Here is a 72,089-nt window from a genome sequence, read left to right on the forward strand (position 1 = left end):
AAAACTGAGGTTTACACATTTAGAAATCTTTGGGATCAATGTGTGTTTTTTGTGCTTTTATTTAGTAAATGTTGATGAAAACACATGTCCAATTTTTGCATTTAATTTATGACACAATTTCAATTAGATATTACGGTTCCTTGACTTACATAAACTTTTTGTTTATGTTGTGCTGATTTAAGGGATTTGAAGATACTCCAAGAAATGATCTTGAATCAGTGTTGGTTTTGAGGAGGGTTTAGGTGTGACGCAACGAGAAGCGTCTGTCACCAACATAGATGGTGATAGACAGATGGTTTATCCAATCAGCTAACCAGTATTTTCAGACAGCGGTAGCCCTAATTCTGTTAGCCACTCCCTAATGCTTTTTTCTCTTGGATCCTTCTTTTGGAATATGGACCGGGAACCTGAAATGGAGCCTTTTATTCCTAAATTCTCGTTACACAAACAGCAAATATCCTTTACCGACATGCTGCTTGCTTGCTTGCTGAGCTAACAAGCTATGCTTTGCCTGCAGCAGCAGGGGTAGCCTGGCTTGTGGTTGTATTTTCATACGCTTCGTTGATCTGATTGGTTGATTTGGCACGTCTGTCACCAACTATAGGTGGGGATAGACAGATGGTTTATCCAATAAGCTAACCAGTATTTTCGCCCCTTCCCAAAAGTTCTCCAACGGAAAGTTCCCAGATGGATATGCCAAGCAAATGCGAAGCAATCCATCTGGCGGAGTGAGGTTACTGGAGGACCATTTCTATTGCAGAGTTTAAAGGGTTTTTGAACCCAAACATCTTTAATAAATTAAACTGTAGCAGCGAAGTAGCACTGAAACACAAATTATGTGCGTTCAGAATCTGCATTATAAGCACAAAGTTTCAGACTAATGTTTGCATGATGGAAAATCCATTCAGGCTACAATCTGGTCACCAGTGTTGACACAACAGAGAGGGAACTAATCCTCCGACAGCCTACCGGAGACGCTTCGGAATAACAACACTGCTGCGTGGTTGGCTGCATGTTTGGACGGCAGCCAATCAGCCGCCTGCTCTCAGCGAGGAAAGGGGGTGGGGAGGGGATAGAGAGGGTCAGAGTGTGCACACAGACAGAAAGCGTTGGGCTTCATCGCGGTTGAGTCGGCACTCTGGGCCCCCGGAGGCGCTGGAGTGATGTCAGCGTCAGGAAAGTGAGAGGACTAAAAATACTTCCTCAGCAAGATGGGATCGGAGCTGCAGAAACTCAGAGTGTGTTACAGAAGGAGATCAGAGCATGATATCTGCATGAATACAAATCTGTTACAATGATTCAGCACCACTGAACTCACTAGAATAGAATTCAGTGAGTGAATTAATTCAAAAATTAACTTGTAAGACACCAGAGGAAACTGAATGTCATTTTCACTGAATTAAACGTTTGGCTGTGGTTTCAAACTCGGCTCAGAGGACTGGATGTCTGTCTGAGCATCAAGCCTCCATTCTTTGCCGGTATTAAGCCATAAGTAGTTAAAAGTGTGTCCGTTTACCATGTATGAAGGACACAATATATCGTCTTGTCATCGCGAAATGCTACGACAAATTTGTCCTCGTGCAGCCCTAGTCTCGATGCGCTTGAACTCGTCAGGATACATTGCTGTCTTATTCCCCAGAGTTGATACGTGTCAACTCTCCAGAAAAGTCTCCATTTTATCATTCCCGCATCATGTAATCAAAGTTCTTGTACTGTTTGGCTTCTTTTGTCTGAAGAAAAGGTGTGCTGAGACCTCTGTAAATATCTCAAATTAAGGCATTAAAAAAGCCATTGCTTTGGTCTAGAGTGCTGCAGCAATAAGTCCTAAAACCTAGAAATGAATTAGCAGCACTTCTTGTACTTCTGGTACCCTCGTCTCGAAGTCGATGAGTTTCTTGAATGATTTTTTTTGTTAGATGCCTGAAATAAGGTCTGTGGTCAACAAAAGCTTTAGAGATTTTAACGTTTGGTTCTATGACAAACATGTCAGTAAATAACTCCCTAGCGTATTTTCTTTAAAAGTGGCGGAATGCAGGGTTTCTGCAGGTTTGCAAAACTCTGATTTAAGATGTCATAAGACCATAATGAATGAAATTTATGACCTTTATCACAACATCAACTGAGCACTAAAATCAGTTTTAATCAAGCCAAGTATCGCTAAACTTACACTTCCCCAAAGCTGAAGAACAGAATCTGTTTTATGTCTGTGGTACAATCTGAATAAGTTGCATGTTGGTCTCATTTGTAGTCGTAATGTAGCAAAATTATATTTGGACTAGCGAAGGACAGAACTACAATACCACGGAATAAATTTTAAAAAAAAGAGCATTAGAGGAAGCGTAGTCTATATCCTTTGCGTTCCACTTCCGGTCCTGCAGGGAAATGGATGCATTTATTATCTGTCCCCTTCCTCTTTCTTTGTGTTGGCGTTCTAACCTCCGGTGGATTTGTGAGGACTATGGTTAGCTGCTCCTCAGATCTCTGCAGGGTAAATCCAGACAGCTAGCTAGACTATCTGTCCAATCAGAGTTTTCTGTTGCACAACTTTTTGCAGCGGCTCTGTTTGGAGTTTAGCACCACCGATGCCGATTCTGATTGGTTTAAAGAAATGCCAATACACCAGAGCACGTTTTCCTCCCATCCCCGAATGCTGTGTGGACTAGCAAGACCCTAGAGAGAGCTGAAGATCGTTGTAAAATGATAGAAATTAAGACCTTAATAAGTCTTAATTTCTATCATTTTACAGGGGCTCGGGCTTACGCTCTGGGTTGCGCGGTAAAGGAGCGGTCAGGTGATGCATTTTGATTAGCGCGAAAATGGATGCTGAGCAGGTGAAACGGAGGCTGGCCTGAGCTTCTGGCGATTACGTTTTGGTTGCACCGGCAAAGAAAACAAACTTTTGACCATGTGCATAATGAGAAATGACTCATTCTTTGAATAATCGGGTTGTAAACGGGTTCAGGCTTTTAAAAAGCTGTCAATCAAAATGTACTTGTCGGGCTCGGGCCTTGTTGGGCCGAACTTTTAAGGCCCGATTACAGGTCTACCAGACCTTCCTTCAGCGTGCTTTGGAGGAGGGTCTGGCAAAGCGAGACTAGAGGTAGCGTTACATGGACATAGGGAAATTAAGAACACAATACTGTAGTGAATGTAAGACTTTTTAAAGGCCTAAAATTTTTATTTAGAAATGTTTGACTTTTTAAGATCCAGCGGAAACCTTGTGAATGAGACTAGAAACATAACCGCGGCGAACACATGTAACCAGTTGGAAGCTAGTGGTGGTGGCGATTAAATGCACACTTACAAAATCAGAAAAGTTTTAATTTGTGAAAATGATCTCACTGAAAAAAAAATGTAAGTATCAATAACTTTTGTTTGCCACACAGCTTATTTTCTAAAATAATGCACGCACGTTTCATTTTATAAAGGCTAAGATTTATCTTTTAAATTCATTTATTCAAGAATGTACTGTAGCTGTTCAACCTGACTATGGCAGATTCACTGTTTGAACATTATATCTGCCGGCCTTGAATCTGTTTCAATAGAAAGAGAGATGGAGCCAGAGAGCAGGACGCGTCAGGGCAGGAGAGGTGAAGCAAGTAGGGCTGCCACCTCTTAGTCGATTAGTTGACTAATCGGTCGTTTTGGTCTTAGTCAACTAAGATTTTATGCTTATTCATGCTTAATTACTTATTTCCAAGAAACTTCTGAGCACATTCATGGTAAACACAAGATTTAAAGTGGTGCTTTTGCAGGATTAATTGTGGAGAAACTCAGTTTTACAGATGGTTAATTAACTACATTTATATTGTGCTTTTCTAGTCTCAACCACCTCTCAAAGTGCACAGCTCTGTCAATTAAATCAACTAATCGATTAGTCGACAAAATCCTATAAGTGTTAGTCGACTAAGAATTTCTTTAGTCGAGGACAGCCCTAGAAGCAAGCTTAGCTCGGTCTCTCTGAAACCTGCATACGAGACATGAACCGGTATGTATCTGTGACAGGCGTTTACCCAGAGTTCTCCTGGGATAAACCTCTTCCCAAGCCCTGCTCCTGCTCTCTGCACGGTGGCCGGAAACCAGCATCCAGACACAGAAATCACTTCAGCCAGCCCCTAGAGGTCGATGTCAAGTCAATCGCTGCACAGTGTGTCACAACTGTTGCTATGGCTAGACTGAGGACCCACACACACACACACACACACACACACACACACACACACACACACACACACACACACACACAACCCCACACACCCCCTCCGCCCCAAAGCTGCTGAGCTAAATTTAACGTCTGGCTGCCACCATCTCCATTTCCATTTCTCTCTGCTTCCAGCAAAGCTGCAGAAGCTCATCAATTCAATTCAGTTTTAATTTATAGTGAATTATAACAGGAGTTATCTCTGGACACATTACAGATAGAGTAGGTCTAGAGCACACTCCATAATTTACCACAGAGACCCAACAATAACCCCCCCTAGAGCAAGCATTTAGGTGCGACAGTGGTAGATGGATGACATGGTGCTCTTTGGGTGGTTTTAAATAGACCTTAGTGGTCCCCTAATACTGTATCTGAAGTCTCTTTTATATAGACCTTAATGGTCCCCTAATACTGTATCTGAAGTCTCTTTTATATAGACCTTAATGGTCCCCTAATACTGTATCTGAAGTCTCTTTTATATAGACCTTAGTGGTCCCCTAATACTGTATCTGAAGTCTCTTTTATATAGACCTTAGTGGTCCCCTAATACTGTATCTGAAGTCTCTTTTATATAGACCTTAGTGGTCCCCTAATACTGTATCTGAACTCTCTTTTATATAGACCTTAGTGGTCCCCTAATACTGTATCTGAAGTCTCTTTTATATAGACCTTAGTGGTCCCCTAATACTGTATCTGAAGTCTCTTTTATATAGACCTTAATGGTCCCCTAATACTGTATCTGAAGTCTCTTTTATATAGACCTTAGTGGTCCCCTAATACTGTATCTGAAGTCTCTTTTATATAGACCTTAGTGGTCCCCTAATACTGTATCTGAAGTCTCTTTTATATAGACCTTAGTGGTCCCCTAATACTGTATCTGAACTCTCTTTTATATAGACCTTAGTGGTCCCCTAATACTGTATCTGAAGTCTCTTTTATATAGGCCTTAGTGGTCCCCTAATACTGTATCTGAAGTCTCTTTTATATAGACCTTAGTGGTCCCCTAATACTGTATCTGAAGTCTCTTTTATATAGACCTTAGTGGTCCCCTAATACTGTATCTGAAGTCTCTTTTATATAGACCTTAGTGGTCCCCTAATACTGTATCTGAAGTCTCTTTTATATAGACCTTAGTGATCCCCTAATACTGTATCTGAAGTCTCCTTTATATAGACCTTAGTGGTCCCCTAATACTGTATCTGAAGTCTCTTTTATATAGACCTTAGTGGTCCCCTAATACTGTATCTGAAGTCTCTTTTATATAGACCTTAGTGGTCCCCTAATACTGTATCTGAAGTGTCTTTTATATAGACCTTAGTGGTCCCCTAATACTGTATCTGAAGTCTCTTTTATATAGACCTTAGTTGTCCCCTAATACTGTATCTGAAGTCTCTTTTATATAGACCTTAGTGGTCCCCTAATACTGTATCTGAAGTCTCTTATATAGCCCTTAGTGGTCCCCTAATACTGTATCTGAAGTCTCTTTTATATAGACCTTAGTGGTCCCCTAATACTGTATCTGAAGTCTCTTTTATATAGACCTTAGTGGTCCCCTAATACTGTATCTGAAGTCTCTTTTATATAGACCTTAGTGGTCCCTGTTAGGGTCCCACCGTCACCAGCACTCACTCCTCTCTCTCTCATTCTCCAGCACACACTCCTCCCACTGATTCATGCTCCTCGTCACTCGCGCAGATCAGACGCTCCCGGTCCCCTCAGTCCTAATTACACACACCTGCACCTCATCAAGCCACATCCTCAGTTCACCACCTGCGGCTAATCAACAACCACCTACATAAACAGCACAGACACACATGCACCTTGTCTAGTCTCGTTTCTGCTTGACGCTCTGACTCACACACGTTATGCCTAGTCTATCCAAGTTTGCTTTACCAGTACTTTGTATCCTGTTGTCTGCTGCTGCTCTAAACCTGCCTACTCAGCTACCGGATTCCTGCCTGTTGCTTCCTGCTCTCTGTTGGATCATAGTTAATAAAGATCTGCTTCACTACTACAGTCGGTCTCCTGGTCATTCCCTGACAGTCCCCCAATACTGTATCTAAAGTCTCTTTTATATAGACCTTAGTGGTCCCCTAATACTGTATCTGAAGTCTCTTTTATATGGGCCTTAGTGGTCCCCTAATACTGTATCTGAAGTCTCTTTTATATAGGCCTTAGTGGTCCCCTAATACTGTATCTGAAGTCTCTTTTATATAGACCTTAGTGGTCCCCTAATACTGTATCTGAAGTCTCTTTTATATAGACCTTAGTGGTCCCCTAATACTGTATCTGAAGTCTCTTTTTATATAGACCTTAGTGGTCCCCTAATACTGTATCTGAAGTCTCTTTTATATAGACCTTAGTGGTCCCCTAATACTGTATCTGAAGTCTCTTTTATATAGACCTTAGTGGTCCCCTAATACTGTATCTGAAGTCTTTTATATAGACCTTAGTGGTCCCCTAATACTGTATCTGAAGTCTCTTTTATATAGGCCTTAGTGGTCCCCTAATACTGTATCTGAAGTCTCTTTTATATAGACCTTAGTGGTCCCCTAATACTGTATCTGAAGTCTCTTTTATATAGGCCTTAGTGGTCCCCTAATACTGTATCTGAAGTCTCTTTTATATAGACCTTAGTGGTCCCCTAATACTGTATCTGAAGTCTCTTTTATATAGACCTTAGTGGTCCCCTAATACTGTATCTGAACTCTTTTTTCTGAAATTCAGCCTTGGTGCAGAATTACAGCCACTAGAGCCAGTCCCACAATAACAAACGCATATTAATGTTAAAAAACCTCATAAAGTGACATTTTCATGCCATGGGACCTTTAAACAGGCAGAAACCTCTTCATTTAGTTTTAGTTATTGACCACGTTTTGCTTCTCATGCCTGGTTGTAATGTTAGTTTCACTTTCAGTCAGATTAAATCACATCAAACCACAGGCACAAACATATTATTACACAACGTGTTATTAATGGCAGCGTGCTCACATCCACCCACACACATTCACAGAGTATTGTCCTCCACACATGCAGAAATGCAATGCACACAAACCCCACACAAACACACACACACACACACACACACATTTGAATTTGTGCTCTCGTCCTTCTCAGCGCGTCTCTTAACCACAAAGTTTGGCACACTTTTCTCAAATTACCAAGGAAAACATTATACACAATATGTGCTAACTAGAGCTGGGACAAATCAATACCGTACTTTGTTCTGGTATGAATCTACAAAAGACGCTGTAGAAAACATGTTCCATCTGGACCAAATAAAGACTGTTTCTGTGTGTTGGAAGCACAAACTTACCGTAGCATATTTCAAGATGATATCAGCGCGTTCCTCTGCTATAAGAGTCTCAATGTCTTTCTTCATGTCAATATCTGCAGAGAGACGAGAGGAAAGGAAGAACTGCATGAGCTGGAGAACAACAACAACAACAAGGACGACGACGACAACAACTCAAGATGACTCATGGGGGGGGAAAAGATCTCAGCTGAGAGATGTGGGCGACTGCTGGCCTCCAAACCAACAGGATCAGCTGGCAGCTCTGTGAATCAAATACACCTGTTTGTAATGATTTCAACTGCTGAAACCTTGGAATAAAAATCACATTATTTAAAAAAAATATCAACAGTAACATGTTAACACATTACACCGACACGGTACCTCTTTGGTACGGAAATGGACAAGACACTGGACACTGCATGCAGGAAGAGGATAATCATAATGTCTTATATAGCAAAGAAATGCATCTTGCTCAATTGGAATCAACAAAGACCCCCATCATTTAATCTGTTCAAACAAATCCTAAATGACACTTTAAGAGTGGAACAATGCACATACGCCCTAAAAAATAAGGGGGCGGCCTTCTGGGAACCACTTATGGACCTCTGACTCTACCGTGTCATAACAGGGTTTGGCATGTTAACATAACATTCACAAAGGATGACCTGTGATCTGTGACCATGGACTGACTGATTTGCTGTATTTTATTATTATTTTTTATTTTATTTTATCTCTTCTGTCTGTTATGTTAATATAATGTTAAAAATCAATAAATAAATAATAATAATTGAAAAAAACAAAAAAATAGTTACATGTTAACAATGTTTTCAACATGTCGAACCAATGGAACATTGGGACAATTCTTCCAGTAGTTTCAGTAGAAACTTGTTAACAGCGAGATCTGTGGCTTAATTTATGCCTCTGAGACTTTTTTGACTTGCAAAATTATCTTTTAAAACATATGCGTAACTCACGGCCTTAATTCAAACCGGATCAAATCATTACTAGTCTCTCCCTGTTCACTACTGTACATATTTTTCCCGAAATAAGGTCCCATAATGGTCCACCGGAAGGTGAGGGACTTCGCCTCTCTATAACATGTGGTCACAGATTCAGAGGTCTGGAAGCAAGGTCCGGAGTGGGCAGCGTACTGCAGGTTTGTCCATCAGACAGCTAATGGGGTAACATGAGAGAGCTGTAGTCATATAAGACGCTTGGGAATCAAGCTGCCAACTACACAAAAGGTGCTGTGACAGGAAACCATAATGTGATTACCAAACACATCTCAGACTTCCCACTAGCTAAAGGCTAGTCTGGATCAACAGAGGTACATTTCCAGACAGGGATTGAAATCAGCCCCATCTACCAGCCAAATGCTGGTAAAAATATGCAAATGACTGATAGCTTTGCTTCACTCACCAACCCCAAAAAACAATGGTAACCTATGAAGCGGCTGGTCAAATTTGAACATTCACTAGCCATTTGGCTGGTGGACGAAACTGTTCATTTCAAACCCTGTTTCAAGGATAAAGCCTGACATCATGCACGGGATGTCCCTCCCCTTCCTCTCTCTATGTGTTGTCATTCTCAAACTCTGTTTGACAACAACCTTGAAGTTAGCTAAGCTACACGCTGAAAATATCAAGTTCTGAAGAACATTTGGACAGTGCAACAAGTCAGTCTTGCTCGGTTCTTTCAGGGAATGATTGTAAAGATTTACTAAGAATATGTTTAGGGCATTTCCTCTCTAACTGGGAGGTTTTGGGACCGATTGGTGGAGATTGCTGTGGATGAAGTACATACGGAGATACGCTGGTAAGAGCCAATGAGGTTTAACCATGTATCAGCTCATTTAAATAGCTCACGGTACTGGATTGTGTCAACAGTTAACTTCATTTAATATTGGATGTGGCAAGTACCTTCCTGAGACTATTTAGCAGAGCCACCGTTGCTGCGTTCAGACCTTAGCACCGCCCAAGATGACTGTGATTGGTTTAAAGAAATGCAAACAACCCAGAGTGTTTATTTTGTCCTATCCCAGTATGCATCTGTGGTGTAGCCAGATCTTACTCTGCAGCGCTGTGGAGATAGAGCTGGCTGTAAGAGACTAGCTAAAGGCTGACAATATGTAAAACACGGGTCTGCAATGCCGTACAATTAACAGTATGGCATGTCATTACATGGTATGGTAGGGTATGATATCATAACATCTATCTTGTCTCTTTTCCAACAATGCACCCAATCCCAGCCGGAGCCAGAGGGTTGCTCCCCAAACAAGGCTGTGGAGCGTATTAATTGTGCTTCGTCTACATTCTCTGTACGGATGCCGACCAGGGGCAGGACCCGCAGTGGTAATCTGGACACGCAAACCATCTGGATTAGGAATATCTCCAAAGTGGGATTATGCAACGAAAGTCTGTTGCTCCCAAAGCAGGAACAAAGAGGAACAAAGAGCTGTGAGGCTCTGCAGCCGGACCAGCAGACAGCAGGGTACGAGGGCTGCACCAGTGATTGGTTCAATTTCTAATTTTCATCATAAACATTGATGTTCCTTTGTTGGTTTAATAGCCGATAACTTCACAAAAAGCCTCTGGTTTTTGGAGCTGTGGCCATGATTTGCACGTGTGCACAATGCTAAAATGCTTCTTCTCTAACTGCAGACATTGTTTGAGCAATTTATCAGGATCACATCCCCTCGTTAAACCACAGCCAATCTGGCAAGGCAAGGCAGCTTTATTTGTTTAGCACATTTCAGCTACCCTGCAACTTAAAGTGCTTTAGATAAAACATTAAAGATCACTTAAAACAAATAAAAATATCTGTCAAAACAGCTAAAATAGAATAAGACAGGTTATGAAACACAAGAATAAAAGTTACAGTTCAGAGTAAGGAATTAATAATTAGAAAGGCAGCATTAAACAGAAAAGTCCTCAGTCTTGATTTAAAAGAACTGAGTTGCAGTGGACCTGCAGTTTTCTTTTCTTTCTGCAGTTTGTTCCAGATATGTGGAGCATAAAAACCGAACGCTGCTTCTCTGTGTTTAGTTCTGACTCTGGGGACAAGCAAGCAGACGTGTCCCAGACCAGCTGAGAGGTCTGGGTGGTTCGCAATTTAGCAGCAGATCAGAAATAAACCGTCCAGTGCTTTATGAACCAACAGGGGTATTTTGAAATAAATTTGTTAAGAGACACGAAGCAGAAATTGGACCGACGTGATCCACTTTCTTGGTCTCAGTGGGAACTCGAGCAGCAGCAGCGTTGTGAATCAGCTGCAGCTGTCTAATTGATTTTGTGTCACATTGTACAATATATGTTTTGAGGCATGCCAGATTGTGCAATAATAACTGGCCAAATCATAGTGTGAAAGTTGTAATAAAAAAAGCACTTAGCAGGTATAAACTGAGATTTAGCATCCATTCTGTCCCAGACTGTGGCTGAATGTGGGTTACCAAGGTTGAATAATTCAGTAAGGAGGAAGATAGATGTCCTGAGGATTTCAGTCGGCTGTTATCCTTCAGACTGACACATCAGTCTGGGAATCGCAAGGTACCTTGCGATACCATACGCAATACATGGCTCATGATACCGATAATATCATGATACAGCAATTCTGCGATAATCAAAACATTGCTAGACAATCCTATAATGATACATCACGATATTGGTCTAACCAGTGATGGAGTACTTGAGTCCTGGACTCGAATTCAAGTCATGGACTCGAGCCGCTATTCTCTGGACTCGTGACTCAACTTGGACTCGCACACTGATGCATTGGACTTGTACTCGGACTTGAGGATTTATGAAATAGGACTCGGAAGTTGGATGAAGTTTCTGACTACTTTTATGTGTAATAGGCAATCCTGGACCAGGCAATCCTGGACTCAGACTCGAGTCCAACTAATTCTCTAGACTCAAGACTCGACTTAGAGTGGGGCAGTGGTGGCCTAAAGGTTAGAGAAGCGAGCTTGTGACCGGGAGGTTGGTTTCAATCCCCAGACAGACAGGATAAAAATCTGGGTGGGGAAAGTGAAAGAACAGTCCCTCCCTCATTACCACCACTGAGGTGCCCTTGAGCAAGGCCCTTAACTACAACCGCTCCAGTGGAGCTGCTCACTGGCAATGGAACTTGAACACTGGGGACTAGAGATTTGACTCAGATTCGACTACAACACTGGGACTAACTATGAATACAAAGCGAGTCCTGACTTTGGACTGACGTGGCTGGGGCATCTGTTACGTTCCTCAAACTGCTGTCCACAATCCCGTTGAAAACCTCTACGTCTTCTGCTAGTTAACTTATCTTCAAGTTTCCCGCGTTCATGTGTTGAGCGCCACCTCGAGGAGCCATGAAGTAGTGATGCTGGGAGCGGGGAAATCTATTTAGAGCGCCTTGTTTTAATCATTAAAATCTCCATATATGGCGCAAGCGTATCAATTCTCGTATCGTACGAAGGACATTGATATATTGCCGAATCGATAATTTGTCCCACCCATTACTTACATAGCAGATATCTGTTCTCTAGCTGCAATGGATGATTATTTTCATCATCCATTACTCCGCTGAATATTGGCTTTTTTTGTCCCACTAACAGTTTAAACCCAAAGTAGTCTATATACACAACGTTTTACTTCCGGGATTGTTCCGGTGCCGCTGGAAATTCGGCCGGATGTCAGTCCCCTTCGTCTTTCTTTGTGTTGGCGTTCTAACCTCCGGTGGATTTGTGAGGACTTTGGTTAGCTGCTCCTCAGATCTCTGCAGGGTAAATCCAGACAGCTAGCTAGACTATCTGTCTAATCTGAGTTTTCTGTTGCATGACTAAAACTACTTTTAAACGTACACGTTCCACCAAAACAAGTTCCTTCCCGAGGCTATTTTGCAGAGGCATCGTGGCTCCGTCCGGCACTTAGCACCGCCCGAGACGATTGTGCTTGGTTTAAAGAAATGCCAATAAACCAGAGTACGTTTTTCTCCCATCTAGGAATGCTGTGTAGACTAGCCAAACTGGATATGTTTTGGTTTAGTCTCGCATTGCCAGACCTTCCTCCACAGCGCTGTGGATATCAAGTTTACGGAGATATGTCTTTTAATGAGTTTATAAAGCAGGTTCCTCCACTCTTTGACAGGAGTACAGAAACAAACCTGATGTACTTTTAATCCACAATGTTTTCCTACCATAATTCATCATTGAAAGGCAGTCATTAATTTCATAAGGTCTCTTTAACCCTGAAGGAATTTCATTTTTAGTGTAGAGTTTTTGAGTATCACAATGGTGTTAATGCTTCTGTGTGTCAGAGACGTTTCCACTTTAAGTTGTAATCATTTTCTCTCCATAAACATTAGTGTCAGAATGCCAGTGGCTCACTGAGGACCTCAGACATTTGGATCTTGACATTTAAGATACTTGAGATACTTAAAATGGCGTATTCAAATTCTGTCTGCCAAGATGTACTGCATCATGGATTTGGAAAGAACTGTTAGAAACATTGAAATAAAATGGATAAAAAGGCTATTCAACTGTTTCCCGTGGTCATTTTACTGGTAAACAAAAAAATGGTGATTGTTGTTAGTTGTCATAGTGACAATATGCGTCAGTGGGGCCGTAAACTGTGTCGCTGGGAGAGGAGAGGGCATATGGGAGAGTGGCCGGACACAGCTCAGGAGATGTTCTCGGATTTGCAGGGAGTGAGGAAGGACAGTTAGACCCAGCAGCAGTGTGTCATCAGACCACTAACGTTAGACCCAGCAGCAGTGGGTCATCAGACCGCTAACGTTAGACCCAGCAGCAGTGTGTCATCAGACCACTAACGTTAGACCCAGCAGCAGTGGGTCAGCAGACCACTAACGTTAGACCCAGCAGCAGTGGGTCAGCAGACCACTAACGTTAGACCCAGCAGCAGTGGGTCAGCAGATCACTAACGTTAGACCCAGCAGCAGTGGGTCAGCAGACCACTAACGTTAGACCCAGCAGCAGTGTGTCATCAGACCACTAACGTTAGACCCAGCAGCAGTGGGTCAGCAGACCACTAACGTTAGACCCAGCAGCAGTGAGTCAGCAGACCACTAACGTTAGACCCAGCAGCAGTGGGTCACACCACTAACATTAGACCCAGCAGCAGTGGGTCAGACCGCTAACGTTAGACCCAGCAGCAGTGGGTCAGACCGCTAACGTTAGACCCAGCAGCAGTGGGTCAGACCACTAACATTAGACCCAGCAGCAGTGGGTCAGCAGACCACTAACGTTAGACCCAGCAGCAGTGGGTCAGACCACTAACATTAGACCCAGCAGCAGTGGGTCAGCAGACCACTAACGTTAGACCCAGCAGCAGTGGGTCAGACCACTAACATTAGACCCAGCAGCAATGGGTCAGCAGACCACTAACGTTAGACCCAGCAGCAGTGGGTCAGCAGATCACTAACGTTAGACCCAGCAGCAGTGGGTCAGCAGATCACTAACGTTAGACCCAGCAGCAATGGGTCAGACCACTAACATTAGACCCAGCAGCAGTGGGTCAGACCACTAACATTAGACCCAGCAGCAGTGGGTCAGACCACTAACATTAGACCCAGCAGCAGTGGGTCAGCAGATCACTAACGTTAGACCCAGCAGCAATGGGTCAGACCACTAACATTAGACCCAGCAGCAGTGGGTCAGACCACTAACGTTAGACCCAGCAGCAGTGGGTCAGCAGACCACTAACGTTAGACCCAGCAGCAGTGGGTCAGACCACTAACGTTAGACCCAGCAGCAGTGGGTCAGCAGATCACTAACGTTAGACCCAGCAGCAGTGGGTCAGACCACTAACATTAGACCCAGCAGCAGTGGGTCAGACCGCTAACGTTAGACCCAGCAGCAGTGGGTCAGACCACTAACATTAGACCCAGCAGCAGTGGGTCAGACCACTAACATTAGACCCAGCAGCAGTGGGTCAGCAGTAGTGAAGTTAATGTAACTCATTTAGCGGCGGGTTCTCTGCCTCGTAACGTTACTACTCTGCTGCTCGTTTGTCCGTTACTGTAAAACCTCAGCTCCACGACTTGCTGGAAGTCGGCTTATTATCGGAAGTTTATACCATGGCAATGATACACATAAAAATGGCTGCTGCTCTGACCATATCGCTACGTTGATTTAAATGGAAATCGCCTTTCTATCCATTTTATTTCTATGGTTAAAACAGTACAAAGTAACATCCAACTGTGTTTCAGATCAGCTGCAGAGGTTCATGCTGAAAGGTTGAAGCTTACAGAAGCCTAAAATATGAGCTGTCATCTGAGGCATATGGCAGCGGCTGCATGTGGTCAGCGCACTAAATCACAGAGTAGCTCTGGCTGGAGTCCCAGTAACAAGGGTGGAGGCCCAAACTGGGGGAGAGCAAAGAAACTGGACGACTGCTCTGTACTCTACCTGACTTACGGACAGTTTCCTCTGAGGACACTGTGTTTTATGTAGAAAGTAAATGTCATTAAACCACAAACTACATCACAAAGTGGAGGCTTGGGATTTGGACTTGAGTCAGATATTTTGTTTTTGGTCAGAGGTGGGATGTTAAAAGTACGTAATCTTTACCCATAGATCAGGGGTGTCAAATTCAGCTTCTGTAAGGGCCACACTGGAAAATAAGAATCCCATCAAGGGTCAGACATGTTTAGTTTATTCACATGCTTTTATTTCATCGAAAAAGTCAAGCATCTTTAACTGTATGTGTTTTATTGCATGACTTATCTAGTCTTCTCACTTACAGTTTGACCCCAAAAAAGTAACTTAGCCATCAAAGAAAAAAGTGACAAAAACATCGGCAAAAGTGACAAAACATTGAAAAACCTACAAAAAAACTGGATCAAAATCTGCCCGTGGGCCATGAGTTTGACACACGTGCCATAGATAGTAAAACAATCGGTTTGTGGACTGCCGTTTTGAAGCAAGGAGTTTGCATTTTGGCTCACACCATCTTGGTTTTTTGGAGCCAGAAGTGACCATATTTGGACAAGAGGGTGGAGCTGGGCAGGATTACACAGCTAAGCTATTGTTGCAAATGTACATACAACAGAACAGAGAGCTGGTTAAAAAAATCGGCAGACTTCCCCTTAAGTTACCAGCTAACGCTAAAGTGCCGTTACAGTCATTCCCTGGCTGCAATGACGTTGCAGAGACTCTGAGAGTTCAGATTCGGAGGACCTGGAAATGCTGACCAATCAGAGCAGACTGGACTTTTTCGGGAAGGGGTCTTAAAAAGACAAAGAGTGAATACATACAGGTATATTCAGACAGTATGAACAAAATAAAGTGTTTTACACATCGTGCAACATTAAAGCATGTAAACATTTTTTAGAAGCAACTCAAAATACCTGAAAATGAGCGTTATACGGGACCTTTAAAGCTTTCAATCTTGTTAAAGGAATATTAAGAGATGAGTGTGTGAGCAGTGTTCATTTAACGTCATGTAACATTATTGAGAAATTATAATTTTGGTGAACGCTTAAAAAAGCTTTAGTTAGCGGAAAAGTTAGTTATTTAACTATTTTGTTAGCTAATGCTTGAAATAGTTAACTTACAGTTAAAATAGTTAGCTAACGGTTGAAATAGTTGGCTAACAGTTGAAATAGTTAGCTAACAATTGAAATAGTAAGCTAACTGTTAAAATAGTTAGCTAACAGTTGAAATAGTTAACTAACTGTTAAAATAGTTAGCTAATAGTTGAAATAGTTAGCTAACTATTAAAATAGTCAACTAACGGTTGAAATAGTTAACTTACAGTTGAAATAGTTAGCTAACAGTGGAAATAGTTAGCTAACGGTTGAAATAGTTAGCTAACGGTTGAAATGGTTAACTAATGTTTAAAATAGTTAACTAACGGTTGAAATAGTTAACTAACAGTTGAAATAGTTAGCTAACGGTTGAACTAACAATTGAAATAGTTAGCTAACAGTTGAAATAGTTAACTAACGTTTGAAATAGTTAAATTACAGTTGAAATATTTAGCTAACAGTTGAAATATTTAGCTAACAGTTAAAATAGTTAGCGAACAGTTGAAATAGCTAAGTTACAGTTGAAATAGTTAGCTAACAGCTAACAACAAATGTGGTTGAAATAAATTAATTAGCTACAGTTGAAATAAACATTCAGCTTCTCCAAATACTCGCATAACATTAGAAGGCTAGTAGTAGCTAGTAGTACGACTGCTGACCAAAACCAAGACAAGAAAAATGCTTCATAAGACAAGAAAAAGAGGCTGAATTGGATGAGTGCAGAATGCGAAAAGAATATGTAGCCTATCTAGCCTAAATATTATATATAAATTAGGGCTATCACAATATTTTTGACCAAATACCTCGATATCGGTACCGTATTGTAGTGTTGACTATCACAACTTTCACAAAATATTTACACAATGGAGTTTAGATAAAAAAATCACCAGTGATGTGGATCTAATGAGTTGGGTAAAGGCAAATAATAGCACAACAGTAAGATAAGTTCAGAAAATGACATCACTTACTGTAATGCATCCTTTAAAACCAGTAAAAGACACTTATGCCATATTACGATATCCAAACTCTAAGACGATATCTAGTCTCATATCACGATATCGATATATTGCCCAGCTCTAATATAAATGTGAACAACTTCAGTATTAGGCTATTGCAGCAGCTGTGAGGCCCGAGCTGCTTCTTCGCATCAGAGGAACATGCAGCAGCCAGGCGGTGATGGTTGGAGGATGCTCGTCCAGTCCGCTGGGACACATTTCACTCCCATCCGGAGCTCAGCGACCACTCAAGGGGTCGTTTTCTGTTGGTAAACAAACCCACAACCTCCGGTGGGATTAACGCGACGCGTCGTGATGTAAAAACGGCGCTACGTCTCAACGCGAGATCCTTTTATTCTAATGAGAATAAGACACAAAAGCAAGAGGAGGGGGATATGCGTAGAAATAAATTAAAGTGCTATTACCGTATTTCTCGGGTGTATTTCTGCGCTATCCGTGCAGTAGGTTAAGAAACACGGCTCCGGATTCTCTGGGCATTCTCCGGTGAAAGTGCAGCTCCAGCAGAACAAACCACCGGGCTGACAACAATAGCCTCCTCCGTCAATCCATAGGTTACCATCAGACAGCGCACACACACTCACTCTCTCACACACACACACACACACACACACACACACACACACACACTCACAGAGTGTATGTAAAAGACATACAGACAGACAGAGAAAGCTCCTGGTCCAGGATGCGAGCAGCGGCGGAGACGCACTGAGCACGCGCCGCAGCGTGGCACCAGTCAGTCAGCCTGGAGCGAGCTGGAAGATCCGGGGCCTTAAAGAGACAGGACCCCCCCCCAAAAAAACCCGACCCGGCACTCACTCAGAAACACGGCGGCGAATCAGGGCTCTCCTCTGCCGCCATCTGCTGGACAAACACGATACTGCAGCGGTGCGCGATACCGCAGCTTTCACTAGACGTAGGTTTAGGTGGTGGAATGTAACTAAGTACATTTACTCAAGTACTGTACTTAAGTCCAAATGTTGAGGTACCTACTTGTACTTTACTTGAGTCTTTTCTTTTCGTGCCACTTTCTACTTCTACTCCGCTACATTTCAGAGAGAAATATTGGACTTTTTACTCCACTAAATTCATCTGTTCCAGCTTTAGTTACTAGTTATTTTAGTTACTCCGCTACATTCATCTGTTCCAGCTTTAGTTACTATTTACTTTAGTTACTTTACACATTAAGATTACTACACACAGAACGCATGTAGTTTATAAAATCTGTATAACGACTACAAGTCCAGCTGAGATGATGAGACCATTAAACACACAACTGGTTGGATCCTTTACTCTTTCTACATATGGAGGATTTTTTACTTTAGCACTAATTCACCCTAAATATATGATTTCCAACGACAGACACAGGAAATAAAGTGCTTGACGCTCATAAGGTTTTGGGGGACGACTCCACCTTTTTGTATTCTCTGCTTTTTTGACTCTTGAGCGGCCTAACAAGTGAGATTAATAAAATAATAGTCTTATCTTAAAGCTAACCGTAACAATCGTCCACTCAGAGCTACAATCTGACTGGCTGAAAGTGAAAAATGAAAGTCAGCATGCATACAAATGTGTACCTACTTTAAAATACTAAAATGATATGAAATCATTTGTGTGTGTGTGGGGTTATTTATTGAGCGTATAAAAGGGTGATAACATGTCACTGAATCAACACATAAAGCATGATGCTACAGTACAAGTCAAGCATAATTACGGTTATAAAACCACAAAAAAAAAAAAAATAATACAGACCTCACAAGTGCAGTGGTATAGTCTAATGTATTTTAGCAGGTATACTGTTCCACATAAATATATGGACAAGAATGGACATATCAAAGGCGTCTGGGTCTGCTTGAGCATCAACAACTTAATTTTGTGCATTTTGATACACTTTAATGCACTAATTTACAGTGGAAATACCTTTATTCAGCCTATGCGAAGGAAAACACAGATGACAATTAAAAAATATAATGGAAAGTATGTTATGTTCATTTTTAGCTGGGTAAATGGAAATCCTGGAGCTTTCTTAGTGGGTATACTGCGTATACCTGCGTATCACGCAGACTACACCGCTGCACAAGTGGTTAAAAACAACCACGCTGTGATGTAAAACTCTCAGTCGGCTGATCTGATTTTACTAAACAGCTTCATAAACATTAGTAACAGAACACACACAAAAAAAAGGTAATTCATCGGTTTAGTCAATTGTGAGTGCAATGAAATAATCACGTAATAAAATATGTTCACAGGAAAAGTGCAGAAGATGTAGTGGCCAAGCATTGAGGTTATGAATCAGTGCAAACAGCAGGACTTCACAAAAAATACAAAGTTCACAAAAACAACCTCTCGACTCACCGAAACGTTCACATACGGAAGCCCTGAGAGGCGGGTGAGGAAACAATACAGTTCTGGGGATCCATTTTCTAAATCTGAATTATTTTCGGTTTATGATTCAAGAACAGGTCAGGAAAAAAAAATAAAAAATAGTTTTGGATTTTCTTTCAGGATCAATTTTCATAACACTGCCTACACGTGTAATGTGTAGGCATAAAGTAATAGGTTACCTTTTCATAATTTCATTTAAACTATGCCAAGTGAGGGGTCTGAAGTACAGAATCTACAATAGGCATTGATTCTTTTAAACACTTCAAAAATCATCTACAGACAAAATGTCTGTCAATTTCTCGCCTAAATCATTCTCAGAATTTAATGATGAAATAGTCAGTCCTTCCAGAAAAATGTGTTGATTAGTTTTTTTATTGATTGTTGCGGGGCAAAAATCCTTGATTATGCGGCACGTTTTCTTAAAAAATGCGATGAAATATGCGGGATATTTATGCAATTTTATGCGATTAAATTGCGGGAACTTGCAAAAATTGCGGTTTGATGAAAAAGAGAAAAAAAAAAGTGCGTTGAATTATGCGATCGCATAATTGCGTTTTTCTGGAAGGATTGAATAGCAGACTGACATTGTAACATTGTTTTCCAACAGCTTCTGATTGAATGCAGAAATGAATGCTGGGAATCCTGGAGCTGCAAAGTATACGACATAACGTAACATAAAATTTCCCTTGGGATGAATAAAGTATCTATCTATCTATCTATCTATCTATCTATCTAATAGTTGGATCCTCAGAATTCTGTAAAAGGAGGCCGCATTGTGGCCCACATTTGAAGAAGCCTTCAAATTTAAATGGAATAGGGTTAGGCACTGTGAGGCATAGATGGTTAAAGAAATGGACCAACAGATCCCGTTGCTCTGGACGGAGACCAGTGAAGGATATTGTCTACTTACTCCAGTGAGTAGACAAGGCCATTTTATTCACTTTAAACATCGGATGAAGTGATTTTTCTCTCTAATACAGATGATACTGTGTCATTTTAATTCATCCTAAAGTAGTCTTTACACAAAACGGGGATTTTTCCATGAATCCTCTATGTTAGCGAATATAGCGTTACCTAGCTTGTTTAATAGCTTGTTGGATAGTTAGTTAGCTAACTTGCTAATTCACACCCAACATGGTTCCACTGATAACAGAAAATGATTCAGCCTGCTAGTTAGTTAGCTTGCTTGCAGGATGTTCAGTTCTCAGTTCAGCATCATCTGTGTTAGAGAAAAGAATCACCTCATCTGATGGTTGAAGTGGATTAAACCTCCAACCTACTTCCTGGACTTCCACAACTGCACATATCCTCTTCAACTGTACAATTTTGGCTGTATTGTTTGTGTCCCCTTTGAAAATGGCTCTTGAGAAATTTTATGTTTACTGCCCCCCCCATGACTATTTACATTGTAGATTGTAAGAGGTCTTGCTACGTGAGATTGTCTCGGTGTAAGAAAGCAGTGACTTTAAAAAGGTGCCCTACCATACAAAACCGTTTTTACTTATATTTTTTTAAATCTGTCCGGTCCATATGTGTTTGTGTTATGTTGTGAATGTGAAAATGAACTGCTACCTCCTCTGTCAGCTCTAGCTACTGAACAGAAATAAGCAGAGAAATCAGACCAATCACAACAGCTGGTCAGTCTGACATCATGTTGCCTGAGCTCATTACTATTCATGAGCTCACCCACTTGGGCTGGGTAAAGGATTATTGACAGCCAGGCTCTCATTGGCTAGCTGTTAGCCAATCAGTTTCAAACAGCTTAGCTTGTTGAATGTTAATGAGGACTGGCAGAAATCGAGCTGAGTCTTCCTGCAGGCTTTCTATACCACGCTAGAATGGCTTGAAACAAGGTAACCAAGGAACTTTATCCACAAACAATGTTACAGAGTCCATGGTAGAACTTCAGACATTAGCACAAAGTCATAAAATACGTGTGGCAGGGCACCTTTAATAAAGTTTCGTGCTGATAACTGAGATTTCAGATGAACGCTGCCTTCAGTCTGTTGTCGCGGTCAGTTGGTCCAGGCGTACGCGTACAGGCCGTTGTCCTTCCACAGCTGACACCGAACATCCGAGTAGTTGCGGACCGCTGTCAGGCTGTCGGACAGGAGAGCAGTGGCTGCTGGGTATTCTGGCCACTCATCCTCCATCTTACCTGCAATACAGAAGCGGAGGACTGTCATCAGTGATTAGTCGTAGTCTTTCTTTCAAGACGTGTACGAAATATCTCACACTGTGCTGTGAGATCCAAAGGAACCGTTACACAACGATCCAAAATGGTTTGTGGCAATATGATTTCCATATTTGACTTGTGTAGCCTGGATCCTGACCTGTGAATCCACTGGTTGGAGCCACAATGGACCAATAAGAGTGATGTAAGTATATCAATTTGAGACTCTAGTTTTAGCCTCCGAGAGGCTGAGTAGGGGAATAACTTGCCGGACGCGCTTAATGATCACGGACTCCAGATTTATTCACAATAACACAAACAAGGTTCTGCTTCCAATACATCCCACAATTGTGTTACTGGCATACGAAGTTGTGTCCAAAAGTCATAAACAGTATTTAGAAAAGCGTAAAACAAGCGCGAGAACAGAGGTCAACAAAAAATGAGACTTCACCCTTTCACCCAAGAGGGATAAGAACTCGAACCTCCTATGGCGCCATTTTGATGCTACAAAACGATCACCTCCCGTTAGCATCCCATTGACTCCCATTCATTTTGACGTCACTTTGACAGAGAATAACTTTACATCTGAAGCGTTTAAAGACTCTATTTGTCCGTTGTTTATTTCTAAAGAAACACGACAATGTATAAAAGGCTCCATTACCTTGTAGCTCACGTTATGGCTCCGTAGCAGACGCTTTTATAAAAATAGGCTAACGATTGGGTCATAACCACGAGACTTACTGTCACACAGTAGAGGAATTACCGTATAGTACAGGAGAAGCTCACAGGCAGTTTGGACTTTAGCTGTTTAGGTTTAATTACTAATGTTAACTATCATGTTAGTGATCAGTAATTAGCCTGTGTCTATGTTATCTCCTTACATATACCTACACTCTCCGTCTCTGTAAGATTGGGAATGATTGAGATTTCTCTCTCACAGCTACCAGAAGACTTCACACTTTCAGACACGTTGCTCACGTCACATCTACGTCTTCAAGCTCAGTTGGAGGCTGCTCAGTAACACTCAGCCAGCACCGGGAAAGAGACTTCTGATATCCTCCACTGGTCTCAGACCAGAGACACGGAATCTGCTGGTCCAGTTTATATAGGACTCACAGACATATTCACATACCGAAGCCCTGAGAAGCGAGTGAGAAAAAAACTAAATTCTGGTGATCCATTTTCGAAGTCTGATCTAAATTGTTTTCGGTATTATGACTTATGCCTCATTTCGGTGCCTCTTAAAATGCCAGCGCTGCCCTGTGGTGCTCTAAAACGGACATTACAGTCAACAGGAGCACTTAGCAGCAGGTAACGTTAGCCTAGCTAGCAGCTGGATTACACACGGTTCAAATGCTGACAGCTAAACGGTCTCCCGTGTGGCTGTATTTCACTGGAAAAGGATTCCAACAGCGGGACGTCCAACAGTCTGAAGCTAAAGACACTAGAACTGTCAATCTTCCTCTATAATAACATTCACATTAAATTTGTTATTTTTTTTAGTATTCAAATAATATTGGAATATTTAATGCTCAGATGCAGCCTGTTATTAATATGTGCTACACTAGTCAGGCTTATTCACTACCAATGCCACTCTAACACGTGAATTATATTAGATGCATCCAAGGTGGCGCGCGCCATCGTGACGTTAAAATGACGTAGATCTTGCCGGCGTGCCCGGATTTTTTTCAGCGGCGCGCAACAAAGAGGAAACAGGAGGCATGAACGAGTTTGCCGACAACGTGATGCCAGGACTCTCAGAGTGACTACAAGTCTCTCTGGTAAACTCACTGGGTTAAGATGATTTCTGTTATGGCGAATGAAAGGCTTGATCTGACGAAGTAGCTCATCGAATCAAATCAAAGCATTGACGGCAACGCTGCTGCCAGTTCTGCCGTTGTTTACCTTAAGCATGTGGTTGTTGTTACACGTTCTGTCCACTAGAGGGACTTCTAATATTTTGGCTCGGTGGATGAGGATGTTAAAGTCACTTTAAAACAATTTCCCGTCCTTCCGATTCCCAGCTCCAGCCTGTCACTCCCCCTGTACTAACATTACTCGGTACGTAACGTTAGCGTTAGCTCCGTGATCTAAAGACCTCACAGTGCCGTGTGTTTCTCACTCCCGCTTACTTATTGTTCATCAGACGTGACATGACAATAGCATTTCGCTTTCACATGTGGGTAGGCCAAGGTGAAAAGAGGGAAATTAGCCAACGTTAGCCAACATATTTATAAAAAATAAATTAGAAAAATCACATTCGAATAGTAATTTTAGCATTCATAGTATTGGTTTTTTAGTATTCGAATTATATTCGACTTTTGGAATTCGTTTCAACAGCCCTAAAGGAGACCCTAGGAGACTAGCTGACGTTTGAGACACCGTGGACAGTGTTTTCGAAAGTTCACTTTCTACATGAACTAGTTCAAAGTTCAGTTCACAAATTTTAAAATGAACTAGTTCAGTTCATAGTTCATACTTCAACATTTTGAACTAAGTTCACAGTTCTTTTTTTCCATATGTTGCTTCAGTTCAACGTGCCGTTTCAGGTCTGCTGTGGATGGGACTGAAGTGCAGATTTTCTTTTTGACAGCCGGCGGGCAAAGTTTGCTCAGAAATGTCAGATTTTTCCATCCTCACCGACCTCATGATAAAACTGGTTTAAATGATCATACAAAGCCTCCACGCTGCTTTGTGTTTTGGTGACCCATGTGGCGATGAGACACTGGTGGCTGGTGTTGCCAGATTGGGTGTTTTTTGCGCTACATATGAAGGCCTGTTTACGGTGTGTTTTAACCCTGGTTTTGGCCTGAAAGGCTCTATAGAAATCTGGCGCCCTATTGGACGAATTTAAACTGAGAGAGCGTGGCGTTCACAGACACCAGAATGAAGGAGTTCACAGTAACGTTCATCAGGCAGTAATATGGTACGTTCAGTTCACGTTAACGTTCATCAGGCAGTAATACGGTACGTTCAGTTCACGTTCGCCCCAAAATATGAACAAGTTAATTATCGTTCAATGAACGCATTTAGGCACAACACTGTCCGTGGACACTGCCGGGGAAACGACACCAACGGGACTTAATGGTGTGTTCAACTGCACCTTGTAAGCTCATGGTGCATTCAAAGTTGTAGAGTAAACATTTGCCATACAGTGGTTCTAATTTTTTGTCATTTAACAGCAACTGACAGGTGAAATCATTTATCGTTATTACATTTTAAATAAATCATTCAAATTTCACCATAGCATTTTTTACCGGTCTCAAAAAAAAAAAAAAAAAAAAAAGAAACCTAACCAGCAAGCATCTGCACCTGTTTTGGCGAAGTTGACAAGGTGGTGTGTGATGAGATCCTGGAAGCTCTTGTCTCGATCAGAGAGAGGTTTCCCCAGGAAGGACTCCAGCCCGCCGAAGAAAGTCACGGCGTCCAGACAGTGGAAGGAGAAGCGGCTGGGGAACGGCAGCAGGTCGCCAGACGCGTTAACCGGTCCTGACGGTGTGTGTGTCACCACGTATCGGTACACGGGACTGTCGAGGGCCGCTGCGCACAGAGAGAGAGGTTTAATCACATTTAGCTTAACAAGCAGTGTTAGGAATTTAAACGTTACATTAAAAAGGTCCCATGACATGGTGCTCTTTGGAAGCTTTTATATAGACCTTAGTGGTCCCCTAATACTGTATCTGAAGTCTCTTTTATATAGACCTTAGTGGTCCCCTAATACTGTATCTGAAGTCTCTTTTATATAGGCCTTAGTGGTCCCCTAATACTGTATCTGTAGTCTCTTTTATATAGGCCTTAGTGGTCCCCTAATACTGTATCTGAAGTCTCTTTTATATAGACCTTAGTGGTCCCCTAATACTGTATCTGAAGTCTCTTTTATATAGGCCTTAGTGGTCCCCTAATACTGTATCTGTAGTCTCTTTTATATAGACCTTAGTGGTCCCCTAATACTGTATCTGAAGTCTCTTTTATATAGACCTTAGTGGTCCCCTAATACTGTATCTGAAGTCTCTTTTTATATAGGCCTTAGTGGTCCCCTAATACTGTATCTGAAGTCTCTTTTATATAGACCTTAGTGGTCCCCTAATACTGTATCTGAAGTCTCTTTTATATAGGCCTTAGTGGTCCCCTAATACTGTATCTGAAGTCTCTTTTATAAAGACCTTAGTGGTCCCCTAATACTGTATCTGTAGTCTCTTTTATATAGTGCCTTAGTGGTCCCCTTTTATAAATACTGGTATCTGCAGTCTCTTTTTTATATAGGCCTTAGTGGGCCCCCTAATACTGTATCTGAAGTCTCTTTTATATAGGCCTTAGTGGTCCCCTAATACTGTATCTGCAGTCTCTTTTATATAGGCCTTAGTGGTCCCTAATACTGTATCTGAAGTCTCTTTTATATAGGCCTTAGTGGTCCCCTAATACTGTATCTGAAGTCTCTTTTATATAGGCCTTAGTGGTCCCCTAATACTGTATCTGCAGTCTCTTTTATATAGGCCTTAGTGGTCCCCTAATACTGTATCTGAAGTCTCTTTTATATAGACCTTAGTGGTCCCCTAATACTGTATCTGAAGTCTCTTTTATATAGACCTTAGTGGTCCCCTAATACTGTATCTGAAGTCTCTTTTATATAGACCTTAGTGGTCCCCTAATACTGTATCTGAAGTCTCTTTTATATAGACCTTAGTGGTCCCCTAATACTGTATCTCTTTCCCGAAATTCAGCCTTGGATAGGGATACCCAGGGCTCAGTTTACACCTCTCTCCATTTCTAGCCACTCAGGGACCATAGGCAGGCTGGGGGGACTCATATTAATGAAATTTTCATGCCATGGGACCTTTAAAACAAACGGTTATATTGCTGGAAACATATCCAGCTGGTACATATCAGAATCAGCAGCTTAGAGATTTTACACCAGGTCTTTCTTAAAGGGATAGTTCAGATCTTCTGAAGTGTGGTTCTATGAGCTACTTCTCCTGAGTCTGTGTGTTAGCTACTGTAGATGGCTTTAAACGGATATAGATGTTTTTAGGTGTCTAAAATGGGTTTAACTGCTGCCCCTGTCTACAGAAGGACATACAGCATCGGTACTCCTGCCTGCTTCTCCAAACTGGGGGGGGCGGGCCGGCCGCCATCTACTGTAGCTAACACACTGACTAAAAATCTGAACTAAACCTTTAAGTGTTCTTCCAAAACCCCCATTATACACTAGAGGTGTGAATCTTCACTGATCTCCCGATTAAATTACAATTATTATGTCAGCAATTCGATATCTCGATGCATCAAATAAATATTTCTATTAAAGCCATTAATTCATAACTTTTCAAGCTTCAAAAACCAAACATTCAGCAGTGCTATAATACTAAATAAATTGGATACATAAAACTATACAGCACTGAGCACATGGCACCTCCTGAATGTGCAAAACATACCAGAATATGTAAACAGAAATGTTGTTAGGCCTACATTACATTATAAACAGAAATAATCGATTATGAGCCGGCCGATTATCGATGCAGCATTGTCCATGTCCACGATTCCATGCATCGATTATTTGATTAATTTCAACACCTCCATTATACACAGAAACCTTCAAAGTTAAAATACTGTTTTAACATAAATCTTGGCCAAAACTTACAAAATAAAAGTCTGTCACTCAAGAGAAAGCTGCACATTGATCATATTTATATTCTAATGCCCCAAACTAGATAAAACTGTGCAAAAAAACTTGTGTGTGTGTGTTCTTAAATGATAAGTCTTGTGTTATTCTAGACATTTCTTTCTAGATGGTTCTTTCTAGTGGAGGCAGATTCGTCTGGCCCGATGTATTTAGGATTGTGGTCGACTTTGGAAAATATTTGCTGCTTTAGTTAGTTAGTTGTTTTATGTTGTTAATGTTTGTGTGTACTTTGTGTGTGCGAGACTGTACTGCTGCCGTTCCCCTCTTGAAAAAGAGATTTTTTTTTTTAATCTCAATGAGGTTTTTTTCCTGGTTAAATAAAAAAATAGTTATAGTGAATAAATCCCATGAAAGACACAAAAACAACAATGTGGCTCCCCGCTCCGAGCCGATTGGTGGAAAACATTAAAACCACAACAATAGAAGCTCTATGGCACAGAGGACGAAAGATATCTCAGGATTTGATACACACGTGTGTTGTGTGTGTCTGATTACTGTGATGGGTTTACAGACAGGAGAGAGTGGATCTATTCAAGGGACACAACGGGAGACCAGTCTGCAGCAGACAAAGCACAATCACTTGTTTTCTAATCCCTACCTGTGTAGTCCTGACCCCACCACACACACACACACACACACACACACACACACACACACACACACACACACACACACACACACACACACACACACACACACACACACACACACACACACACACACACACACAGTTTGAGTCTTTTCATGGAAAAATATCTCCAGCCTCTGTATGTGGCTTTGTTGAATTTGGCTTTTATTGAATATTTGAGTCAGAAGTTGCTGTTTAGGAAGCTTTTTTGCTGAAAATATTATTGATATGAGCCTTAAAATCCCTTATTCATCATCAACCCAGATTAGGTATTATTCTGTCACAGATATAACCGCCTGCGCAACAAAAAAAAAAAAAAAAAAAAAAACAATGAACCGTGCAGAAAAATCACCCAGGATGCCTTGCAGTTGCCTCCCACAACAGCTAAATGTCAGTTTAATCAGAGCTTCACCGCTGAGTGAGCCTAACAAGCCCCACAGGCACAAAACCTCCACGAAGCAAAACTGCTGCAGTGCAAACTCATCAGGAGAGGAATAAAACAACGTGTAATGTGTACTAATGCTCCAATATACTAATGTACTGCAGAAGGGCAGACCGTTTAACTTAGGAAACACTGCCAGCTTTTCCTCAGACCAATAAACTGTATTCTGACAGATACATTTAGAAATATGCTGGCTCTATACACGCTAAAAGTACTGTTTGTTTAAATCAGAGTCTGGTGGGTTTGGTGATCGCAATTTAGGGGCTATTTCATGTTTGACAAAAAGGATCTTACTCTTTAACTAAAAGGTCTATCTCTGTAGGGATCCTTTCCATAATGTCGTCAGACACTTAGAATAATAATCTGAGTCTGTCAGCAGCAACAACTGAACTTTTAAAATGCGTACCTGCCCATTAATTGCAGCATGTTACGCAGCAGTCTTGCTTAATACTGGACTTATTTCAACAATTGTTGAATCCAGACACATCTGAGCCTGTCATTGGCAAAAACAGCACTTTTTGTGGACAAAATTCACTTTGTACAAATGCCCAGAGTGGTTACATTGCAGCCCAGGTCAGACCCCAGTAAACGTGCCAGGCTTTGAAGCAAATTGAAAACATTTTCACACTGAACTGAAATGCACTCCTGCACTTTTTTTCTGCAGCTAAATTGTATAGATTCTACCTTCACCTCACGGTGAACCAAACTTATAACAATCAGTGCTCTGTTACAAGCCTACTCATGCCCCGTCTTTTGTTGTCTGTTGTATGTCCTGTCCCATGTCTGTCTTAAATATTCTACTTTTAGTTTATGTATAATCTATAATGTGTGTGCACTAAATGTAGCCTGTCTCATTGTCGTTTTTATACATTTTAAATGTAACAGCGTGCTCAGCATGTAACACCACTTGATCCATGGTGAAACGTTTCCATTGTTTCGTCTCACTATATAGTGTATATGGATAAAATGACAATAAAACCCACTTGACTTAACATTGTCTTACATGGCGAAAAAGACATCTGTAGATTTTTTTTTTTTTTTTGCTTTACAACCCCCACGAAATGGTGCATTTTACTGTCAGAGTTTGATCCATTCAGTCCGATAACATTTGGCTGCAGGACTGAATGAAATCGCGGCAGCTGGCTGTAGCGGCCTTGCTCAATACTGGACTAATTTAAAAATAATGTTCCCATAAGTCCCTTGGACCAGGGGTCTTCAATGTTTTTTAAGCCAAGGACCCCTTAACAGATCTGGGACCCACTACTACATATATTGTATAAAATGAAGTTGCATATTAATCTGGTCCTTTCAAAAATCAACAATAATTTGGAGGCCGCCTTGGAGTGAACCTGAGGACCCCCTGGGGGGTCCTGGACCCACTGTTGAAGATCCCTGCCTTAGACGCAAAAACACAAACAAACCTAAATGACCTTTTTGAAGCCTTTCACTATGAAACGAAGTCGAAGAGCTTTGTGAGTTTACCTGCAGCCCTCCAGGCCAGGTCGTTGTTGGGACAGGTGGTCCTGATGTCGGACACCATGGTGGTGTAGGCCCTCTCCGGACAGCGGTCTGTGGTGGGGCAGGGCGCGGAGCTCGGGTACAGCTTCAACGCGTCTTTGGAGAGATTCGCACTGAAGGACTGAAGTTTATCTGTGTGAAGCAGAGAGGCGGTGACACAACACAATATCATGCATACAGCATGTTAAGCCCAGTTCAGACCAACGATTCGCGAGACAAGACGAAACCGTTTTAAAAACATTGCAAAGAAAAGTTTCAGCTGTCTGATGCTGGTTTTAGAACGTAAAAATGTCTCTTGTTACTACAGCCGATAGAGAAGTCAGCTGGTGGAGTCTCCAGAGGCTGGTTTTAAGATGTAAGAGACGTCTCCTGTTTCAACAGCCAATAGAGAAGTCATCTGGTGGAGTCTCCAGAGGCTGGTTTTACAACGTAAGAGTCGTCTCCTGTTTCAACAGCCAATGGAGAAGTTAGCTGGTGGAGTCTCCAGAGGCTGGTTTTAGGGAGTAAGAGACGTCTCCTGTTTCAACAGCCAATAGAGAAGTCAGCTGGTCGAGTCTCCAGAGGCTGGTTTTAAGATGTAAGAGACGTCTCCTGTTTCTACAGCCAATAGAGAAGTCAGCTGGTGGAGTCTCCAGAGGCTGGTTTAAGAACATAAGAGACGTCTCCTGTTTCAACAGCCAATAGAGAAGTCAGCTGGTCGAGTCTCCAGAGGCTGGTTTTAGGATGTAAGAGTCGTCTCCTGTTTCAACAGCCAATAGAGAAGTCAGCTGGTGGAGTCTCCAGAGGCTGGTTTTACAACGTAAGAGTCGTCTACTGTTTCAACAGCCAATAGAGAAGTCAGCTGGTAAAGTCAGCTATAAACTGTAGAAATAAAATGATCCATAATCCATTTTATTTTAATGTTACAGATAGCTGGTTGAAATGGCAGAGTTTTAGACGGAGCCTCAACGACCGCCCCGGAAGCACGGTAACATTATATGGTGGAGCGAGATAGAGAGTGACTGAAGAGAGAGGGAGCGCCCAGCGGCGTTAGGACAAAGCCGTGATTCAGAGAAATAAAACGTGTTTTCGCCGATTCATCGCTAGAAATATAACTGTAGCAAGCATCTCACTATCACTAACTTTATCCACATTCATATTTAGACGCAACAAATGATATATCCACCTACAAAAAAGCCTGGAAGTCGGAAGTTAGAATGGAAGTACAAATCTTGTCTCATCGGTGTGAACAGGTTTTAGAACGCTGCAGACCGGCTCGTTGCAAGAAGTTGCAAGCTTCAACTCATCGCTAATCTTTGGCCTGAACTGGGCTTTAAATAACCAGCTAGCATTGTCCCAAATATGACAGTGTTTTCCAGAGTGTATTAGAAATTGGTGGCCCACTGGGTCCAAGTTGTCCCCCCACCAGGCCTAAGCCACTTTTAATTCTTTTTTTTAATGTAATTTTAAAGCAACACCAACGCACTTTTCCTCTTCGGTCCCCCTACAGGTAGGAAGCCGAATTGTCCATTACCGCTGTCATTGAAACGACAGATCCGCTACCAGATCTGGCAAACTTGCATAGTGCGGTTATAGCCGATAAGAGAGCGAATGCAGCAGTGCCGTTTACCCTGTTACGAGTTAAAGAACCACTGAAACGATTTTGGAAACATTATTTTAAATGTACAAAAGAATCTTTGGTGTTGCTTTAAGGTGTTTTTTAAACTACAGTTACAGTGGACAGTCATATTTTCAAATCTCCACTTAGCTTTTAGCACAGATTACATGTAGGGCCCTATAGAGTCTGTGTTTTGTAGCTTTTTTTAATTGTCAATTTTGCGATTCCATCCATGATTTCTGTTATCACAGAAACTGCATTAATGCTGCCATCAGTGTGTGACTGGCCCCAGCCTGGCCCTCGGCTAGAAAAAAAAGACACTTATCACCGAGCTAAGCAACTTTTCTGCGGGAAACCCTGTATGAAGTTAGTGCACATAAGTTATGTAAACAGAAATATATGTATTCATAGCTGATAGGGCTGCAACTAACGACTATTTTCATTGTGGATCAATCTGTGGATTATTTTCTGGATGAATGGATTAAGTAGTTTGGTCTCTAAAATGTCAGAAAAGAGGGAATAATGTGGTTCAGTGTTCCCGAAATGACATCCTCACGTCTTCTTTTTTCCACAACTCAAAAGATATTCAGTATACTGTCACAGAGGAGAGAAGAAACTAGAACATATTCACATTTAACAAGCTGGAATCCGAGAAGTTTGGACTTTTTTCTTCAAAAAATGATTTAAACCGGAAAAACAGATTATCAAAATAGTTGCCAATTAACTTAATAGTTGACAACTAATCAATTAATTGATTCATCATTGTGGCTCTAATAGTTGTTAAGCCACAGAGATCAGCCTCCATGTTTGAATATGGACGACTTAAGAAAAATGTCACTTCCACAGTCGCACTGCTGCCGCGGAGACGATCACACACATGGAGGCTTCTGTGTTGAGCAAAGATTGAAATTTAATTAAACACTTCAGACCTTTTCATTAGTTCTAAAAAAAAAAAAAAACTACTCCCATGGCTAAAAGCTATTTCCACAGCACTTAATGTTCATTAAATATTCAGCAGCTTCCTGTTAGCGTAGCATGTTACGGCGAACACACGAACCAGAGTGCTGCAAAGTAATTTCTCATGTAAAAATCCACATTTACAGTCTACTGTCCCAGAGGTCCTTTAATATGTAAACTAATGTAAACTAATGTAAAGACAGCCCAGATTAGAGCATGTTTAACCTATGGAAGTTTAGTTAAAAAGGTCCTAAAAATTTGATATCGAGGTCAAAATGTTTTATCGTTTATTTGCCTTGATGGACATATGTTGGTGTTTATATAATGAATGTTGTGTTTAGGGGTGTCATCATTCTCCAAATTCACGATTCGATTTGAGTTTCAATGTAAACAAATTCTTATCAACAGCAATGCCACAATAAAGAGCCGCTAGATGGCAAAAGGATACTTTGCAACAACAGATTGAGTTTCTCAGAGTTTACGAGATGCACATGAATGCAACATGGAATCCCGTCGGAGTCTACATGCATGCTACGAGCTGATCATCTAACGTTACCCTGGGTCTTTAGCTGCATGCTACCAGCCGGTAATCTAATGCAGCATTATGTTTGAATAATGTCCACATATTGTTTTGCCACATGTTGGAAGTAAAGGCTCTTTGACTAATGTATGTATTAAGGACTGGGTAGAGGTGGGTCAACATAATAATTGATGCCTGACATCATAGTGTCGTCACTAATGTTTTAGTTACCTGTCACGAACCACTGGTAGTCCCCCCAGGTCCACATGGAGATGTTTTTAGCCGCCGGGCTGCAGAGGAAACAGAGACAACGTAGAGGAAACACAGAGGAAACATAGAGACAACGAAGAGGAAACAAGAGGAAACAGAGACAACGTAGAGGAAACAGAGGAAAATAGAGACAACGTAAAGGAAACAGAGGAAACATAGAGACAACGTAGAGGAAACACAGAGGAAACAGAGACAACGTAGAGGAAACAGAGGAAGCATAGAGAAAACGTAGAGGAAACAAAGGAAACACAGAGGAAACAGAGGAAACGTAGAGGAAACAGAGGAAACAGAGGAAACACAGAGGAAAGGTAGAGGAAACACAGCGGAAACACAGGAAACACAGAGGAAACACAAAGGAAACACAGGAAAAGTAGAGGAAACACAGGAAAAGTAGAGGAAACAGGAAACGTATAGGAAACAGAGAGGAAACGCAGAGGAAACAGATGAGAAACAGAGGAAACAGAGGAAACACAGGGGAAACGTGGAGAAACGTAGAGGAAACCGAGGAACCACAGAGGACTGAGATCAGTTTGACAGACAGCAACAGCTGGCAGACAGCAACAGCTGGCAGACAGCAATAGCTGGCAGACAGCAACAGCTGGCAGACAGTAACAGCTGGCAGACAGTAACAGCTGGCAGACAGTAACAGCTGGCAGACAGCAACAGCTGACAGACAGCAACAGCTGACAGACAGCAACAGCTGACAGACAGTAACAGCTGGCAGACAGCAACAGCTGGCAGACAGCAACAGCTGGCAGACAGCAACAGCTGGCAGACAGCAACAGCTGGCAGACAGTAACAGCTGACAGACAGTAACAGCTGACAGACAGTAACAGCTGACAGACAGTAACAGCTGGCAGACAGTAACAGCTGGCAGACAGTAACAGCTGGCAGACAGCAACAGCTGGCAGACAGCAACAGCTGACAGACAGTAACAGCTGACAGACAGTAACAGCTGACAGACAGTAACAGCTGACAGACAGTAACAGCTGACAGACAGTAACAGCTGGCAGACAGTAACAGCTGGCAGACAGTAACAGCTGACAGACTAACAGCTGGCAGACAGCAACAGCTGGCAGACAGTAACAGCTGACAGACAGTAACAGCTGGCAGACAGCAACAGCTGACAGACAGTAACAGCTGGCAGACAGCAACAGCTGGCAGACAGCAACAGCTGGCAGACAGCAACAGCTGACAGACAGTAACAGCTGACAGACAGTAACAGCTGACAGACAGTAACAGCTGACAGACAGCAACAGCTGACAGACAGCAACAGCTGGCAGATAGCAACAGCTGGCAGATAGCAACAGCTGGCAGACAGTAACAGCTGACAGACAGTAACAGCTGACAGACAGCAACAGCTGACAGACAGTAACAGCTGACAGACAGCAATAGCTGGCAGCGATGAACCTGAACCAGGTGAGTGCTCACCTGAAGTCAGCCTCCTGCTCAGTCGTCCCGACGACAAAAGGAACGTCACTGTGGTCTCCTTTCTTGTCCCACACCTGGAAAGGTGGAGCCTCCAGGGCGTATCCGTCCACCACGCCACCGGGCCGATGAAGTGCCCTTTGACGGGAGGTCGGTCATCTCATCTGCTGCCCAGTAGGGGAACTCCTTCCACGGGGACGGCCTGTGGGGGGGAGTTTTATACCTTAGAAACTTTTAGAAGGTAGTTGTGATTATTTTTGGATTGAAAAAGGTGCAGAGAGAGGAAAAACAGAGCTTCCCATTTAAATGATTTGAGGTTTTATACCAATTCAATTACAGACGCACAGTATTTTGTACACAGATTATTTTGGGTAGCTTTTACACCTGAGCTGTTTGATTTGTTTAACCCAAACCTGCAGCATTTTGTCTGATAGTCCGGTTTGTTCGGGGCGGTGTGAAAGCTCAATCCAACTGCGGACCAAACTCTGGGCCGCTTGAAATTGGGGACTTTGTTCGCTTCTGAGTGCTCTAGAGTTCAGGACCTTTTTGCCACAACATGAACATACTATAAATAATGAAATAGATAAAAAAGACATTGTGTACAGGCTAATATTGAACTAACTAAATGTAAGGAAAAGGAATGTAAACAACAGACTTTTTAGTGCAAACTGCATAATGACACAAACTTTTAACGATAAAGTTGGTGACTGTCCTGTTGTCAACATTCAACTAATAGAGAACTAACTTAAGTGCAAAGGAATGTCATTGAATTGCCTTGTTGCTGAAAGGTGCTGTAGAAATAAAGTCGCCTTCCCTTGCAACCTCAGCCTGTCACGAGGTGCATGCATGACGACATAGTTAAAGCGCCCATATTCTGCTCATTTTCAGGTTCATAACTGTATTTTAAGGTTGTACCAGAATAGGTTTACATGGTTTAATTTTCAAAAAACACAATATTGTTGTTGTACTGCACAGCTCTCGCTCACTGCTGCAGCTCCTCTTTTCACCTGGTCTCTGTTTTAGCTACAGAGTGAGACCTATTTTCTTCTTCTTCTTCTGTACTATCTTTGATTGCACTCGCACATGCTCAGTAGCTCAGATCGTAGCTCATGTCAGCTAGCTCCATAGACCGTAAAAGAAAGGCTGTTTCTCCAACTTCAGTCAGTTCCAAGGCAGGATCAGCTGGGAGACTTCTTCTAAACCAGGGAGCACATGGAAGTAGTTCTTTTGGAGATTATGGTGAACTAGTGTGTGTTGTAGCAGTGTTTTGCCATTGAGAATGAGCAAGCATGCTAGCATGCTAACGGTTGCGGTTAGCCAGCTCGTTTCGACTTGTGACGTAGAAAGCCGTGCAGATTTTGATCAGATCGCCTGGAGACTGAAGGCAGGACACATTCAGAAACCAGATCTCACTCAGAACACCATGGATGGATTTATTTCAAAGTTTGTATGTGTGTGGAAGCACCAGAGACAACAAAGAACACCCCAAATCCCAGAAAAAGTGATTTCTTTTCATGAAATGGGCACTTTAAGGCATCAGGCGTGTATAAAATACTGTATTTCGGTCACACAGGCCTTCCTCAGTCTAACCAATTCAATAAAAACGAAGAAAGAAAAAGCTGAAAGACAATGACACATGCTGCAATTCTAAGAATCAAACTGAGTGGCAGTTGGAAAAAGTTGAATGTGACATTTTAAAAACCTAATAACAGTAATTACAGTACAACGATCGCTGCTTTTATTAAAAGTTTCTTTTTACTGACTGGGCTCGAGTGGGATTTCATTTCATGAAACACATTATTCATGATTCATCCTGAGGTTTTAGTGCGAAGTGTTGAGATGGAAGCCCTCTTTTTTAAAATGTCTCTAGTTATGAGTTTCTGCAGAGAATTATTTCATTCAGAGTGAAGGTGTAGAATACATTTGTTAAGTTATGGCTGCAAATTTCATCCTCTGGAGTTTCATAGTAAAAAATAAAATATATATATAATCGAAAAAGGTTTCTTATCCACTTTCTTCATTAACGGTCGCAGTAAAATTATTAATTCATGCGCTCTAATACCTGGGTGTGACGTTACATGATCCATCAAAATCTCTCATTACATCGTAAAAAGATGAGCTATGAATCACATATTTTATGAAATCCTCAAACATTAAAGTCAGTATTAAAAAGAGAATACCTTCTGTGCTGTATTTGGTCTCTTATTAGATATTTAAAAATACTTTAATTGCACCAAAACTGGCGCTAAGTTGCGAGAATCAGCGGTGAGACAAGTCTTCAGATCCTCCAGTAGAAGTAGAAGGGTTGGGCTAAAGTAACTAGTAACTAAAGTAACTAGTAACTAAAGCTGGAACAGATGAATGTAGCAGAGTAACTAAAGTAACTAGTAACTAAAGCTGGAACAGATGAATGTAGCGGAGTAACTAAAGTAACTAAAGTAACTAAAGCTGGAACAGATGAATGTAGTGGAGTAACTAAAGTAACTAAAGCTGGAACAGATGAATGTAGTGGAGTAACTAAAGTAAGTAACTAGTAACTAAAGTAACTAGTAACTAAAGCTGGAACAGATGAATGTAGTGGAGTAACTAAAGTAACTAGTAACTAAAGCTGGAACAGATGAATGTAGTGGAGTAACTAAAGTAACTAGTAACTAAAGCTGGAACAGATGAATGTAGTGGAGTAAAAACAATATTTCTCTCTGAAATGTAGCGGAGTAGAAGTAGAAAGTGGCACGAAAAGAAAAGAGTCCAGTAAAGTACCTCAACATTTGTACCCAAGTACAGTACTTGAGTAAATGTACTTTAGTTACATTCCAGCGCTGTGAGAAAGTGTCCTACCTGCAGGACCTGTGTGACGGAGAGACATCTGAGGCAGCCGGCGTCTCTGCAGTCCGTCTTCTTCAGGAAGGCCATGTTGTCGGACTCGGCCCGTTCCAGCGTGGCGTTGTAGGCGTACGAGCCGCTCATGTCCACCGCGGCGTGGAAGAGACCCTTCGCCAGCGGAGACATCATCATGGTCCACACCGAGGTCCCACCTGGAGACCAGTCAGACCCACACAGTCACTCAGCAACTCATATTGTGTTGCCGTTCTTAAAAAGGTGCTCTAAGCCAGTGTTTCTCAAATGGGGGGTACTCTGGAGGACTGCAGGGGGTAGAGTTAGGGTTTAACCCTAACCCTATCTAGGGAGGTCCCGGGACATGTCTGCATGGATTGTCAATTTGTTTGTTTTTTTAATTACTTGGAAAAAAAGACAAGGCGACAAATGTCAGGAAAAGCGCCAATCAACGTCAAAAGAATTGTCTTAAAAGACGTAATGAAATAAAACACCTCGAAAAAGCCCAGTTTTGATTATTGGGGGGTTGAAACCCCCGTAAATTACAATCCATCCATCCATCCATCCATCATATCTATCTATCCATCCTATCTATTGTATCTATTGTATCTTTCTTATCTATTGTATCTATCTACTGTATCTATCCTATCTCTCTCTTATCTATCTTATCTACTGTATCTATCTATCTCTTTCTTATCTACTGTATCTACCTATCCTATCTATTGTATCTATCTTATCTACTGTATCTCTTATCTACTGTATCTATCTTATCTACTGTATCTATCTATCCTATCTCTCTCTTATCTATTGTATCTTTATTATCTATTGTATCTTTCTTATCTACTGTATCTCTATCTTTTCTACTGTATCTATCTATCTATCTTTTCTACTGTATCTATCTATCTATCTATCTATCTTATCTTATCTACTGTATCCTATCTATCTATCTATCTATCTATCTATCTATCTATCTATCTTATCTACTGTATCCTATCTATCTATCTATCTATCTATCTACCTACCTACCTACCTATCTATCTACCTACCTACCTACGTACCTACCCATCTATCCACCCATGAAGGAAACACGCCAGTTCCATGTAAAGAGTCTGAGGCCTTCACAGTGTGTGCAGAGCCTCTAAAAAATGTGAAATTGACCCGTTTGCTCACAGCAAACCTTTGTTGGAATATATCCAAACGTTCACAGCAGGTTTCCAAAGATCTGTTTAGCTTTTTCACAGCAGGGACCCAGTGACGCATTTCATACCTGAGCTCTGTCCAAATATGGTGACTTTCCCGGGATCGCCTCCAAACACGTGGATGTTCCTCTGGACCCACTTCAGAGCTGCGATCTGGTCCAGGAAGCCATAGTTCCCTACGGAGAGAGAGAGAGAGAGAGAGAGAGAGAGAGAGAGAGAGAGAGAGAGAGAGAGAGAGAGAGAGAGAGAGGGGAGGGAATCGATTAGCGACACCAGAAACTGCTTTGATGTGGCCTTGTTTCCGGCGGCCCATTTTTCTCCCGTCAGAAACAAAAACCAGCTCGCTGTACGGTAGCTGCTCCGGCAGCTTGAACTAAATGTAACGGTCTTTACAAGCCGAGGGAGGCGAGGGGAAAATGGGCCACGGAATCGGGAGTATTCAAAATTAGAAAACGTGAGAGAGGCAGAAGATGAAAAAGGGACTCGTGTCGCCCCGTCACGCGAGGCTCTCTCTCGTTTAACGGATCGCTTCACTTCCCGGTCACAGCGGGCGTTTTTACATTACGTAACAAACAAATGAGCTGACTCCCAACAGGCTATTTTGTGTCCCACGGTGTGCGAGACGCAAACATGGAAGAGACAGCCTCAGAAATTAGCTCCATTTATCCGACTCACGTTAACATTCCTTAGGTTTTCACATCTTAATGCAGTTTAGTTCAAGTTTATTGTCATATGCATATTAGTGCAGAGTACCACAGCAATGAAATACAATGTGCCTTGCCACCCTCTTAGCACCAGTCAATAAGTAGCCATTATAAATAACATTTAAAACCATCCAAGCACAGTAAACATAGTAACTAAGCTCAGACCTCAGCCTTCCTTCCTGTTGTACTATCACTCAGTAGCCTTATCATCTGCTGGGGGTGAAAACCATAAGTTTCAATCACACCATAAAACGTTAAGAAAAAAGATCAGTATTTTGCCATAATCCAATGACATGAAAAAAATGTATCCACAGCGATCAGTAGATCCACTTCGCAGTTTAAACAAAGTGGAATGAAACGTATAAAAGTCCAAATCTACACAAAATGCGCAATCAATTAGTAAGCTGACAGCAAATTTATATACCTGGCATTTAGGCAACCTTTATTATATTACAATGTTGGCACGGTAAGATGTCCAGACTGTTGCAACAGTAATTATCGTTTTTTGCGTCCTGCATATGCGTCGACAATGGTCTCAGGTGAGAGCCACAGCCCTCAAAAAATATTATTTTTACTAAAGCAGTATATGAAATCAGAATTATAACCTATCACCATTTAGTTGTTTTGTGTTATTTAAAGTATTTATAAAATATCTGGTTATGCCAGAAGTAATTGTTCCACTCATTTCTGAAACAATGCAATTACCCGTTTCAGCTACCGGGGCTAACTCTGCGTATGGTGAAAACTATCCGTGAAATGTGATGTGCGCGTTGGGATGCTCTGCAAATGTCTCCCTGATGGGAGGTGGGAGGAGAGATTGTGTGCAGGATGACTAGAATACCTGGTGCCTTCTCATTGCTGCGTTTCCACTAAATGTTTTGGAGCGTTTCAAGCAGGACCCCTCGATGATTTTAGATGCAGTTTTGACCACCTTTGTCAGAAGATTAAGGTCATGCGAAATGGAAAGGTAAAGACTTGTCAGCGTTCAATCGGACTGTAAACAACATGAATATTTCAACAGCGTGCTTAAGTGGTAAACAGCTTGTAAGAAAACTACCGCTGTATCCATTAGAACGTCTTTAACAACACACTGCAACGCTCGGATAGGAGCTGTTAAAAGCTTCCAATATGCATCTTGCACACTACTTTCCACTATTACTTTTTGCACTTTACATCCCACTCCATGTGTACTTGTCTTGATATTGTCTTATTTGTATATTATGAGGATATGTGCCTATATGTATATTGTTGTCTATATTGTGTACAGTATGTGTCTGTATAACTATTGGTCTACTGAATGTTTACTACTACTACAGGTCTACTTGTTGAATGTATAGAGTTAATACCTACCCAAGTCAAACTCCTTGTGTATGTAAGTATACTTGGCCAATAAATCGGATTCTGAGCTGCACATAAACTATAAATCACCCTTTTGAACTTCTTACCGCCCGGTTTTGTGTTTTTGACCGAACATGAAAAGAAATTATTACTCAAACATTTGATGGTTTATAAAATCGTTTCCATTAGGATTCTGGTGGCACCAAACAATGACAGAGAGAGGCCTGAAAAATGAGTCATTAGTAACAAATCAACAGTATACAGTAAGCACCCATTATAGCACGTGTCAAATTCGAGGCCCACGGGCCAAACTCAAGGCCCAGGGGCCAAACTCGGCCCCTTGCAGATTTAGATCCGGCCCGTACATCAATTTGGGTCCACAATACATTTTGGCTCTCCTAGTTATGCACCAAAGCAAAAACACAGAAAAGTGTTTTTTAAAACTGCTATTACCTGACATTCAAAGTAGAATTTGGCAGATTTGCCGACTCTGAGACTCAGAAATTCCCCCAGAAACAGCAGAGAGTTTTCATATTCAGGCTGAGAAACTGGTTGTTGTTAAAAAAAAAAAAAAAAAATGTAATCATTGTTTTTGCTTGATTTGCTAAATTCTCTGATGGCTAAGGAACTCTTTTGATGACTTTTGTAGGGCTTCATGTCAACAAAAAGCATCCAAAAATATTCAGAAAAAGCAACAGATTTACAAAAAGGTGACCAGGGTTCATACGCATTTTAACCAATACTTTTCCATGACTTTTTCGGCAAATTTCCATGACTATGTTTTCCTGAAAATGTCAGTCGACATTATATAATAAGAACACAAATCTGTGTTAAAGTTTACACTCAGAGGTTTAACTATAAAATGAATGATAATGTATGTGGTTCATAATGGGATTCATCATATCGCTCCCCGAATACAATGCTGAGGTTAAGACAACCTGAAAACACATTTATTAATCACATATTAATATTCCATGACTTTTCCAAAACTTTCTGGGTCTTTTTATGTTTCCAAAACCTTTCCAGGCCTGAAATTTGCATTTTTCAAATTCCATAACTTTTCCAGTTTTTTTTCAAAAACATATGAACCTTGGGTGACAAATATCTGAGAAATCCACAAAAAAGTCGGAACAAAAACGACAAAAAAATGGAGGACAAAAAGCTGCCAAAATGTTAAAGAGAAGTGACATGCACTCACAAAAGCACGTCAATAAACTCTAAAAAGGGATACGCCACCGTTTGTTGAAATAGGGCTTATCACGGTCTCCCCTAGCTGTAGATAGGTGGGCATACTGTATACATGTAAACTTATTTCATATACAGTACAGGCCAAAAGTTTGGACACACCTTCTCATTCAATGCGTTTCTTTATTTTCATGACTATTTACATTGTAGATTCTCACTGAAGGCATCAAAACTATGAATGAACACATATGGAATTATGTACTTAACAAAAAAGTGTTTAATAACTGAAAACATGTCTTATATTTTAGATTCTTCAAAGTAGCCACCCTTTGCTTTTTTTGATAACTCTGCAAACCCTTGGTGTTCTCTCAATGAGCTTCATGAGGTAGTCACCTGAAATGGTTTTACCTTCACAGGTGTGCTTTGTCAGGGTTAATTAGTGGAATTATTTCCCTTATTAATAAAAAAGCAAAGGGTGGCTACTTTGAAGAATCTAAAATATAAGACATGTTTGCAGTTATTTCACACTTTTTTGTTAAGTACATAATTCCATATGTGTTCATTCATAGTTTTGATGCCTTCAGTGAGAATCTACAATGTAAATAGTCATGAAAATAAAAAGGAAACACATTGAATGAGTGTGTCCAAACTTTTGGCCTGTACTGTATGTGTGTTTTAGTCAACAAACTGACTTTTTCATTCACAACAACTTTATCCAATAACATATGTCACACATCTAACCAAAGGCCGAGACACAAAAAAATCCCCCCAGGATGAATTGTAAGAACTTTGGGTGATCCTGTAACTGTTCCTCTATATACTGTATACATGTAAACTTATTTGTATGTATTTCCCCTCAGCGTATCACCGACTGACCTGAGGTGTTCTTCGGAGAACCTTCTCTCAGCACCTCCAGCGCCAGGAAGCCGAATGCGTTGAGTCTGTAGTTGAAGCTGACGTAGACCATCTGCGTGTCGCTGGCGAGCTTCTCCGTTGGCGAGTATCCCGGCTCGCCTCCACTGAGCATGTGCAGGTATCCTCCGTGGATCCAGACCATGACGGGCAGCTTGGCGTCCCGCTGCAGCGTTGGCGTCCACACGTTGACGAAGAGGCAGTCCTCCTGGCCCATCAGCCGGCCCGTGCTCGCCAGCGGACGCACCTGAGGGCACACGCTGCGGAAGCGCCCGGCGTCCGTGACCCCGCCCTTGCACAGCGGTTCGGCCGGGGGGGCCCAGCGCAGGCTGCCGATAGGTGGAGCCGCGTAGGGCATGCCCTTAAAGGAGTACGCTCCATTTTTCTGAGAAAGAAGGATTCAAAAGTGACTTTAAAGCGCCCATATTATGTTCATTTTCAGGTTCATAACTGTATTTTAAGGTTGTACCAGAGTGGGTTAACATAGTTTAATTTTCAAAAAACACCATATTTTTGTTGTACTGCACAGCTCTCTCTCACTGCTGCAGCTCCTCTTTTCACCTGGTTTCTAGCTACAGAGTGAGACCGCTTTTCTTCTTCTGTACTATCTTTGATTGCACTCGCACATGCTCAGTAGCTCCGATGTAGATCATGTCAGCTAGCTAACTCTAGAGACAGTAAAAGAGAGCCTGTTTCTCCAACTTCAGTCAGGTCCAAGGCAGGATTAGCTGGGAGACTTCTTCTAAACCAGGGAGCACATGGAAGTAGTTCTTTTGGAGATTATGGTGAACTTGTGTGTGTTGTAGCAGTGCTTTGCTATTGAGAACGATGTAGCATGCTAGCGTTAGCATTGCGCTAACGCTACAAGCTAACGGTTGTGGTTAGCCAGCTCATTTCGGACTGTGACGTCACAGTCCGAGCCGATTTTGACCAGCTCACTAGGAGACTGAAGGCAGGACACATTCAGAAACCAGATCTCACTCAGAACAGCATGGATGATTTTTTTTAAAAGTTTGTATGTGTGTGGAAGCACCAGAGACACAAAAGAACACCCCAAATCCCATCATAATATGGGCACTTTAAATTAGGGCTGTGCAATTAATCAAAATGTAATCGCCATTAGTGGTGCACGATATATCGACCGCCGATATAATATCGGCCGATATGGTCATTTTTTTAACACATCGGTATCGGTTCAATGTCAAATTATATATAATTTTATAAATATAAATTTTTTCTTCTGAAAATCTGATGCCAAAATGATTTCAAATGCCTTGAAATGGCATCCAAGGCCTGAACGACTTGGGAAAAAAACGGTCAACTACCATTCGAATGGATGGAAGAATAGCCAAAATGGCAAAGGCTCAACCAATGATCAGTGATATTTTGCACACAGGTAAAGGTGCCCAATATCAGTCATTTTGGAAAATAAATCACAAAAGTAAAAAAAAATAAAATAAAATGCGTTTTGGAAAATAGTTCTTTATTTGATTATCATAAAAATGTGTTTTCTTTGTCTTAGGGCCAGGAGCCGCAGTTAGTCACTCTCGACTTCTCTGAATGTCCCCTCTGGTCTCCGTATCGATCAAATTTCCTTGCCAAAACCGTGAGTTTCCCCAAGATGTTGTCCAGCCTATCCAGAGCTGACAGTCTCTCCAAGATGGTATCCAATTGTTGGCCCATGGTGATCATAGTATCCAATTTGTGGCCCATGGTGGTCAAAGTCACAATTTGAGTTCCGAGAGCTCTGCCCACAGATTCAACCATGACGGGCAGCCTGGTATTTTGCTCGGTTCCTGTCTTCTTCTTAATTTCTCGATAAACCAGGGCAGTGCCTGAGCCAATCAGCAAAAGACCTGTTATCATGGTTCCGAATAGGTAGATATCTTCAATGTCCTCCACGGAAAGAACCGCCAGACACACGACCCGTCACCTCTCCCATGCGTCCATCGTGTAGCCAGCTGCGAACGTCCCGGCAGGTTTGTCAGGTTCCCCCGAACCCGAGCTTCTCGTCGAGAAGATGGTGTCAATTGCGCTGAGAGACCAGTTGATCAAATCCATAATTCGCAGTTTAGGAGCAGTGCCAAGAGAGAGACTCTAGAAGTACACAGAGACAAAGACTAGACGAGAGAGCAAAGCAGGGCAGGCAACGGGAGGAGAGGGAGAAAATGAGACCGCCTTCACAGAGAGCCAAACGAGAAAGGTAAATATCGGTATCGGCCACAACAGCAATATTAATATCGGTTATCGGTATCGGCCACAATTTTCACATCGGTGCATCACTAATCGTGATTATGATTTCTGCTCCCAATGATCACATAAACAGAATAATCGAGAAAAACAATTCTTTGTAGGGCTGTTCCCTCTCAGTCGACTAATCGGTAGTTTTGGTCTTAGTCAACTTAGATCTCTTTAGTACATTAGTCATGTTTGATGCTTTTTTCATGCTGAATGACTTATTTCCAAGAAACGTACGAGCACATCTCTGGTAAACACAAGAATTAAAGTGGTGCTTTTAGCATGACTCTTTGTGCAGAAACTCAGATTTACAGATCTGTCGATTAAATCAACTAATCGATTAGTCAATACTGTTGAATGAGTGTTAGTCGACTAAGAATTTCTTCAATGGAGCACAGCCCTATTATTTAGCTCATTACGTTTTGCAAGTAAACTCTTATTTTCTCTTTTCTGAATGAAAAAATAAAGTTTAAATAGGACAAGTATTGAGGCAAATTTCACAGTTTTACGTGTGTTTTTTTACTATTGATTTATTTAACTTTTTTTCCACAGTTTTTTAAGTTCAATAATTACCACATATTTCCAGAAGTCAACGAATAATCGTGTTAAATTATCGGGATTTCAATAATGATAATCGTGATTATATTTTTTTTTCCATAATCGAGCAGCGCTACTTTAAATAAACCACAAAAGACTGAAGCAGACGCCTCTCCTGCGGGCAACAGCGCGGCGCTAGCTAGCATAGCCAATATGCTAGAAGACCACAGAGCTAGCGTCGCAGCCGACTTCAAAGCAACATTCGCTACTCTGGAATTGAGACTCGACAAGATGCAGACAACGATAACAGAACATGGTCAGCGAATGGTCTTATTGGAATCTCACGCTGAGCTGCAAGCCCAACGAATTCAAGCACTGGAGGAGAGGTGTGTTGCATTAGCAGATAGCAACGCTAAGCTAACAACGAAGGCCATCGATCTTGAGAATCGCAGCCGCAGGAATAATATTAGAATAATCGGCCTCCCAGAATCAATCGAGGGACCCAGGCCCACGAGCTTTTTCGCTATACTATACGCCAAACTCCTATCTGAAGTACTTGGCGGCCTGATCCTCCATTCTTCTCCTGAATTGGACCGAGCACACAGAACGCTCACCGCTAAACCACAACCCGGCTCGCGGCCCAGGCCGGTTATTCTTCGCCTTCATCGCTATCAGATCAAGGAGATGATCATTTGGGAGGCCCGTAAGAGACGTGGGAAACTTCAGTACCGAGGGTCACCAATCCAGATCTTCGAGGACTACACACCAGAAGTCGCCGGGGAACGGGCTAAATATTGAGCGGTGATGGCCGATCTTTACAACCTCGCTCTTCGGCCAGCGCTTCTCTTCCCGGCCCGCTTACAGATCACTCTGGAGAGCGGAGCGAAGAAGAGGACCTCATCTCCCGAGGACGCCACCACCTTCGCGGCCAAATATAAACATGCCCCGTTGCCCGATTAGTGTGACTGCTATTTTATCCGCGGCTAATGTGGACCATGCTAACCTAGCTCCCTTACAGGAAGAGCTGCTTTCGTATTGGTAAGTCTTACGATTAAGACGGGAACCCGCTGAGCCTTAGCACCCATTTACTTTTACAAGGACGATATATTAAGTGAGCTATTGTGCTTATTTCAAAGAGGCTTAAAGACTAGTTGGACTGTGGGGCCTAAGCTTGAGGTTTACCATTTAACTGCTGTGCCGTACTAGCCCTGTATCTAGCTCAGCGGGTTCAGAAGCTGATGTTGGGTATTACATTTCACTTAACTCTAATTTGAAGTTAACCAAAGAATATAATAGCTTGTATTGTTTTATTTCATATTTAAGTTAGAGGGTTGCCAAGCTAATATATGGTTATAAATGATTATTATGATGGAAGGGGTACTACTGTGGTGGCAAATTTTATTTTAACCATTTGTTTAATGATATTAACCATTGGTTTAATGATTGTTTTATAACGCCACAAGATTTAGCTTCTTCATTAGTACATACAGTTTAATATATGTTGTTTTTTTTTTGTTTTGTTTTTTATTTAATTTTTATTTATTTTTTATTTATTTTTACATACTTACTCATGGGGAGGGGGGAGGACGGGAAGGAGGAGGACGGGAGGGAGGGGGGTTGGGATTTTGTTCATTTAAGTTCATAAAAAAGAAAAAAGATATTGTCATCCTGTATGCAATCTATGTCTGACTCTTGCACTTGACAAATAAGTTAAAAAAAAAAAAAAAAAAAAAAAAAATGCAACAAATCCGTACATTTAGGAAGCTGGAACCAGAGAATGTTTGAAAAAAAAAATGATGAAATGAATGAAAGGCATTTTTATTTGACGAATGATGATCGAACTACCAGCCGGTAAGCTGACGCTACAATGTGTCTTTAGCTACATGCTACCAGCCGGTAAGCTAACATTACCCTGTGTCTTTAGCTACATGCTACCAGCCGGTTATCTAACGTTACCCTGTGTCTTTAGCTGCATGCTACCAGCCGGTAAGCTAATGCTACCTTGTGTCTTTAGCTGCATGCTACCAGCCAGTTATCTAACACTACCCTGTGTCTTTAGCTGCATGCTACCAGCCGGTTATCTAACGCTACCCTGTGTCTTTAGCCGCATGCTACCAGCCGGTAAGCTAATGCTACCTTGTGTCTTATGCTGCATGCTACCAGCCAGTTATCTAACACTACCCTGTGTCTTTAGCTGCATGCTACCAGCCGGTAAGCTAACGCTACCCTGTGTCTTTAGCTGCATGCTACCAGCCGGTAAGCCTACGCTACCCTGTGTCTTTAGCTGCAGGCTACCAGCCGGTAAGAGAACCCTACCCTGTGTATTTAGCTGCATGTTACCAGCATGTAATCTAACATTATCCTGTGTCTTTAGCTGCATGCTACCAGCCGGTAAGCTAACGCTACACTGTGTCTTTAGCTGCATGCTACCAGCCAGTAAGAGAACCCTACCCTGTGTATTTAGCTGCATGTTACCAGCCCGTAATCTAACATTACCTTGTGTCTTTAGCTGCATGCTACCAGCCGGTAAGGTAACGCTACCCTGTGTCTTTAGCTGCATGCTACCAGCTGGTAAGCTAACGCTACACTGTGTCTTTAGCTGCATTCTACCAGCCGGACGTGTGCCAGTAGGCGGGGGTGAAGAGAGAAAACTGGGGGAACTACCGATCCTGCTTTTAAATTTGAAATCGTGACACCCCTATGACTAAAAAGACTATAATTTCATACATCCATTGTATTTTAAATCAACTCCTGCTACAATCTGATTAAATCTGTGCGATGGCTCGTATTTGCTCCGTGGCGTCTGCTGGGGTTTGTATGTGAAAAAAAAAAAACATCCAACCTTTCCTCTAAAAGGAAACATCTTGAGGGAGTTAGAAGCAAATAAATGTAAAAGTGATGCACGAATATGCTTTAAACTAATAATTACAGCAGATATTTCACGCTAAATTCTCCTCTTGGTGTTGAACCGAGCAGCTATAAAATATCACCAAATTATTGTCATGACAAGGTCCACTTTATTATAATTTCTGCACAATAAAAAAGGCCCTAATAATCATAGTTATGTCTTGTTAGAGAAGTGAAAGCCCAGGAGGGATAAGACTAGGAAGTACATTTGAGGCCACTGTATATAAAGTTCAGAGGATTGCAACATTTGTGATTGAAAACATTGGAAGTTTCATAAGAATAATTTCAGTTTAAAGAGGGATGTGTTAGTGCTACTTTTAAAAAGAGACAGACAAGATTTGAGTACACTGTGACTGGAAACATGAGGCTGAAATAATTTGATACTTTTTAATGTTTTTGACGTGTCAACATTGTTTTTTGTAAAATCTATTTTGAAGACTGTAATAGGGCTACTCCCTCTTAGTCGATCAGTTGACTAATTGGTCGTTTTGGTCTTAGTCAACTTAGATTTCTTTAGTCCATTAGACATGTTTGATGCTTTTTTTCATGCTGAATGACTTATTTCCAAGAAACGTACAAGCACATCTCTGGTAAACACAAGAATTAAAGTGGTGCTTTTAGCATGACTCTTTGTGGAGAAACTCAGATTTACAGATCTGTCGATTAAATCAACTTATTGATTAGTCGATGCAATTGAATGAGTGTTAGTCGACTGAGAATTTCTTCAATCGAGGACGGCCCTAGACTGTACTCTCCCGAAAAAACAGCCACATTAGTAGTTTGTTCAAAAATTCAAGAAATGCCAGAGCAGGTAGCCTAGAAATCTAGACGCACCCTAGCAGCAGCAAATTTAATTTGCAGCCAGGGTGGTCTAACAACTCTCCGTTGACTTGCGAGCTGGAAAAACCAAACTCTGGTCAAGCCAATCACATCGTGTATAGAGTGGGTGGGCGGGGCTTATGGCTGCTGCTGGTGAACAGCAGTCTTCTGGAAGACTTGGAGTTCAGCTTTTCTTTGAGAAAAGAACAAAGAACGGCACAGAAGTCATTCTTAAAAAAGGAAGATGAGTTTTGCCGACATCTCCGCTACCTTCTTCGTTGCTCTGATTGGTTGGAGTACTATCCTATTGCGTGCAGAGGGAATTTGAAAGACAACTGTTTATCCCGCCCCTCGGATTGAGCCCTGACCAATGGGGAGCTCCCAGACCCAACATCTGGATGTGGGTCTGGCTTGTCGGGCTACAGAGCAGGGGGAATGAGAGGGGGGAAACGCCAGAGCAGGGGGAATGAGAGGGGGGACACGCCAGAGCAGGGGGGAATGAGAGGGGGGAATGAGAGGGGTGAAACGCCAGAGCAAGGGGAATGAGAGGGGGAAACGCCAGAGCATGGGGGAATGAGAGGGGGAATGAGAGGGGGGAAACGCCAGAGCAGGGGGAATGAGAGGGGGAATGAGAGGGGTGAAAAGCCAGAGCAGGGGGAATGAGAGGGGGGGAAAATCCAGAGCATGGGGGAATGAGAGGGGGGAAAAGCCAGAGCATGGGGGAATGAGAGGGGGGAAACGCCAGAGCAGGGGGAATGAGAGGGGGAATGAGAGGGGGGAAAACGCCAGAGCAGGGGGAATGAGAGGGGGGAAACGCCAGAGCAGGGGGAATGAGAGGGGGGAAACGCCAGAGCAGGGGGAATGAGAGGGTGAAATGAGAGAGGGAAACGCCAGAGCAGGGGGAATGAGAGGGGGGAAACGCCAGAGCAGGGGGAATGAGAGGGTGAAATGAGAGGGGAGAAACGCCAGAGCAGGGGGAATGAGAGAGAGAAGGGGAAACGTAGCAGAAGATATTGTTTTTTAATTTAAAAACGTAGCGATGTAAATGGAGCCTAGATCAATTAAAATGAAACCTGGAGTGCATCTCTCGACTCACGTGGCGTCCCCTGAACGCGCCGCAGTGCGTGGTCACCTGGGCGCTGCCCCGTGGTTGCGTCTGGGCCAGGTACCCCAGGTAGGTGGCGAGAGAGAGCAGGCCGAACACGGCCAGGCAGATGAGGAAGATGCAGCGGCGGGAGAGCACCAGCAGGGGGCTGATGTAGTGTCTGTGACGCACGTACTGCACCTCCTCCCCCTCCTCCTCCTCCTGCACCAGGTAGCGGTACTCGGTCCTCTCCGGGACCTCGAACGCATCATCATTCATCGTCGCTCTGGGACACAAAACAGAGAAAATATATAAACTTTATTGCAGACACAGGTCCATATAACACATAATACAATATACATAGTATAAAAAAAGAGATATAAAAAAATACATAATTGCATATCAGCCTATAGGATATACAATAATACATTAAAAAAATGCATATTAACCTATAGGATATACAGGCTATTGCACCCATTCTGTCTTAACCTAGAAGTGTATCTATAACAGCTTTTCACAGGGCTGAGTAGAGCTTCAGTTATGTGGTTCTCGGACTTGTCCAGGCGACACATGAAACTACTAAACATCAGCTGTCTTAAGAGTGCCTCACAGCTAGTGGACACAAACAGATGGCTGGCACTCTGCCACCTAGGGACACGGAGCAGCAGCCTCATTGCATCATTGTATGCTACCTTGAGCCTCTGCATACACTTTTTAGTTATACCACAATTGAGCAGTATATTGACTTGACTTTTATACAGTATAAAAGTCAAGTCAGTTTACCTCTAGTCTAATTGCTACGTTTACACGTGGCCGGCTATTTTCATAAACGGACATTTCATTAATTTGTCTCGTTTTGTTGCTTGCTGTCTGATGGGTTGTGTTTGTTACAGGGGCGATTCTAGGATAAAACATATAAGGGGGGCTCAGCCCCTAATGAGAATGTGACACGGATACAATTACTGATGCACCGATGTGAACTATTTTCCAAAACACAATTTTTTTTTCCTACTTTTGCAATTTATTTTCCCGAAATGACTGATATTGGGCACCTTTACCTGTGTGCAAAATATGTCCTGTCATCAGATTTTCAGATTAAAAAAAATCATATTTATATAATTATATATAATCTGACATCGAACCGATACCGATGTGTTAAAGAAATGACCATATCGGCCGATATTATTATATTGGCGGCCGATATGTCGTGCACCACTAGATACAATGCATGTAAAAGTGTTAACCCCCCCCCCCCCCGCTGATAACCTCTGAGCTAGCTACTTAACAACAACGTCAGCTAACGTTGGAATGCAGTTATGATGGAACTAAACCTGACACTTTATAAGTCTCATGCTACGTTTACACGTGGCCGGCTATTTTCATAAACGGATATTTCAACCTCTCCATTTTCATCCGTTTTCAAAAATAATATCGTGCGCAGCTGTCAGTTTTCAGAAAAGTGTTCGTTTACATGTCCCTGTGTACAGTACAGGCCAAAAGTTTGGACACACCTTCTCATTCAATGTGTTTCTTTATTTTCATGACTATTTACATTGTAGATTCTCACTGAAGGCATCAAAACTATGAATGAACACATATGGAATTATGTACTTAACAAAAAAGTGTGAAATAACTGAAAACATGTCTTATATTTTAGATTCTTCAAAGTAGCCACCCTTTGCTTTTTTTGATAACTCTGCAAACCCTTGGTGTTCTCTCAATGAGCTTCATGAGGTAGTCACCTGAAATGGTTTTACCTTCACAGGTGTGCTTTGTCAGGGTTAATTAGTGGAATTATTTCCCTTATTAATAAAAAAGCAAAGGGTGGCTACTTTGAAGAATCTAAAATATAAGACATGTTTTCAGTTATTTCACACTTTTTTGTTAAGTACATAATTCCATATGTGTTCATTCATAGTTTTGATGCCTTCAGGGAGAATCTACAATGTAAATAGTCATGAAAATAAAAAGGAAACGCAATGAATGAGAAGGTGTGTCCAAACTTTTGGCCTGTACTGTATATATATATATAAATACAGCCAAGAGCACGCCAGACCTATAGGTGGCGGTGTAAACGAGAAGCTTGAGCCCACGTTAGCCAATCAGAATCCAGAAAATAGCAACAACAGCAACCAATCACTTCCTCTCTTCCTCTCTCTCGGCTGCCTAAACCTCCGTTTGTCTCAGTTTACGTTCAAACGAAGATCTCAAAAGTCTCCACTCTGGCCGGAGTTTTTAGAAAGACTCGGTTTCAGAGGAGAATTCTCCGTTTGCGTGTAAACGAAGGGAAATGTCTCCGTTTGTAAAAATAACCATGTACGTGTAAACGGGGTCTACATCCACTGTGTTCCACTTTCAGGATTGTTCCAGTGCTGCCAGAAATTCCACCAGATGTCCTTCTTTTCTGCCGGATGGCCGTTAACTTCCTCTCTTTGTGTTGGCGTTCTAACCTCCGGCTGATTTGTGAGGACTATGGTTAGCTGCTCCTCAGATCTCTGCAGGGTAAATCCAGACAGCTAGCTAGACTATCTGTCCAATCGGAGTTTTCTGTTGCACGACTAAAACTACTTTTGAACGCACACATGTTCCACCAAAAACGTTCCTTCCTGAGACTATTTAGCAGAGGCACCGTGGCTCCGAGCGTAGCACCCTCACAAGAGGATTGTGATTGGTTTAAAGAAATGCCAATAAACCGGAGCATGTGTTTCTCCCATCCCAGAATGCTGTGTGGACTATCCAGACCTTCTTCCAGAGCGCTGTGGAGGAAGGTCTGGCAATGGGAGACGAGTTTACCTCAGATCAGATGAAGAGGTTTTATGAAACAACTTTTATGCGTAACAGATGATAAATTATACATGTTGGGCTGCAACTAACGAGGATTTTCAATGTCAATTAATCTGTGTGTGTGTGTGTGTGTGTGTGTGTGTGTGTATGTTATGATTAGAGTTGTGTGTGTGTGTGTGTGTGTCTGTGTGTCTGTGTCTTCTGATTAGAGTTGTGTGTGTGTGTGTGTGTGTGTGTGTGTGTTATGATTAGAGTTGTGTGTGTGTGTATGTTATGATTAGTTGTGTGTGTGTGTGTGTGTGTGTGTGTGTGTGTGTTATGATTAGAGGTGTGGAATGGAAATGGAAATTGATTTATTTGAAACAGGGACAATGCACAAATAAACATTAAACTTGTTAAACAAGAGAATATGTCTTGGGCCAGGTTATAGCAACAATTGCTAATTTCCACCTGTAGTCCCTGGGCAGGTATGACAAATTTAAAACAAAACAATTTACAATTTTAAATAGAAATATTACAAAACTATATATAAATGACATGATGTGCATAGTAATTAAGAACAAACTGTTTAGTAAAAACAGGGGCGCCATCAGCCCACTCACTCTCTCTCTCTCTCCCCTCCCAGCACGCACACTGAAAAAACTTCTGGAGCAGCTTAGGCACATTAGAGTACATTCTACTCCAGATATTCATTCATACAAGGATACACACACACACACACACACACACACACACACACACACACATTCACACTCACATACACACACACACCCACATAAATACAGTATCCTATATATGTGAGCAAACTTGTTTACTCAACAACCAACTCTTTGTTAGGCATGAGAAGGTGTGAGAATTTGTACATAAAATATGTTGCGTGGGGAGGTCATTCCACTGCCTCATTGCAACACAAGAGAAAGAGGAACTCCCAAATTGGGTTTTACGTTGTGGGATGCTACACTCCCCCCTTGTAACGCTTCGAGTTGTTCGCACTGTTATTTCGGAGCAGAGTGTTACAAACCTTTTCAGAGGGGGAGCAGTAGCACTGTATATGATTTTATGTAATAAAGACACATTTGAGTGTTTTATTAAATTATCAAAACTAAGTAGATCATATTTGACAAGTATATGACAATGATGATGATAATGACGAGTTTTTTTGTCACACACACACACACACACACACACACACACACATACCCTACTGATCATAACAAACACACACACACAACTCTGATCATAACAAACACACACACACACACACACACACATCTCTGATCACACACACACACACACACACACACACACACACACACATCTCTGATCATAACACACACACACACACGCACATCTCTGATCATACACACACACACACACACACACACACACACATTGAGACAGACAGACAGACACACAACTCTGATCATAACAAAAACACAGAGAGAGAGAGAGAGAGAGAGAGACACACACACACACACACACACACACACACACACACACACACACACACACACACACACACACGGAAACGTGGAACAATAAGCGGACATCAGCTAAAATGACATGTAATGACATAATGTAGGCTAACACAGCTTCAGTTTTTGCACACAGACAGAAAGTGAACCACAAGTCCAGCAGCATTCTTTGATTGTTATCATTTAAATAAACAAATGAAATAAAATAGGACTTAAACTTCAGCCGCAGCGTGTCCGTCTGTCTCGGTCACATCAACTGAAAACTGCCAAGTCAAACTAAAGGAGCCACACTGAGTCCATGACAGAGAACAGCTGCTAAAAGCTAAAAACTGACCTCCCTTTCTCTGTCCGAGCTGTTTGTGTCTCTCTTCCCTAAATCACGCTTTTCCTGCCGTTTCCTTCCTGTCTCCGCGAGCTTCCTCTAACTCCACACGCTCTTCATTCACAAACTCTTCTTCAGATAAATGCACAACAAGTTCAAAAAGTAACATTTCATGACTTACCATGTCCCGTAAACACACAACACATTAAAGAGTAAGCTCCTACTTACTGAAGAAGTTGACGCATTTATTTCTCCGCTGAGCGGAGCGCGCATGTCCTTACAACTTTTTTTTAACAATTAAAGGGCCAGCAAACAAAGCAGTAAGACAGTTTTTTTGTCTCTCTCAGTGGTGCAGGAAGTATTCAGAGGAAGTAGCATTATGCCCATAGACAGTAGGCCTATATAATGGACCAACAGACCCCGTTGCTCTGGACGGAGACCAGTGAAGGATATTAGAAGTCACTTTTCCGGTGATCTCTAGCTTTAGCCCTACTGCGCAGCCTCCAACTGAGAGAGACAACGTAGATGTGACGTGAGCAACCTGTCTGAAAGTGTGAAGTCTTCTGGTAGCTGTGCCGAGAGAAATCTCAATCATTCCCAATCTTACAGAGACGGAGAGTGTAGGTATATGTAAGGAGATAACATAGACACAGGCTAATTATTGATCATTAACATGCTAGTTAACATTAGTAATTAAACCTAAACAGCTAATGGAAGTCCAAACTGCCTGTGAGCTTCTCGTGGTTATGACCCAATCGTTAGCCTATTTTTATAAAAGCGTCTGCTATGGAGCCATAACGTGAGCTACAAGGTAATGGAGCCTTTTATATATTGTCTTGTTTCTTTAGAAATAAACAACGGACAAATAGTCTTTAAACGCTTCAGATGTAAAGTTATTCTCTGTCAAAGTGACGCCAAAATGAATGGGAGTCAATGGGATGGGTGATGGCCAGGTAGCAACAAAATGACGCCATAGGAGGTTCGAGTTCTGGGCTACACGTCTTGGTGAATGTCTGTTAACAACTCATTGCCGTCATCGTGAAGCGCATATCTCGCGGTTATGGAAATACCATGCACTATGCCGTTTATATTGCTAGAATAATACATGTTTCCAATTATATAATGTTTCTGTAGTACAAAATGTTATTTCACTCTGTTATTATGTGGGTCAGGCCACTGCACATCCAAATAAGTTCCCTTAACGACCCACAGGCTATCAGTCTCTCATTCTAAAACCACTTTTCCATGTCTCACCTGTATAAAATATAGTATAAACACAGATATGTGTGCAATTACTTAGAATACATGGGGTTTACTGCCTGGTCGGTTTCATTTGTCCCGACAGCAACAATTGACATTTAAACCTATTTTGCACCTAAACTAAAAAACCCTGACATTCCACACTGTAGGACATTTTAAAACACTAATTCATATGTCGTATGACCATGACAACGGTACATGAAACAATAAATACAACCTGTCATTGAAAAAAAAGTACCTAAAAATTATTTTGCAGCCACGGTCAGTCTAGGCACCCTCCGTTGACTTGCGAGCTGGAAAAACCAAACTCTGGTCAGGCCAATCACATCGTGTATAGAGTGGGTGGGCGGGGCCTATGATTGGTTGGAGCGCTATCCTATTGCGTGCAGAGGGAATTTGAAAGACAACTGTTTATCCCGCCCCCTCGGATTGAGCCCCGACCAATGGGGAGTTCCCAGACCCAACATCTGGATGTGGGTCTGGCTTGTCAGGCTAACACATTGGACCTTTAACATGAGATTTATTTACAAGAAATATCAGATGCATCCTTTCATAACAGTGACTACCATCTGCTTCTAATGACAGATCTTTTTACTAAATCAACTAACTGATCCATCAACAAAGAATATCCTCCGTTTGGAACTCTATTTAGCATTATCACAGTTTCATTAAAGGCAACAACAGCAATTCTGCTGGATCCATTTAAATGAGGTGTTTTCTAACAGCTCAAGGTGTTTTCACATCTCATTTATCCAGAGATGTAAAGCGTCTTCTGGCTCATTACTCAATTATCCTGTCGTTTACCACCAATCAATGAGGAGCATCCATAATGAGCACTGGGACCTTCAGAGGTTGATACTGTCACCCGCAGACACACAGAAGCCACATTAGTGTAAATCAATGTGGATCGATGCCGAGGACCGCCTGCGTGATCACTCTTAAATGTTTTCAATAACTGTTGATGAGAGGGTCTGCCTCTCAGCCATTTTTCCCATCGATCAGCGGTGTCTGTAACCAGTTCAACCGCTGAGGGAATCAATCCTTTGGCTCGACTCATTCAATGCGAGTTAAATCACTAACTTCAGTTCAAGCAGTAGCCTCATGTTGCCGGCTCTATCTCCCCAGCGCTGTGGAGTAAGCTCTGGCTACACCACAGATGCATTCTGGGATAGGAGAAAAAAACACTTTGGGTTGTCTTTAAACCAGTGTTTCTCAAATGGGGGTATGTGTACCTAGCTTGGGAAAACCCTGACCAACTTCCGGAAAATTTGAGATTTTCCTTCTGGCCAAGACGAGCCCATTTCCAATTTTTCCAAATCGGTGCACCAATCACAACTGTTGGTCTGATCTGATTGGTTGAAGGACTATCCAATTGCGCCGAGAGGCATTTGAGCAGCGTCTGTTGGTGATGCCCCTTTTGGAAATGGGCTGTGAATGAAGCTCGCCCAGACCCACTCTCAGTTACAACTGATAAGGGTCTGGGGTCAACCAGGCTACTGTGTACCCCTAGGGGTACTTTGGAGGACTCACAGACAGTGAAAGAAATGGACACAGCGATGCCATAGACTTCGATGTAGACCAGTGAAGTCTCTTTCCCGGTGCTGGCTGAGCGTTACTGAGCAGCCTCCAACTGAGCTTGAAGACGTAGATGTGACGTGAGCAACCTGTCTGAAAGTGTGAAGTCTTCTGGTAGCTGTGCCGAGAGAAATCTCAATCATTCCCAATCTTACAGAGACGGAGAGTGTAGGTATATGTAAGGAGATAACATAGACACAGGCTAATTACTGATCACTAACATGCTAGTTAACATTAATAATTAAACTTAAACAGCTAATGGAAGTCCAAACTGCCTGTGAGCTTCTCCTGTACTATACGGTAATTCCTCTACTATGTGACAGTAAGTCTCGTGGTTATGACCCAATCGTTAGCCTATTTTTATAAAAGCGTCTGCTACGGAGCCATAACGTGAGCTACAAGTTAATGGAGCCTTTTATACATTGTTGTGTTTCTTTGGAAATAAACAATGGACAAATAGAGTCTTTAAACGCTTCAGATGTAAAGTTATTCGCTGTCAAAGTGACGTCAAAATGAATGGGAGTCAATGGGATGCTAACGGTGGGTGATCTCTTTGTAGCATCAAAATGGTGCCATAGGAGGTTCGAGTTCTGAAGCGAAGCTTACCCCCCTTGGTTTAGACGAGTATTTTGGGGGGGAAATCTGCGTGCACATGGTGATGCTAAAGTGTGTGAAATTCGATAGAACCTTCCTTCTACTTCTCTCAAATACACACACACACACACACATACACACACACACACACACACACACACACACACACAGTTTACTTAGTTTATCTGATTGACTACACACGTTCACGTCTTGTTTAAAGTAGTCTCCCTTTCCTCGTGAACCATGTGTTTAGCAGCAGCAGCATTTCCCTTCCCAGCGTGGTGGAACAGGATCGGTGTGGAAGACACAGAACTGATGAATGAAACCGGATCGGTGTGGAAGAGACAGAACTGATTAATGAAACAGGATCGGTGTGGAAGAGACATAACTGGTGAATGAAACAGGATCGGTGTGGAAGAGACAGAACAGATGAATGAAACAGGATCGGTGTGGAAGAGACAGAACAGATGAATGAAACAGGATCGGTGTGGAAGAGACAGAACAGATGAATGAAACAGGATCGGTGTGGAAGAGACATAACTGATGAATGAAACAGGATCGGTGTGGAAGAGACAGAACAGATGAATGAAACAGGATCGGTGTGGAAGAGACAGAACAGATGAATGAAACAGGATCGGTGTGGAAGACACAGAACTGATGAATGAAACAGGATCGGTGTGGAAGAGACAGAACAGATGAATGAAACAGGATCGGTGTGGAAGAGACAGAACAGATGAATGAAACAGGATCGGTGTGGAAGACACAGAACTGATTAATGAAACAGGATCGGTGTGGAAGAGACAGAACAGATGAATGAAACAGGATCGGTGTGGAAGAGACAGAACTGATGAATGAAACAGGATCGGTGTGGAAGAGACAGAACAGATGAATGAAACAGAATTGGTGTGGAAGAGACAGAACAGATGAATGAAACAGGATCGGTGTGGAAGACACAGAACTGGTGAATGAAACAGGATCGGTGTGGAAGTCACAGAACTGGTGAATGAAACAGGATCGGTGTGGAAGTCACAGAACTGGTGAATGATTGGTTCCAGGGTAACCAGCTGGATGATGTTAACACGCTCTCACAATCCTGTTTACTCTCTTCAGCCGAAGCAGCCAGAATTACACTGTGACTTATGAATGGCAGCGGACCATGTGTGTGTGTGTGTGTGTGTGTGTGTGTGTCTCTCTCTCTCTCTCTGTGTAGTATGTGTGTCTCTCTCTCTCTCTCTCTCTCTCTGTGTAGTATGTGTGTCTCTCTCTCTCTCTCTCTCTCTCTGTGTAGTATCTGTGTGTGTTTCTCTCTCTCTCTCTCTCTCTCTCTCTCTGTGTAGTATGTGTGTGTTTCTCTCTCTGTGTGTGTGTCTCTCTCTCTCTCTGTGTAGGATGTGTGTGTGTGTGTGTTTGTTTGTGTGTGTGTGTGTTTCTCTGTTTGTGTGTGTGTGTCTCTCTCTCTCTCTCTCTCTGTGTAGTATGTGTGCGTGTGTGTCTCTCTCTCTCTCTCTGTGTAGTATATGTGTGTTTCTCTCTCTCTCTCTGTGTAGTATGTGTGTGTGTGTGTGTGTGTGTGTGTGTGTGTGTGTGTCTGTGGGTGTGTCACTCTCTCTCTCTCTGTGTGACTGTGTGTCTCTCTCTCTCTCTCTCTCTCTCTCTCTCTTTGTGTGTGTGTGTGTGTGTGTGTGTGTGTGTGTCTCTCTCTGTTTGTGTTTGTGGGTGTGACTGTGTGTGTGTGTGTGTGTGTCTCTCTCTCTCTCTCTCTCTCTCTCTCTGTGTAGTGTGTGTGTGTGTGTGTCTCTCTCTCTGTTTGTGTTTGTGGGTGTGACTGTGTGTGTGTGTGTGTGTGTGTCTCTCTCTCTCTCTTTCTGTGTAGTATGTGTGTGTTTCTCTCTCTCTCTGTGTAGTATGTGTGTGTGTGTGTGTTTGTGTATGTGTGTCTCTCTCTCTCTCGCTCTGTGTGTGTGTGTGTGTATGTCTCTCTCTCTCTCTCTGTGTAGTATGTGTGTGTGTGTTTCTCTCTCTCTGTGTGTAGTATGTATGTGTGTGTGTATGTCTGTGGGTGTGTGTGTGTGTGTCTCTCTCTCTCTGTGTGACTGTGTGTGTGTCTCTCTGTGTGTGTGTGTGTATCTGTGTGTGTGTGTCTCTGTGTGTGTGTGTGTGTGTGTGTGTGTGTGTGTATATGTGTGTGTCTTTCTCTCTCTCTCTCTCTCTCTCTCTCTCTGTGTGTGTGTGTGTGTGTGTGTGTGATGGCTGATTGCAGGTTGCCTTGCTGGCGGGGGGATCTCACAGCGCCACGTATAACTGCAGCAACGATCCCATTTTCTTTTTTTTCTTTTAGTCAGAATTTATGAAGGAATCTAAAACATATTACAGTCTTTTTCCTTACCCAGCCATTCATTTCTCCTTCCTCAGGCCTGAAACGTATTTTTAGGAGAGATTTGAAGGAGAATTCAGGGCGGGAAAATTTAACTGAACGTGCACTCGGCTATAAAAGCAGAAATATTGTTTTAAATATCTCGTTTGCTCCGGTAAAGGATGGTCTGTGGTTTCTAGACTAAAGGAGATAGAAACGTTTCCTCTGTGTTTTACATTTCACTTCCCTTATTTGAAGGACATTCTTCTTCATGTTTAGATTTGTATAGTTTTAGTTTTCTGATATATCTAGTCTAGCAAGGCACCTAACCCAATCTGCTCCAGTGGACATAACTATGTTGGCCAAAGATACTTTGCATGTAAACTTTTCCTCATTATGTTGATAAGAAACTGTATTCTAGAAAATGCATGTGATTTTACTACCACGTAGAAATATGTTGCACTTAGGGTTGGGTACCGAAACTCGATGCCAATAGGGAACCGGTGCCGACGTAAACGGTAGTAACGAGACCGAATAAGAACAAAACTTTCGGTGCCTCATTTCGGTGCTCAACTTTACACTACACCTGACAGCATATAACGTTAGCCTACCTTTAGCTAGCAGCTGGATTAATCACGGTTAAAATGCTGACAGCTAACGTTAAACAGTGTAAAGTGTGACTGTATTTCACTGTGGAGGACTTCAACAGCGGGAGTCTGCTCTGCAGCGCAGCAGCTGCCGTTGTCGCAATTCATAGATATACAGTATGTTTATATGGTCGGAATTAAACAACACAGACGGTGCGTTCACTCGCAGCTGCCGTTGTCGGAATTAAACAACACAGACGGTGCATTCACTTGCAGCTGCCATTGTCGGAATTAAACAACACAGATTCACTTAAAACAGGTAGCCTCGTGGTGCATTCACAGTAATTGTAAAATACCCTTTTCCCATCTGGGGTTCAACAGCAATTTACTGGTAAAATAAGTTATTGTTATAGTTATTACCATCCATCCATCCATCCATCTTCGTCCGCTTATCCGGTGTCGGGTCGCGGGGGGAGCAGCTCCAGCAGGGGACCCCAAACTTCCCTTTCCCGAGCAACATTAACCAGCTCCGACTGGGGGATCCCGAGGCGTTCCCAGGCCAGGTTGGAGATATAATCCCTCCACCTAGTCCTGGGTCTTCCCCGAGGCCTCCTCCCAGCTGGACGTGCCTGGAACACCTCCCTAGGGAGGCGCCCAGGGGGCATCCTTACCAGATGCCCAAACCACCTCAACTGGCTCCTTTCGACGCAAAGGAGCAGTGGCTCTACTCCGAGCTCCTCACGGATGACTGAGCTCCTCACCCTATCTCTAAGGGAGACGCCAGCCACCCTCCTGAGGAAACCCATTTCGGCCGCTTGTACCCTGGATCTCGTTCTTTCGGTCATGACCCAGCCTTCATGACCATAGGTGAGGGTAGGAACGAAAACTGACCGGTAGATCGAGAGCTTTGCCTTCTGGCTCAGCTCTCTTTTCGTCACAACGGTGCGATAGATTGAATGCAATACCGCACCCGCTGCGCCATTTCTCCGACCAATCTCCCGCTCCATTGTCCCCTCACTCGCGAACAAAACCCCAAGTTACTTCAACTCCTTCACTTGGGGTAAGGACTCATTGTCTACCTGGAGAAGGCATTCCATCGGTTTCCTGCTGAGAACCATGGCCTCCGATTTAGAGGTGCTGATCCTCATCCCAACCGCTTCACACTCGGTTGCGAACCGATCCAGTGAGTGCTGAAGGTCGCAGGCCGATGATGCCATCAGGAAAACATCATCTGCAAAGAGCAGCGATGAGATCCCCAGCCCACCAAACTGCAACCCCTCCCCACCCCGACTACGCCTTGATATCCTGTCCATAAATATTACAAACAGGATTGGTGACAAAGCGCAGCCCTGGCGGAGGCCAACCCTCACCTGAAACGAGTCCGACTTACTACCGAGAACCCGGACACAGCTCTCACTTTGGTCATACAGAGATTGGATGGCCCTGAGTAGAGACCCCCTCACCCCATACTCCCGCAGCACCTCCCACAGTATCTCCCAGGGGACCCGGTCATACGCCTTCTCCAAATCCACAAAACACATGTAGACCGGTTGGGCATACTCCCAGGCTCCCTCCAGGATCCTTGCGAGAGTGAAGAGCTGGTCCGTTGTTCCACGACCAGGACGGAATCCGCATTGTATAGTTATTACATTATTATTAAATCTTTAATTTTGACCATGGCCTTAGCAATAAACAAGTCACTGACTGTTGTTTACTACCCTTATTTTTTTTCTTCTTCTTTTTTTAACTTTATTGAAAAGTACCGGTTCAGGCACCGGCACCGTTTTAAAAGTATCGATTTAGCACCGGAATCGAAAAAAAACCAAACGATACCCAACCCTAGTTGCACTAGGGTTGCACTAGTAAGTGTAACAGCATTAAAGAGACCATCATTTAATACACACACATTGTATATTTGTAAATTAAGCCTGTAATTGTGCATTTTTCAAAGGATGTGCTTCTTTTAGATGAGTTTTTATATGATGCCTCTCTGTGGCCGATGGGGTTTCACTCACTCGCCCCTCCCCTGACTTTATTACTGAAGATAAAGAAGACATCAGTTTCTGAAAGTGGTTTAAGCGAGCAGAAGGAGGCAGATTTATCCCTCAAAAGAAAAACAATAAAGGCCTATCTCTCAGCGGCAGCGGCCAGCGCCTGGAAGAAATGGTCAATTACAGAAGAGGAAGTGGAGAGCTGCTCCCACTCAGCACAAAAAACACTAACAAGATAACGTGTGTGTGTGTGTGCATTCTGTTCTTCCGTTATTAGGGTAATTATTTATCAAAGAATGGACAAAATCACTGGAGTTCTCTTAAAGGTTTGTTTATTGAAGCTCAGCGCAAATTCCTTCAGGAAGACGTCATTAACCCAGTCGCTGCTCTTTCTCCTTAAATCAAATCAGCTGTTTAGAAGCGATTGCTTTCAGTTAAACCAATCAGACTTGGCCACGAAATTCCAGGGCCAATCACAGCAATACAACTCTGCTTTAAATCTGTTCTCTCCCTGTGCTGTCAGCGGTCGTTTCAGGCAAAGCGCTCAACCCTCCTGTTCTCTACCCCTTTACAAATATTATTCATTTGATGGAGTCTAATCTCCAAAAGACTTCGTAAATTTTATGTCACAGTTGCACAATAAATATTTTGCATATTTGCAAACAAAGTCTCTCCTGATTGAACTTGCAGCAGAGTCACTTCATAGCACTTCAGCGTAAGTACACAACATGACTGTTGATAGTCTTAGTAGCTTTTTACAGGGAGAAGGGAGTAATATCACACAGAGAGAAGCCGTCTTATCTCTGGTCAGGCTTGACGTCTCCCCAGCATGCCCTGCCCTCAGGGGGTTTCTGTGCTTTCCACAAGGTCAGTGATCATCATGATTATCACATGAGAAACAGAAATGGATGCACAGTTTCTTACGCAAATAGTTTAACACTAAAACAGTGTCAGGGTTGCAGGCTTGGACCCAAATGCAGGAAGGCGAGGAGAGTGCAGCAGTGAGAAATAATAATACTGTAATGAAAACTCAAAGAGACTTACAAAAGTATAAGCAGAGGCAAAATCAAAATACAGGAGCACAAAAACAAAGAAATCCAGGAACACGGAGATACAGCAAAAAACACAAGGAGAGACCCACATGGGACAACGACAAATGACAATCCACCAATAACAGACACAGGGACTAAATAAACAGGGTAATGAGTAAACGAGGAACAGCTGACACAAGGAGAGACACAAGGGCGGGAAAACACAGGAAGAAAGCCAGACCAGACTAGGGAGAAAAGACAGACTTCAAAATAAAACAGGAAATGGGAAAACCAACAAAAACATGAAACCAACTAAAACAAAGAAACTTGACACAGGGACTGGTGAACAGCTGAAAGACATCAGACAATAACAAAGGCGGGAAAACCAAAAGACAGGAAGCAACAAAACAAGAAACACAAAGGGGAACAGAATAACTCCTAAATAAAACACCCAAACACACAAAGAACACCATAAGAGCGGGGCAGGCGTGACAAAAACGAAGCAAAGACTATGACTGTGTCTCAAACCGCACACTTCTGTCAGTACTGCAAATGTGCACTGACCACTTCCTGCCGTAGAGCCCACTTTGGATGGTTAGTGTCATCCCAAACGGACCACTTGTGTTAAAAAACTTACCGGAAATGACGACCGGTCGACTCGGCTCGCTGCCTCTGAAAATCTGACGAAAATCTTTCAAACTGACCTTTGTTGATCTGAAATGAAGACAGATTCAGAGACTGCATGGCCTGTTTCTCGCTCAAAATGTTTTCAGAAACACGTTTCGGTGAACTATCTTCATAAAATTCGAGATTGTATTCTTTACGAGACGCCCATTATGCCCTGTTGCAGACTGATCTCATGAATTGGCGTATGTATGACACGCTAATTAACTAACGGGGGACTGAGTAAGGAGGTAGGTTAGGGTGACGGATGGGTAAAACACAGGACTTTCACCCAGGAGAGCCGGGTTTGCGTCCCATGTGTGGTGATTTTTCAGCTGTTTATCTTTTTAATAAGCCTTCCCCAATGTTTCTTTCCTAAACCCAACCATTTATTGTTTTCCTAAGCGTGTTTTTGTCGTTATTTTCCGTGTTTTTGTCACTGTTTTGTTACTAAAGCCCTGTTCTTTTCCTAAACCCAACCATTTTTTTTTTGTGACGTTGTTCTCGCAATAGTATGTCGCGTTCTCGCGATAACACGCAACGTGGCGAGGCCACGTGGTGGGTATGTTTCCATCAGCTGTATACAGCGTAGGCATACACGTGGATAGCTGAAAATGTGTACAATAACACGCCATTTGGCTTTATGAAAGTGGCGTGTATATTTACGCAAAGTCATGATGCCATGTTGCCTGTTGTGAAATCCCTGGAGAAGCCAGACACCCATGTGACGCGTTCGTCCAATCAGCTGCCGGTCCACGTCCCTGGTCCCTCCCCTTTCCGCTGCGTAGTCAAGATGGCGCCCGTTTAGTGCGCGTAGTGTCCATCGTTCCACACACACATTAGCAGTATACTGACAGAAATGTGCGGTTTGAGACACAGCCTGTGTCTCGCTTTGCAGAGCTTCCCCCACCACAGCACTGCAAAGGAAGGTCTGTCTAGTCCCCACAGCATTCTGGGATGGGAGAAAAACATGCTCTGGTTTATTGGCATTTCCTTAAACCAATCACAATCATCTTGGGCGCCGTATGGAGCAATGGTGCCTGTGCAAAATAGCCTCGGGAAGAAACTTGTTTGTGTAGTAGTTTGCAAATAACTGAAAGGTAAGATACAGGTTGTAAGTAAGTACGTGCATTTTATTTATACAGCGCTTTTCACAGACAAGGTCACAAAGTGCTTTACAATGTGTATAGACAATAAAAACATGGTAAAAATAGTCAATAGAATGAAATACAAATACAACAGAAACAATTATCAATAAATAAAAGACATAGGCTACCCAAAAGCTAGCCTGAACAAGTGAGTCTTCACTTGTCCCTTAATTAAAACAGTCCACATGCTCAGCCAACCTAATGCTGGTAGGTAGAGCACTCCAGAGTCTGGGTGCCATAGCAGCAAAGGCTCTATCCCCACATGTCTTCAGACGAGTGCGTGGCGTGGATAGCAGATAGCAGTTGTGGAATGGCCTTGGCTCTCATCACTCCTAGGTCTGCAGAAAAGATAAGACACACAGATGTTTCAGTAATATGAACATCATAAAACATTTTGTAGATCCAAGACATCAACGAAGTGTTTGGCCTTGGAGTGGGGAGGATTGGTGTATTTCATGCATCGCGGAAGGGGTCGAAAGGAGAGGACCGGACAGCAAGAGCCAAGATGACCTGGACTACATCCAACTGATAGCAACACCTCCGAGGATGGGCAAAATGTATAAAAGTGCGAGGGTTTGAGATTTTGTCTTGAAGGAGTCTGATCCTTGTAACCTGACTCCGCCAGATGGATTGCTTCGCATTTGCTCGGCATATCCATCTGGGAACTTTCCGTTGGAGAACTTTTGGGAAGGAGGAGAAAATCCTGGTTAGCTGATTGGATGAACCATCTGTCTATCACTACCTATAGTTGGTGATACATTACATTACATGTCATTTAGCTGATGCTTTTATCCAAAGCGACTTACAATTGCTATATATATCAGAGGTTGCACGCCTCTGGAGCAACTAGGGATTAAGTGTCTTGCTCAGGGACACATTGGTTGATGTATCACAGTGGGATTCAAACCCGGGTCTCCCGCACCAAAAGGCATGTGTCAAATCCACTGCGCCATCACCTCCCCTAGACGGGCCAAATCAACCAACCAGATCAAACTCTTTCCGAAACCAGTCGGGAGAAGAGCAACAATATCTTGTCCTCCGAGAAAAGCCTCCAGTGCCGTTTGTTTTTTTGCTCTTCTTTCAGTGAAGGAATACTTTCTAATTCAGATTAAACTTGCTGCGATAGCTACGCTCATCTCATCCGTGGAAGCCGCCACGTTGTTTAGACTGAACAGTTGCTTCTTGTTGGCGTCACACCTAAACCGGCCTCAAAACCAACGCTGATTGGTCGGTCGTTTTGGCGAACAGCTCCAAATGTTCTCTATCTCAAGATGCCAGATTGATCTGGGAGGAGAAAAACTGGAGCTTGCCAGATCAGGACGCTCTCACGAGGCTATGATCCTTGAGCACAAGTTTGTAATATCTGCAATATCATACACGAAAGCTTTGATATAATTTATCTAAGTGAACCCTGTGTCTTTATGTAGTGACCACAAATTGGAGTCGGATAGTATCTGGCCTTTTGGGCCAGACCAGAACCGGTCAACTGTCACACTTTAAACTACACTTGGAAGAATAAATGAAGGAAATAAGGCAAGAATAGGTTTAAAAAAAGTGACAAAAGCGAAAAGTGAAACTTCAAAAACAGCAACAAAAAAAGCAAAAGAAAGCTCCAGGATTTCCATATACCAACTTAAAAATACCCAATGACACGCAACAACATACTTTCCATTATATTTTTGATATATTTTGAATTGTCATCTGTTATTTTCTCCTTCATAAAAAGGCTAAATAAAGGGATTTCCATCGTAAATTGGTGCATAAAAGTGTGTCATAATACAGGAAATGAAGTCGCTGATGCTCAAAACTTCCCTGGGGGAGGACACCCAAATCCCCCCCAAAGGCAGATTCTGGCCAATATATCTACAGCACAGTATACCCAATACAATACACTAGACTACACCACTGGGTAGGAGCAAAAGATGCATATTGTTGTATGGTTTGGAGGACTGGTTGAATCCGTTAGTTTGTGTTACTGTGTGACTTTGGTGCAACTAACAAAACTAGAAAACATTATGTGTGCAGAGAGAGAGAGAGAGAGACAGACACACACACAGAGAGAGACAGAGAGAGAGAGACAGAGAGAGAGACAGAGAGAGTGAGAGAGAGAGACAGAGACACACACACAGAGAGAGACAGAGAGAGAGAGACAGAGAGAGAGAGAGACAAGAGTGTCCCCCGAGTGTCTCTTGTCTATTTCTAGACTCATCTCAAGTGGAAGGTAGGTCAGGTTCACACAGAGTCTCTTCAGGTCTGATAAACAGATTGGGACTGTGTGTGTGTGTATGTGTGTGTGTGTGTGTGTGTGTGTGTGTGTGTGTGTGTGTGTGTGTGTGTGTGTGTGTGTGTGTGTGTGTGTGTGTGTGTGTGTGATGGATTCACTGACATTCCTTTAAATCCCAGCGCGGAGACAGAGATAGGTGATGGAGGCACGCATCACTAACTAACATCTTTCCTTCAGTCCGTTAGGTCTGTACAGCATCACCACCTGGGACACAAAAACTGTTGCTCGTCCAATCAGAGTGGATCTTTTTTACAGGCGCGTGTCATAAGAGGATTTAATATGAAGACAGCATGGCTGTAATCCCCACGTTAACCATTTATAGAAGACAATTTCACCCTCAAGATTAAACCACAGCAGGATTTAGAGGTTATGTATGAGTCCATGTCTGTATACTCTGGCTTCTGCAGACGGTCTGAAGCTTAAATGCTGCAATTATGGACTAAATAAAACACATTTTAGTAACTGATTAATAATGCTTCAGTTTACTGGTGCACTCGAAATGTTTAACACCCTCACAGAAATGTCAATCATCAGGCCTTCGCAGTGATAAAATGTAAACTCTCATTGAGCAGCATTGGTTTATTACTACAGTATGACTGGAATAGTGTGAGTGTGCCAGGGATTTTAAAGTGTTAGGCTATATGAATTATTAGTGTATTAGTTTGCATTTTTTCAAATTATAATTTTAGTTTTTGGGCACTTTTAAATCACTTAAAACCCCAAGAAAAGATGCAACCCAAAGCAGTTTAAAGTGCGATCTCAGTGTTTGCCGGTAGACGGCAGTAGCAGCTTTAAAGCCCCCATATCATGCTCATTTTCAGGTTCATAATTGTATTTTGAGATTGTACCAGAATAGGTTAACATGGTTTAATTTTCAGAAAACACCATATTTTTGTTGTACAGCACATTGCTGCAGCTCCTCTTCTCACCCTGTGTTGAGCTCTCTGTTTTAGCTACAGAGTGAGACATCTCAACTTCTGTAACATCTTTGTTGTCAGTCGCACATGCTCAGTAGCTAGGTAAGGACTACATGCTCAGTAGCTAGGTAAGGACTACATGCTCAGTAGCTAGGTAAGGACTACATGCTCAGTAGCTAGGTAAGGACTACATGAGCTAGCTAGCTGTTTCTCCAACTTCCGTCAGTACAAGGCAGGATTAGCCGGAAGACTTCTTCTAAACGAGGGACTTCACTTCACACTTTGCGTGGAATACCTGCAGAACAGGGACATGGAAGTAGTTCTTTACAATTATTTTGTAGATTAGGGTGAATTCCTGTGTGTTGTAGCAGTGTTTTGCCATTGAGAACAAGCTAGCATGCTAATGGTTAGCCCCCTAGGCCCCTGGTTTTGGCTAGTGACGTAGAAAGCCGTGCAGATTTTGACCAGCTCACCAGGAGACTGAAGGCAGGACACATTCAGAAACCGTATCTCACTCAGAACACCATGGATGGTTGTTTTTCAAAGTTTGTATGCATGTGGATGCACCAGAGACACAAAATAACACCCCAAAACCCAGAAAAAGTGATTTTCTTTTTCATATTAGAACTTTAAATAATTTTAATGCTGCTTTCACACCTGCCTCGTTCGGTCTGTTTAAAACGAACAAACAGTGGAGTTGTAAACGGAAACAGGTCTCTGCAGTTTAAAAAAAGGATCAGTGAGGATTGATGTCGATCTCCCAGCAGCGCTCAGGTTTCTCTCTGCAGTCTGAATTGTTTGGCTCTGAGGGGTTTTTCTGCATGCTTGGCTGTGAATGTGACGCCTGCTTGGCACCCTGCTGTCAGATATCAGCTCTGCTGTATTGTTGTGTGGATCAGTGCCCATACTATATAAACTCTTGTATCTATTTAGTGCATTTCTCAAAGCGAAAGACCGTTTGAGTCAGCTTAACTCATGTAGTATGTGCATGTCAGTTTGTGCTACTGTAACTCCATGTCTGCGTTCGGTGGCATCACTAATGTGGCGTTACGGCTCGATAAATTTGCATTTATAACAAATTCCCTCAGCTGAGAATCTGTATCGCTGAAAGATAGACTTTTATAGATAGACAGAGTAGTCTCGCTTTGCCAGACCCTCCTCCGCAGTGCTGCGGAGGAGGGTCTGGCGAGTCCACACAGCATTCATGGATGGGAGAAGAATGTGCTCTGGTTTATTGGCATTTCTTTAAACCAATCACAAATGGAATAACTCAGAAAACTCAGATTGGACAGATAGTCTAGCTAGCTGTCTGAGAGATCTGAGGAGCAGTTAACCATAGTCCTCACAGATCCACCGGAGGTTAGAACGCCAAAGCAGAGACAGAGGAAGGGGACGGACATCCGGCCGAAAAGAGAGACATCTGGTGGAATTTCCAGCAGCACCGGAGCATTCCCGGAAGTGGAATGTCGTGGATATAGACTAGCTACAGAGTGACGCTGTTTCCAAAGCAGTTGATTTGTGAAAGATGCTTCATTTTTTTGCCAATTTCAATCTAAAACTCTGAAGAGAAACTAGTCCAGACCTGGTTAGGTGTGCAGCATAGAGGTCTTTTCAGACAGATTTTGATATATCGTGATATCGTGATATGACATAAGTGTCTTTTCCTGGTTTTAAAGGCTGCATTACAGTAAAGTGATGTCATGTTCTGAACTTACCAGACTGTTATAGCTGTTCTATTATTTGCCTTTTCCCCACTTAGTCATTATATCATTACTGATGATTATTTATCTAAAATCTAAGTGTGAAGATATTTTGTTAAAGCACCAATTGTCAACACTAGAATATCGGCGCAATATCGATATCGAGGTATTTGGTCAAGAATATCGTGATATCTGATTTACTCCATATCGCCCAGCCTTACTACACACATTTGCCCGCCCGCTGCAAGAGTTGAATCGTCTTGAACTTTTTCCTACGGGAGCGACGCGCAGCGCAAATCAGTAAACGAAAGACTGCTGTTTGTGAGTTTCCCCGAAATATATACTGTTTTCTAAACAGTTATCAGGACATGTCTAACATTCAGGCTTTTGTATGTCAGAGCATCAGCACAAGGCTGGACTTATTGGCGTTGAATAACGTATAGTTTGAACTTTAATTAGGCTATAGAATTACGACTATGCTAATATAGCTAACTTTCAACAACAGTCTGTGACGATTCGTTATAAATCGACCTGTGATTAGGCATATATGATACCACAGTCAGCTAATGTCATTCAGTTGTAGACAAAATTAAAAAAAACTGCAAATAGGCTTTTGATGTGCTAGTTTTGGGGGACAGGTGTTAAAGCACCCATATTATGCTCATTTTCAGGTTCATAATTGTATTTAGAGGTTGTACCAGAATAGGTTTACATGGTTTCATTTTCAGAAAACATCATATTTTTGTTGTACTGCACATTGCTGCAGCTCCTCTTTTCACCCTGTGTGTTGAGCTCTCTGTTTTAGCTACAGAGTGAGACATCTCACTTCTGTTCCATCTTTGTTGGGAGTCGCACATGCTCAGTACCTAGGTAAGGACTACTAGCCAGTCAGAAGCAGAGTACGAGGGCGTGTCCTGACAGTACCTAGGTAAGGACTACTAGCCAGTCAGAAGCAGATTATGAGGGCGTGCCCTGACAGTACCTAGGTAAGGACTACTAGCCAGTCAGAAGCAGATTATG

The 72,089-nt window shown here is 42.4% G+C and overlaps 2 protein-coding genes across 3 annotated transcripts in view; both read right to left on the bottom strand.

Annotated features, from left to right (window-relative positions):
* LOC114557729 (USP6 N-terminal-like protein) overlaps positions 1-17,759 on the bottom strand; it is a 45,232-nt gene extending 27,473 nt beyond the window's left edge. Inside the window, exons 1-2 of one of the 2 annotated variants that reach the window (XM_028581373.1) lie at positions 17,440-17,759; positions 7,518-7,591 (exon numbers count right to left, since the gene is read on the bottom strand). In XM_028581373.1, coding sequence (XP_028437174.1) covers positions 7,518-7,583 — 66 coding nt within the window. In that variant the 5' untranslated portion in view covers positions 7,584-7,591; positions 17,440-17,759. Of the gene's footprint in view, positions 1-7,517; positions 7,592-16,987; positions 17,028-17,439 lie in introns of those variants that run through there. The other variant, XM_028581364.1, reaches the window with a different exon arrangement.
* Positions 17,760-21,297: 3,538 nt separating this feature from the next.
* Positions 21,298-55,408, bottom strand: LOC114557454 (para-nitrobenzyl esterase). The gene is given in 11 exon segments (XM_028580915.1): positions 21,298-21,575; positions 24,903-25,130; positions 29,820-29,987; positions 33,161-33,219; positions 34,631-34,765; positions 34,767-34,827; positions 37,465-37,662; positions 38,730-38,837; positions 42,765-43,185; positions 50,398-50,671; positions 55,195-55,408. Coding segments are annotated over 11 exon segments (1,812 nt in total). The 5' UTR covers positions 55,212-55,408; the 3' UTR covers positions 21,298-21,432.
* Between the last annotated feature and the right edge of the window lie 16,681 nt (positions 55,409-72,089).

The sequence above is a fragment of the Perca flavescens genome, chromosome 1, assembly GCF_004354835.1.
Source record: "Perca flavescens isolate YP-PL-M2 chromosome 1, PFLA_1.0, whole genome shotgun sequence".
Classification (NCBI taxonomy): Eukaryota; Metazoa; Chordata; class Actinopteri; order Perciformes; family Percidae; genus Perca; species Perca flavescens.